The following is a 72089-nucleotide window of genomic DNA, read 5'->3' as shown; positions in this document are numbered from 1 at the left end:
GGGCTGACAAATGGATCAGGGCAATAAGGAATGGCTTAAGGGCGTACAGAATCGCTAAGATCGTATGCAAAAGCACCGAAGAGCAACACATATATATATTAAATACACGATCTCGAAAGTACTGCTGGGCAGCTGTTGGCTTAATGACAGGTCACAATCTACTGGCATCACATGCGAGACAGATGGGTCTAAGTAACAAAAATATATACTATAGAAAGTGCAGAGTAGTAAACACAAGAGAGAGACCGGGAACAGCTTCTATGCTTCTCTTGAGTCTTATCTAGGACTCGTCTTAAGTATCCAGGAGCTTTGCAGTTCAAGGGACTAGATGAAGCATCAAACTTAGATATCAAGTTGCTCTTAAAGTTCTCAAAAAGCGTCGATGCCGTATACGACAAATATTTCAGCTTAAATGAACTTCAATCTGCCACTACGAAGAACCAGTAGGTGTATGACGTGACAACCGGCCTTTCTATCTCTATTGCCTCCACTCTCGGGACTCGAGTTCCAGAATAACATTAACAAAGTGATTTCTTTAAAGTCACAAATGGCAGAAAGTACATTATAGATATGAAAAGAACAGCTCATCAAATCTGTGGGTCATTCCCAGACGCCTTATGAATTCCAGAACCCACATTCCTCAGCTGAAATCAAACAGTTTATTACGCCTAGTTCAAAAGATGGATTACCGACTACACTTGCTTCCAAAAAAGCTCATATTATGAACTGTTGGTATTTGCTATTTTCTAACTAACTGTGCCTCTAAAATACATTCAAATCCCTCTCTGTTCAGCACAATACGAAATTTCCTGTTGGCCACTTTTATCTCCGCCATGCACACATTTTCCTCTAGGATTTTCTTGTGGTTTATATCGAATGTAAAGTGCAAACGTTGCGGTCGGATTGTGCGTTAAATTGCAGCTAACAAGTTTCTGTTTTCCTCAGATGTTCGTCCGCCGCCTCCCCACCGTTCGGTTGATTGCGCCTTGCGTGCATTTGTCCTTTGCAAGCGCTTATCTATCGTCTGGTCGCCTTTTAACACTGCCACTTGCGTCAAATTGGTAACAATTGCAATTGCTTACGCTAAAATGGAGCACTAACAAGTTTTATGAAAATTTCACAAATCGTTTAAAGTTCTTGGAAAACAATCAAATCAACCAATTACCGACAAAGTTGCGGCCATGCGAGTGCCGGTGGAAGTACTATGTATACGAGTACGACTATATACATACATTTACAGACGTATGTACATGCATGAAGACATATGTATGTACATAAGACTGGAATTGAAGAATAAAAATAAAACAAAAATTAATATTAAGAAAAATGTATGTGTGTCTATGAAAAATATTTGGAAATACAATTATTTTTGAGATTTAACACAAAGACTGGAATTAAATGGCAAACGTTTCCATGCGATTATTTTTTACAACATTCGACATGGATTATCGTAGCAACAATGCATTGGTGAACTTAATTAAACTTTTGGCGATGAACCTTCATCAAGGGCCAGTGTTTGTTGATGCTATGGACGATCCTATCAAGGTCGCAAATCGTTCCAGGACGAGTTTCGTGGAGTTCGTGCAAAATCATATAGCCAAACTGATATTGCGAGATCGTCATGTGACCTATCGTGGGATGAAACTCGTGAGAACTCTCCTCAGAACTTCTTGCTTTTACCAAGTTTCAACTTAACGTCATCGTAGGCATTGATAGTGGGTTACAAATCTTGCGGGACGCAAGTTTCCAAAGAAGTTAAATCCTCTAGACATTTTACTTTCAACTGTCCAGCTTTGAGATTCACATAGAACCAGCCTTCACAGCAGTCCAAGTGGGATGCTACGTTAACTTTTACGCTAGGAAGCCAACCTAACCTGGCCTAAGTTGCAATTTGCCAGAGGGATTCATTAAAACTTTGCTCGCCCATACTTGTACTATGTACTAGCCGCATGCCTATAAGCCATTTTTACACTGGATGATATATACCGGCTTATACGAAATAAATAAAACCAAGACCGGCAATAATCAATATCTATGAAGGAAAAGTCATATCGTTAAACATATTAGTGATTTGGGGGTTAGATTGATGTCTGGACCCATAAGAAAAAAGCGTGTTCTTTTAAATATGACACACAATAGAAGAGGCATTGTGTCCCAATCACAACAACGCCAGACCAAACACATCGATAGCTGCAAGCCGTAAGCTGGGTTCTTGTTTCAAATTTTTTATGCATCCACGTTATCATCCGGACCTGGCACAAGTAATGTTTCGCAAAAGAGAAGCTTGAAATCAACTGTTCCAGATTTTTGCTAATAGGACAGAAGTTTCTAGGGGAGATGCATTATAAAATTACCTTCAAAAGAGTAATAAGTTACGCATATTTGACCTAAATTGGATCATTGGCATACCCTAAAGGCACTATATGTTTAGACTTCTATTACGTTTTCATCGTTATGGTTGATATATGGAACATTTTCTTAGTATGCTGGAAGGAAAGTGATACCCCTGAATTTGATTTATATAGCTTTAAGTGAACGCCACTTCCACTTTTTAACATTTTCTAAACCATAGATTTTCTTCTCCAGTGTGACTCTCTGTTTTACAACTTCCCTTATGGCTTGTACTATAAATAAATTTTTTTTTAATTTTTCTTTCAGCGTCATTCCACTCATCTGAAATACCAAACTCACCAAAGCGCGCAGTAATTCGTGTATGACGTTTCATCAAGATGTCTGGATTTCTAATCAAGTTATTGCTTCCAGGCAGAGGCAGCTAGACATCCGAAATTCAAATCGTGTAGTCGTCTAAATAATTTGGATATAATTATATAACCCTTTATCTAACTCGATTAGTTTTAGGTGATACAAACAAAAGAAAAGTAAAACAAGTAAGGAAGGGCTAAGTTCGGGTGTCACCGAACATTTTATACTCTCGCATGATAAAGTGATAATCGAGATTTCATTATCCGTCATTTACATATTTTTCAAATACCGTATTTGTGTAAAGTTTTATTCCGCTATCATCATTGGTTTCTAATGTATATATTATACAGAGAAGGCATCAGATGGAATTCAAAATAGCGTTATATTGGAAGAAGGCGTGGTTGTGAACCAATTTCACCCATATTTCGTACATGTTATCAGAGTGTTAAGAAAATATTATATACCGAATTTGATTGAAATCGGTTGAGTAATTATTGAGATATGGTTTTGGTCTATAAGTGGGCGACGCCATGCCCATTTTCAATTTCTAAAAAAAAGCCTGGGTGCAGCTTCCTACTGCCATTTCTTCCGTAAAATTTAGTGTTTCTGACGTTTTTTGTTAGTCCGTTAACGCACTTTTAGTGATTTTCAACATAACCTTTGTATGGGAGGTGGGCGTGGTTACTATCCGATTTCTTCCATTTTTGAACTGTATATGGAAATGCCTGAAGAAAACGACTCTGTAGAGTTTGGTTGGCATAGCTACAGCAGTTTCCGAGATATGTACAAAAAACATAGTAGTAATGCGATCCTTTGTGCCAAATTTCACTTTAATATCTTTATTTATGGCTTAGTTGTGACACTTTATAGGTTTTCGGTTTCCGCCATTTTGTGGGCGTGGCAGTGGGCCGATTTTGTCCATCTTCGAACTTAACCTTCTTATTGAGCCAAGGAATACGTGTACCAAGTTTCATCATGATGTCTCAATTTTTACTCAAGTTACAGCTTGCACGGACAGACGGACGGACGGACAGACAGACATCCGGATTTCAACTCTACTCGTCACCCTGATCACTTTGGTATATATAACCCTATATCTCACTCTTTTAGTTTTAGGACTTACAAACAACCGTTATGTGAACAAAACTATAATACTCTCTTTAGCAACTTTGTTGCGAGAGTATAAAAAATACTTTTTTGATAATTCCGTAAATTTTCTATTGCGAAAATTGTCGTAAGTTTTACTCTTGACACGTGTATCAGGTGATATGTGTTTAAGTCTTATAAAAATTACTTAAAGTTTTGACCTTTAACCCTTCACGACAGCTATTCACATACAAATACATATTCCTTCCTCTACATAAATGCTTACATGTGAGTAGCAAGCTCGTGTCATTGTCCTCGCCACGCGTTGAGAAGACATTAGCTCAGCTTGATTGCCGCGCTAGCACGCGTTGGACCCGTTTGTAAATTAGTTGCCATGGCAAGCTTCCAGCAATTGCATGCGATCATGTATATCATAGGAATACTTCTGTTAATTTCAATATAATGGCGCTGTGCATATTGCACTTGTTGTTGTTTGTGTCGTGCAACGCGTGCAACTTTTCTGAAGCATTTTCACCACACTTTTGTGGTAACCAAGCAATCAATTGAACAAAAACCAAAGCGAAAACGAAATATGTGCTAACGTTGTCTGCGCGCTAAGAACACTTTGTGCTGCTGAATATGTGAACGTATATTAGGGCGGATCAAAAGTTCAATTTTTCCTTAGATACTACGAAAATATATTGCAAAATGACTAATGAAAAAACTTTGCACGAATAACGTCTTTAGTATGTGCAACTCATGATCAAAAATTGTTTAAATCCAATAAAAACTGCTCAAGCTCCAAGGTACCGAATAAATAGACCACGTTACCTACAGGGATTCCCCGGAAAGTAATAGGACTGATTTTCTTCTGCCGCAACTGCACTTCGGTGCGTGCGCGCAACGACTAGATTCGGTAGAGAGCGTTCCTAGGTAACTAACGAGCGGCTGGTCAGTTGTCACCGAGCACCTGGAGAGTCAGGACAAACGTTTTCAAAGCAAGCCGAAAAAGCAGCGTTCGATAGAGCAGAGGTACGCGAATAAATTCTGTATGAACCTTGGTAAATCTGCGACAGAGACGTTTGATATGATCAAGAAGGCTTACCCAGATGTTGCTTTTGCAAAAAGTGCTGTGTTTCAATGGCACCAGGCCTTTTTAGAGGGCCGGGAAGAAGTCGCTCAGAAGAATGAGCAAATCCAAATTGTAAACAATGATCATTGTCTTTTTTGACAAACAAAGGCTTCGTCCACCATGAATTTGTTCCTCCTGGACAAACTGTCAACGCCAAGTTTTACATTGAAGTCTTTAAGACACACAAACGAAGGGTCAATCGGGTCCGACAAGACATTGCAGCCGATTGGAAGCTGCACCACGACAACGCCTTTCTTGTGAACAGCTATCTCACCAAGGCCGGCATTCCAACGCCCCGAACTTTTTTTGTTTCCTTGCCTGAAAAGGCCGATGAAAGGCAAGCATTTTGAAACAACAGAAAGGATCCAATCAGCAACAGCTCGGCTCTCAAGGCTATTCCGGAGAATGCCTTCCGTGACGCCTTCAATGATTGCAAATTGCGCTGGCAGCTCTGCATCGACGCAGAAGGAGCCGATTTTGAAAGTTTTTAAAGAATTGTAACGATTGGTTCAATAATTTTTTATTAATCGACTCAGTCCTATTACTTTCCAGACAATTCTTGTAGGTTAAGTGCAGCGTCTTTAAACTCCTCTTTCTTGAAACCATGTTTCGGAAGTCGGTTGGCAAGATTTCTCGACTACTCAACTGGTCTTCATGAAATTTTACACAAGTCTTTGAGATGTAATTCTTAAAGACTTGGACGAAGGATTTTTTTAAAAAGCCCATTTTCAGTATTTTTTCTTTCTTACAAGTTCTAAGTTAAAGTTATAACTAAAACACGTATTTTTTCACTTTATATGATCCTGTAAGAAGTTATCCTGCCAACGCGGGCGCGGTTTTTTTCCGAGGGGTCACCGGAAATGGCCGAGTTTAAGGTGTCTTTTTTTTTCAAAAAATTTCAGAATTTCTTCGTTAATAGTGTATGTTTGTAACAACAAAAAATTATAACAAAATATTATGTATTTTTATATGAGAAAAAAAATGTTGAAATAAGATTATTTTTTACCCGATAAAACCCATGCAACCCTTTAATATCCTTCAAATGTTTGGGTTTTCGAAAAATCGTGAGAGACCAGTATATAGAGTATTAAATTTTCTACGAAATTTATGCAACGAGTTATCTTTTCAAGAAGTTAGAGTGAAATTTGAATTTTTCCATCTGATAATATCAGAAAAATAGAAAACTGTAAGGCGGAGGGCCATCCGGTTACAATTAAGAGCCCATACTTGGAAAGACTTCCTAGAGGTGCCCAAGAACTTACTTTTCAGAGTACCAAGCGTAAACAGAGTATTCATTTTTATTGCCCACCCTAATTTATATATATATATATATGTATATATGTATATGTGAATGTGTGCGTATATACATGTTTAGTTTTGCTGTTATTGCTGTTTCTTTTTTTATGCTTTTTCTCCCCTCTTTCAGCAGCAAAAACAAAAATTGATTTTTAATTGAAAATTGTTTACATCCATGACCAACCACACACACAAACACACGCGCACAGCCAAACCAGCGCTGAACTATTCCAGCTACTAGGAGAACAAAACAACTAGGAAAACAAAAACAAAAGCAATGCAGCTGCTAGTCGTCGCTAATATGAAATTGATGAACAACACCTTCAAAGCTTTTCTCAATTTACGCATCAACAAAGTGTGTGCACTCAATTTCCATGCAAAATGCGAAAATTTCGAAAGCATTTTTTTTAACAAACAAATAGATAAAATGCGAGATTAAAGGAAATTAAAAAACACACTTGCGCTCGCCAGCAAGCAATAACAAAAACCAATGAATGCGCTGCGAGTAATAAAACTCGGCGTACACGGCGTATACGTAACCTCAATTACTTGTTGCCGCAGAGCAGCGCCTTCCACATGAAATTAATATTAGTATTGTTTGTGTGCTGTACGCTCACTTTCTAATGGCAGGCAATCTGCTGCTGCTTACGCTGCTTTAAGATGCAATTTCCAATATGCTCTTGACCAGTGCGGCCCGCACTGCACGCCGCTCAGCGCCCGCCCTTTGCTAGGTCATTATTGTCTTCGGCATTAATCGCTGCTAATACCATAATAAACCTATCAACACTGGGCAAATATTGAACAATGGCGCAGGCAAAACATTAGACGGCTAAGCAGCCAACAACAACCAACAAACCACCCAACGCCTGCCAGCACCACTTGCAACCGCTTTGCGTCCACGCCGTCTACCTATTAAGGCACACACACACATGACTACGCAGCGCAACACATCACAAGCCCGTGTATGTATGTGTGTGTGTGTGTGGCTATTGGCAAGTGGCGCACATGCAACATATGCAATTTTCGACACTGATTTGCATGCAACGCAACAACAAGCGTCAAACGATCTACCAAGCCGCCAATGAAACCCCAATCTATGAGGCAGTGAAGCGTACCGTTAGCAAGGCAAGCAGCCAACCAACGCGTCCCCCTCTGCATCCAACCATTCATTTGCATACATGCTCACAGGCTTTCGCTGAAATGCAGCTGCATACATACACGCACACGTACACAAGTACATATATGCGTATGCAAGTCAGCGCGTTCGTGTGTGTGTGTGTGAGTTTGTGCACACTCATGTTAGCCATTTCCACATAGAAGTGTGTTAACTAGGTCAGTCCCGTCTTTCTGCGTTGACAGCAAAATTTTCGTATTCGCCCGAATAGCCGAGCGCCCAACCAACCAACCCCCAGACCGACCTGCGCCGCCAACCAAGCCACAACGACTCGACAACGCGAATCCGCCGCGCTAGCAACAAACAGCTAATCAAAATCGCCGGCAAGCGTTTGCTTAGCCTCGAAGGAGAAATGTGCTGTGGTGAGTGAGTTGAATATCGAATTCGCCTTGCCGTTGGGGACCAAATGACTCCGAATTTTCAATACAAAGCTGAAAATGGTGAAATTATACGTCCAACTACATATTTATATGCTGCTGAGGTGAAAAGAAATGGCTTATCGCAACACATATTGCAATAATTGCTAAGAAACTTGTTTTTTCGCAAGGCACGTTTTTTAAATATATGTATAATATACTATACATATTGATAAGAGAATAGGAAATGATTTTTTCACGAGCAGTTTACATATAGATCAAATATTGATCCTTGCAGATGCAAATAATAGGCAATTTTTAACAAGCATAGAACTACAAGTATTTCGATTCCGAATTTCGACGGATGTTCTCACGCAAATGCCTAAAGATGGCCAAATAGAACGCCTTATTGGCCGTTTGACCATCCGGAACAATTTTAGGATGCACCAAACCACGAATATCGAAAAAAAACAATGAGCTTCACTTTGATTTTTGGGCGGCTTTGGCGTAGTTTTTTTGATCTTGGGTCGTTTTTTCCCTCCATTCCCATGATTGTTGACTTGTTTGCATGTCAAACTCTTTAACCCATATCACATCGGCAGTTATAGTGCTCTCCATCAATGTAACCATATACACCAAATTCATTCGAACGAACTCGCAAGATATTTCGAGCTCTTTTTCCATCTCTATAAAACCTGCGTGACGATTTTCAAGCACCATATCGCACACTTTTTTAATATTTTCATCAGTTGAAGAAGTCGAAGGTCATCCAGAACGCGGCATGTTTTCAGCGATTTTGCGATCGTATTTGAATGCTTTGCACCACTCGTAGACTTGTGTTTTTTATAAAACTGAGTCACCATAAGCCACTTCCAACATTCACAATAATTCCGAACACGAAATTCAAAAGGTAGAGTGTGTCGCCCTCGAATACGGTTACAATTTCACAAAACGTTTCGGCGTCATGCCCGGAGCACCACCAAATCAGGGTTTATTTTTTTAGGGTAGTGTGAATCTGGAACATAAAAGAAATCTACAATGCATTGGCAAAAAGGAACTCTGCACTACGATGTAGATCATCTCCCGTCATTTACTCCAAAAATTATCTTGTGGCTATCAGCCAGGACAAAGTGCGAAGAATGTGTTAAAACGTAAGGAAGGGCTAAGTTCGGGTGCAATCGAACATTTTATACTCTTGCTACTACTGGCAAGAATGAAAACCAGGGAAAATCCTGATATTAGTTATATAGGGGATAGGCCAATTTTCGCTCAAATTTATCCATGGTAAGCACAAAGATAGACTGTTATGAGTAAAACACGTTTCCTCATTTTCATTGTGTTAACTCACATTATGGACGATATATGCGGTACAAAGTCACCCGGAAATTCGAAAATCTTTATATTAAGTATATGGGGGCTAAGGTGAATGGTCCAGATCATCCCATTTTTGACATACAGACATACCATTATTAGAGAAGGATTATCCCTTAATTTCGGTTATATATATCAATCATAGACCGACATTTTCTATTAAAAGTCAGCTATAGGTACGGGGGTTTAGATATTCGGTACCTTGGCGCTTCAAAAGTTTTCATTGAATTTAAACAATTTTTGTTCATAAGGTGGCATACACTAAAGGTATTATTCGCGCAAAATTTCAATCCGTTGTATTAAATGCTTCCTCATTTGTGTACTCGAAAATGAAGGAATCAAATGGAATTTTAAATTGTGTTATATGGGAAGTAGGCGTGGTTGTAGTCCGGTTTCGTCCATTTTCACAATGTGCAATAAGATGTAAGAAGAAAACCATGTACCAAATTTTGTCGAAATCGGTTGGTCGGGTCGCGGTATATGAGAGTTCACCAAAACGTGGGCGGCGCCTTGCCCATCGTCAAATTTTCACACCGACTCCCATAGCGCTCTCTTATATCATCTCCGAGGTAAAATTTAATGTGTCTGGCTTATTTAGTTATTGATTTATTGCTCTTTTAGTAGTTTTAATAGTACCGTTATATGGGAAGTGAAGGTGGTTATCCTCCGATTTAATCCATTTTCACACTGTCGGTAGGAGCCTAGCAAATTTAGTTGTTGTAGCTTAAGCGGTTTAGCGGGGCCACGCCCACTTTTTCAAAACATTTTGCGCTCAGATGCCCCTTGCTACTGCGATGCTCTACACCAAATTATAGCTTCATATCTTAATTGAGTGCTTAGTTATGGCACTTTATATGTTTTCGATTAATGGCGATTTGTAGGCGTGACAGCGATCCGATTACGCCCATCTACGAACTGGAACCCGCATACCAAGTTTCATCGAGCAATCTCAATTTTTACTCAAGTTACAGCTTGCACGGACGGACGGACAGACAGACAGTCAACCGGATTTAAACTTTTCTCATCATCCTGGTCATTTATATATATAACCGTAGTTTTAGGTGATACGTACAACCGTTAGGTGAACAAAACTATAATACTCTGGATGCAAGAGTATAAAAAACTTTAGCTTCAGCGTAGGAAGAATACGCGAATTAGTCTCTAAGTTTTTGAGTTATCGATCTGAAAAACGTGCTTTTTTCTACAAGAACCTGTTCATTTGTCGGAACCGCCAATATCGGACCATTATAGCATAAAGATGCCATACAAACTGATAGATATGAATCAAGTGCTGGTATGGAATCTCTTTTTCATTTAAGGCGATACATACCTTCAAGAAATTTGTCATGGGTTATTGTCTGAGACAACGATTCAATCTCCGAAGAAATTGTTCAGATCGAACCACTTTAATATGTACATATGTAGCTGCCAACCAAACAAAGAAATCACTTTTTTAGTTAATTTAGCTATAAAATATTAAAAATTTAAATCATGTTGCAGGTATTTTAAGAACAAATGATTAAAGACGTTGAGTGAAAATCCTTGCAAAGTAAAAAATAAACTTGTACTTGGGTATTTTATACACTTCAATACAAAAACATTTCGACATACAATCCATATTTCCAAATACTACACCATCTATATAAAGGCACTTGACTGCATTTTAAAATATCGATGAAAATGCCAAATATACATACACACATCTCGTACTACACAAAGCCTTATATCGATAAAATTCCTCAAGTTGATCGAAGCGCTTTTAAGCGCTCTTTTTTCGCTTTCACATAAACTTTTGATGCATAAACTTTCATTACTTTGTTATGAACGAAATGAGTAAACACTTTATAAGTAAGCTAAGATATGCCGTTATTTATTTACAAGCATAAGTATATATGTATGTATGTTTGTATATATGTAGTTGGTAAGTTAGTCATCGTTGGTTGGTGTGAAAAACAACAAATATGCATAAGCTCGCTGTCGTAAATGGCGAACAACTTAATAATCCTTTTAAAGTTTCGTGTACTGTGCGTAAAAAGTTTATTGAGTTTTAATACACTCGCACTTAGTAGTTATGTAAGGATAGAGTTTCATATTAGGAAGTATGGAGTTATGTGTTGGATCTATTATGCGGCGAATAAGTGTCTCAAATAGTGAATACGCACTCATATTAAGGAAACTGGACTTATTTCTCTTACTATTAGACATAGTTTTCATCGAATTTGTGGTGCACAAAATCTGGTATAAGAATAGGTCATGACGCATTGCTGGTAATTGCTGGAGCAATACCAAAAGTTGCGTCAGGAGCGGGAAGAACCTCTACGAGCCGTTCGATACCAAAGGAGGTTTCATACAAGGCGACTCCCTATCTTTTCTGCCATTTCTGTCTTAATGGCTTCGTCAACAAAAAAAATTGTCCCTATGGGAGTGAGTAAAATCTTGGTGTGGTTCGTGAAACATTGATATTGACCGAAGTTTTCTTGCCAAATTTAATGAAATCTCTATTTCCAGCAAGACGGTGCGCCGGTTCATATTCCACATCTAAACAAAGTGGCACGAGCAAAGCTTGGCGAATCATTAATTTCGAGAAATGACCCAGTTAAATGGCTGCCAAGATCATGCAATTTAAAGCCTCTAGAATATTTTCTCTGGGCGTATGTTAAATCAAAGGGTAACGCCAAAAAACCCCTAACGCTCGAAGAGCTCAAAGACATCATTCAGCGCACTATAGCCGAAATGCTCCACCGGGTCATTGAAAGGAGCTACAATTTTATTCAAATCGTAAATGGCATAAATTTATCTGTACAAGAACAGCACACATTTCGATCAAATATGAGTGCTTTATTTCATTTTAACATCACTGTCTACTTGTTGGGAGACCCTTTACATTGAATATTTCTTAAAACCTTACTCTGCTAGAAGAGCCTGCATATTTCTTAATTCTTATGTGTTTCATTGACATATTGCCATAAAATTAAATTAGAAGTGCGCATTTGTTTTTTGCTCCAACGGTTTATATTTATGTACATAAATGGAATACATTTACAGTCACGTGCTTATAATTGGAAACGTAAACAAATGTCTTAATTGTAAATTTCTTATGGTAATTGTTGCGAAACTCAAATCGTGCATGAATATTAAAATTGAAATACATAGAAATATTACAAAAGAGCCAAGTGGCATGCAACGGTATTTTAGGCACCCATGTGCCCATATCCACATACGTTGGCATACTTCACAACGAAAAGTACATTTATTTACCCACATGACTCAGGAGTATGTGTGTGTGAGTGTGTGGCAAAAGTAAATATTTGCTGCATATGTGGCACAATAATTATAAACGCGCTAAAGTTAAAACGAACACTAAAAAAATAATAATAACAATAACAAGTAAAAGTCACAAGCGTGAAAAGCTCAGAAAGAGAAATAAATTCAAGAAAATAACAAATGGAATAATTAAGAGGCTGCCACTTTGAAGTTTGAGAGCTCCTTATACATTTATAACTTGATATAAGTTTGTACATATAGAGGTGCCTTTATAAAGAGGGTTTGAAAATCATTTCTGCATAACTAAAATCAAAGAAAAAAAATTAAAAATAAATTGAAATTGCTTTAACTGTCTCCAGCAGGCTCTTTTTAATGAAATATGCATTCAGTTTTGAAACAAAAATTATTTCATTGAGGGACATTACAGTATTCATATCTTCGTTGTTCAATAACAGGCTCTCTTCGGAAAGTACGGTATTCATCCATTATTGGTAGCACATGTCAGAAGGTCGAGCAATTGAAATGGGTCGCCAAAGGATTAGAGGCGATGTGAACTGCGTCCAACCATATACAGTTCGACTTCAAAAAATTGCCCAACTTTTGTGGAATCAGCATAAAAAATCGGAGTTTGCCATTAACACAGTGCTTAAGCCTTCTAATTTGGGCCTTAAACAAGGTAATTCTATAACAAATCGAGAAAAGACTATTTTGTATCCTTTTCTATTCTATTTTTACTATAACTATAATTGAAAGTCAAAGTATACGACAGCACATCGGCACATTGTCTGAATACGGTAACTATAAATCTCACACAGCTTTGTAAAACAATACGAATAACGTGTCGAGTTCCCTCTGATTTGGAAAATGACCCCAACACTTTTTATAAGAGCCTACAAGTGCTAACGATTGTCGATGCCATCTGCTTATAATTTAACTATATACTCAAATTAAACAAAACCTACATTAGCTCAGTTATCTTCAGATGGGCTAGGTTCAAGAGCAGCCATATTGAATTTGATGGCATTAGAAGAAGGAAGAAAAAAGTTAACTTCGTCTATACTAAAGCTGAAGAACTTGAGTTTAATCGATACGTTTGGCTGCAAGATAACACAGTATTCCGATATAAATAACTATACCATTGCCTTGGATAATAATCAATACCATTTTACGTGAAGATACCTTAACATAACACAGTTTTCAATACGCGAACTTGAGTTTGATCGTACAGTTGGAATGGCAGCTATATGCTTGGTGGTCCAATATCGCCGGTTCCGACAAATGAACTTTTTCGGCAGAAAAGAAGGTGTCGACAGACGGACGGACAGATAGAAGGATAAACCGACTGGCTTCGTCATGCTGATCGTTTATAAACATATACATTGTAAAAAAAGCACTGTCAACCAGCTGCTTCCAGCATCAGCTTAGATCGGTACACCTCAGCAGTGCGTTGCAATTTTTACAATGGATAAGAATATCGAACAAGAGATTTGTCTCAAATTTTATATTTCTAACGAATTTTCGTGTGCTGAATCGTTGCGAATATTGAAAAAGGCTTGAGGTGATTCAGTTTTATCAAATACACAAGCCTACGAGTGGTACAAAGCCTTCAACGACGATCGAAAAATCGTTGAAGGCATGCCGCGTTCTGGACGACTTTCGACCTCTTCAACTGATGAAAATGTTAAACAAGTGAAGGATATGGTGCTCGTAAATCGTCAGACAAATGTTAAAGATATGGCAAGAGAGCTCGACATCTCTCGCGAGTTCGTTCTAATGATTTTGGTGGATATTTTTGGTATGAAACGCGTTCTTGCTCTACTCTAAAGCAGAATTCTTTTCAAAAAAGAGTATCATAAACAGGTCTCTTTGGATATGCTTGATCGTGCAAATTCAGATCCCACATTTATGGAGAGGATTATAACTGCCGATGAGACATGGGCTTATGAGTTTGACGTGCAAACAAGTCAACAATCATTGGAATGGAGGGAAAAAACGAACAGAAACCAAAAGAACCACGCCAAAGCCGCTCAAAAATCAAGGTGATGATCATTGTTTTTCTTTTTTGATTTTTTTTGATATTCGTGGTTTGGTGCATCATGAATTTGTTCCGAATAGTCAGAAGGCCAATAAGGAGCTCTATTTGCCAGTATTGAGGCATTTGCGTGAGAACATTCGTCGAAAATGGCGGGAATTGTGGAAGAACAATTCAACAACAATGAGCAAAATATGGAATATTAATAATTAAGATATGGACTGAGAAATATGTCCAAAATATATGTCCCTAGTAGCTATGTATTCCACTAGCCGCAGAATCCGTTCATTAACAAGTCATAATCATAGTTTGCTCTCCAGCTCAGCAAGCGCTAGTCAACTACCACCAGCTGTTCAGTAGTAAGGTTCTTCTGGTCTGGAGAAGAAGGACTAGGAAACTTTTCGATTTTAGCAAGGTTCACCATTTAATGGTTAGAGAAGTTATAACTGCACAATATTCCATCGAGATTCATGCAATAAAATTGAACATCTTACTGGATGCCGGATACATCAGCTGTTTGAAAGAAGATGATATAGAAACATCTCAACACTTTCTCCGCGAATGTCCCGCTTTTGCCAGAACGAGGCAAGAACACCTCGGGCCTCATGCACTTAGACATACAGATGATATTTCGAAAATATACATAAAATACCTTAGCAGATCTGGATAGATTCAAGGCGCTTCGCCGAAAGCTAATATCCAGCCACAGAAGTTTCTCATTTGGCTTCACAAAGGATTGAATGAAAAAGCTAAGTGTGATTCCTCCAACATGCTAAGGTATCAGCCAGTTAACCTATTCCAACCTAACGTTTCCATATCATAAAACATTGAAAGAAATTTTAAACTCTCTAAACTTCAACTTATACATATATACGTCTAGAAAAGAAAACCTAATAAGAACTGAAAGCTTCTAGCGCAAAAGCCGCCGGTAAAATAGAAGATAAGCCTCTACTTCGTAAGAGATGCTTGACATTGGCAATAGAAATTATCCCACAATCATAAATAAATCAATCATTGAAAAATTTACTCAATTCCCGACGCGACTTCCCGTAACAGAGGTAGGCTGTGATATAAGCGGTTGCGGTTCACAGAAATCCACACAAGCTAATCGACACCTCTCAAAACAAGTGACCCAATGTCCGGCGGGAATTTCGATCTGATTTATTTTATTTATAAACTAACGAATTGTAGTTAATTTCGGCTGCGCTGCGGCAGCGTCAATTTAAACACAAACACATGCACACAGATTACAGTTATGGTGTTTAAATTTGATATGCTTTTAGATATACATTTTTTTCGGCAACTTTCGTTAACCCCTCTCCCCTACACAATTTTAAAGCGATTTCCATAGCGCTACCATTACGCTGACACGCTACACTGCAAGCGGAAATAGTGTCAACGAATTTTGTCGATATTTTCGGCTAAAATCTGTGAATTTCGTCTGTCATATGTCGAAAGCATTGATGTGCGCGATGCAAAAACCAAAAAAAAAACTCAAAAAAATGCACCAAAAATAACGATTGGGACACTGCGCGTACTTGTGACACCCGAGCGCGTGGTGGGAACGCCCACACGCCCACACGCACCGACCAATTCCCAATTCAATTTCAATTTGTATTCGTGAATTTGAATTTCAATACGAAAGCAATAGCTGTAACCTCAAAGTTGACAATGGCAATGGCGATGGCGATGCGGGAGCATGGCCGTGTGAGCGAAATTGTTTTTGCTACCCTGAACTAGTTGCATACTCCTGTATGAGTTAGAAAAATAAACAAACGAACAGCTGTTTTAGGTTCGAAATAAGAAATCCTCGAACGGGTTATTTCGATCATTTTAAAAATAACGAGTTTTACCTAACGGCTTTGCTGTCTTGTTAATAATTAACAATGCCTTTTCTTGCTCCTGGGACTCCGAATATTTACTACTTCGCTCCATATAACCCCGGAGCTATCTACGTCATTACGTGAGGAAGAACGTGCAATGGATTTTTTCAGGAAAGCTTCCACAATTCCAGCCGTTTTCGACGGATGTTCTCATACAAACGCCTCAACACGGCCAAATAGAGCTCTTTATTGGCAACCGGAGGAACAGCCTGAAGAAATTCATGATGCACTAAAACATGAATATCTAATAAAACAAAGATCATCACCTTGATTTTTGAGTTGCTATGGTCTCAGCTAGTTTTTCCCCCCATTTCGATGATTGTTGACTTGTTTGCTTGTCAAACTCAAAGTAAAGTCTCCAAGAATATGAGATCAGAATTGGCATGATCAAGCATATCCACAGAGACCTGTTTATGGTACTCTTTTTTGAAAAAAATTCACCTTTATCGCGACGAGTAGAGCAAGAACGAGTTTCATAGCCAAAATATGCACCAAAATCATTAGAACGGACTCGCGAGAGATGTCGAGTTCTCTAGCCAAATATCTAACACTTGCCTAACGATTTTCAAGCACAATATCTCTCACTTTTTATACACTGAACAGAAGGAAGCGTCGTATGTATGTATATACATATATATAAATTATCAGTGTGTTGAGCTGAGGCGATTTAGCCATGGCCATCTGTCTGTATATATACGAACTAGTCCCTCAGTTTTTAAGATATCGTTTTGAAATTTTGCAAACGTCATTTTCTCGTCAAGAAGCTGCTCATTTGTCGGAACTGCCCATATCGGACCACTATAACATATAGCTGCCATACAAACTGAACGATCGGTTTCAAGTTCTTGTGTGGAAAACTTTCACATTTGACTTGGTATCTTCACGAAATTTGTCCTGGATTATAGCTTCCATACAAACTGAACACATAGTTACTAAAAGAAATGCTCCTGTGAAGGGTATATTAGCTTCGCAGCCGTAGTTAACGTTTTTTCTTGTTGAATATTTTCATAAGTTGCAGAGGTCGAAGGTCGTCCAGAACGAGGCATGTCTTCAATGATCTCTCTCCACCGTCTTTATACCACTCGTAGGTTTGTGTTTTTGATCAAACTGAATCACCTTTAGCCTTTTCCAATATTCGCAGCGATTCAGCACACGAAATTTGGTTATAAATATAAAATTTGAGACAAATTCTTTGTTCTATATTTTTATCCATTGAAAAAATCGCAATGCACTACTGAGGTCTACCGACTTAAGCAGCTGCTGTAAACAAACTGGTTAACAGATCGGGCATGCAGTTTTTTTCACATGTTCACTTTGAGTTTGTGCATCGGTGATACTAGAAAAATTGTCAAAAAATATTGAAAATTGTACCATAAAATATAATTAGTAACAAAAAAGAGCCATTTTACTTATTATACATTTCGAGAAAACAATATCTAAATATATCTAAGTAAAGAATAACAAAGAATCAGCAGGCTTTCGGACCAACAAGGTAAAAACCCCCCTTAACTGTTGAACCTCTATTCAAAGCCTCAAGGCTAAGATAACACCATAAAACTTAAGTAAGCTCATAATGATTTGGAAAACACCACCGATTGAAGTGTCTTACGTACATATATTGTTCTGAAGGAGTGTTAATTTGTAATTTGCAAGTTTTGATCACAATTGGAAAATTATTTAACGATTTCTATATCTGAATTTTAAATGAATTATATAAATATATAGATATGTATATACCTATGCCATATATGGCTTTCAATAATAGTTATAATAACATGAGCTTTTTATAGCAAACCTCATTTAGCCGAGACACACACCATAAAAGTTTTTATGCACGCATATCGCAGGCCGCTACTGTGCTGTACAATTCGTTGCGGCGTTAGTCAACGATTCCAACTGCATTATAATGTATTATACCATATACAGATATACTATAGTAGATATACAGAACAGCAAATATTTAGACGTCCCAAGCTGGCTCATTAACGCTTATTATTCTCTATGTGAACTCATTTCGTCCAGAGTGAATAATAAAGTTGCTTGATTAGAACCACTTTTGGTATAATGGTATAAAGCTTTAAGCGTTCTATGTGATTTTTTTGTATTTTTTTTAAGAAATTTTATTTAATAAATAAAGAAGAATAATTTAGATTTACTAAACTTAGCGTACTTTAATAATAATGAATTATTTTTGAAAAATTTCCATTAAGCCCGTGTCCTAACCCTTGAAAGCTCTTCAAAACAACACGTCTGGGGATGAGGAAGACTTTTGTGCTTAAAATAAAATTCTCTTATATCCAAAAACTATTAAAATATTATGATTGCAATGCATAGATAAATTCGGGAAATGTTCAAAGAAGTTTTTAATCAAAATTGTGATTTAAAAATAATATAGTGGTTTCCTGAGAAGAATCGTTTTCTTTCTTTGTTTATTTTTTAATCACTCTTCATAGTGGCTTAAGAGGCGAAATTATTATGGCAAATATACTTATGTATCTAAGAAGGTCGTGTGCTAATTTCAAGTCGATCGGTCAGGTCGTTTCGGTAAAATTTTCCTGATCGATTCTGAAAACAAGCTTTGAATAATTCTTACAAATGCGCCCATATCTCCGAAACTATTAGCCGGATCCACATCAAATTTTCGGAGAATATTTTCAAATATGCAAAAACAAAATACGATTCTTTTAATCTTACTATTAGATCGTTCTTCTAAAATTTGTCTAAGACATTTGAGATATTAACCAATTCATATTTACTGCAAACCATAAGACACCCAGATGGCCGGAAATCCCATGGAAAAATTTCATTCAATTTAAGGACCCAATATGTCCATCATACATGCGGATAACTTCGGATAATTCATATTCTTTACATAAATAGGTCTATCCGTCTCTCTGTCGAATAATAATATCGATCTCGTTCGATATTTTTCACACGTCCTTTTTTCTCCAAGAAACTGCTCATTTGTCGGAACCGGATATGAAACCACTATGAGCTGCATATGTTCTTGTATGGAAAACTTTTTTATTTGACAAGATGTGTTTACGAAAATTGATACAAATTATTATCCATCGTAACGCAACAATCTCGTAGCAAATCGTTCAGTTCTGACCGCTATAGCATATAGCTGCCATCTAAACTGACCGATACTAATCAAGGTTTTGTACGGAAAACTTTTCTATTCGATAAAATTTCTTTGCATAGGTTATTTTTCCCCGTAACATCACATTCATTGAATATATTGTTCAGATCGGACCACTACAAAGTATAGCTGTCATCCAAATTGATCAGTTAAATCAATATAAACATATTTTTATTTAAGAACTGCACTTGTGAATGGTATTAAAACTTAAGTGCAATCGAATTTAACGTTTTTTCTTGTTTTGTTTTCACTTTTTACTCTGAAAAACTTCCTTAAGCATGAGCTCTGAAGGGGTACATTTAGTGTAAAATTTCGAAAAAAGCCATTTTTGTTTTTCTTCTTATTTCGAAAGTTTATACCAGCAGAAATAGCATGCTAAAATTTGAAATCGATATCGCAAATAGTGTTTGAGTTACAGCCTTCTAAAGCTTAGGCGCTCGGTTCAATCAGCTCTAACTGTTTATCTTTAAACGCGTTTTCCTCAAAACCGCATTTTTATATTTACAGCAGTGATAACGCAAAGGCAAATGATCCGATCATTTTGAAAACTATTTCTGAATGAGCTGTATATAATGATCTATAGATTTTTTGATCTCATCAATAATCGAATTTTGGCAGGCCAAACTTACCAATATTTCAACTATTTTCTTAAACGCCGCCATTTGGTTAATTTTGATTTTTTTTTGGATCGGAGATCATTGTACGAAAATATTTTTTTCATTTAACGACAATTTTTAACTTTTAGGTTTCATCCACGAGAAAGCTGGAAGCACTGCAATAGTCGAAGAGCTTTTTTTGCACCCATGGCAGATCTCTTATAAATCAAAAAAATCTTTTTTTTTTTACTTTTACTGTGTTTTGTTGAAACATGTATGTATGTATATATCCTCGCATACCCTGAAAATTCCAAAACAATCTATGCAGCAGGTATTTTTTTAATTCCTGAAAATTCAGGTTTTTTTAGGCGGTCACAAAGTGCCCGTTAATATTATTAGTAAGGTTCTTCACTTTTCAATTTTCTCAATCTTTCCTTTTTAAATCAATCTTTTCCTTTTAAAGGGCGCAGAAACTTCAACATTCTTGGCATTTATTTTTATCTCTGAAGATTATCTCAGAAGATCCATCCGTTGAGTTCATTTTTTTAATAACTCGTTCGAGAATTTCGAATCGTTACTGGCTAATGACATTAGTGATATTTTGTTCCCATGCTAGAATCGAAGCGGTATTGTCCGTATAGACATTGGACTTTACATATCCTCACAGGAAAAAGTGTAACGATGTGATATCACATGATCTTGGTGGCCAGCTCCAAATGTGAAATTATCTGCCCACCGAAGTGTTCTCTCAATAAATTCATTGATTAATGCAATGTGGCGCCGTCTTGTTGAAACCAAATGCTGCCGAGATCACGAGCTTCAAATTCAGGCATCAAATAGTCGCTTATTACACCGCTATAACTGTCGCTATTATTGTTTCGTTTTCACCGGCATCATTTTTGAGGAAATATGAACCGATAATTCCAACGGCCCACAAACCACACCAAAGCGTTATTTTTTCTGGATGAAATGAAAGCTCTTGAAACTCTTTATCCCAAATTTTGTAATTTTGCTTGTTTACAGAACCGTTGAGCCAGAAATTGACCTCATCGCTGAACAAAATTTGGCTCAAAAACGTCTGATCTTCTTGGAACTTGTCAAGAGACCATAGAGCAAGGCGTTGTCGCTTGGGAAAGTCGAGCGGCTTCAGTTCTTGCACAAACTGTATTTTGTACACTTTCAATTTGAGATCTCCACGTAAAATGCGCCAAATCGTTCCATACGTCACTCCGAGTTGCTGCGAATGGCACCGAATGGACTATCCACGGTCTTTGTGTACACTCTCAGCTACGGCTGCTAAATTTTTTTCACTGAGTACTGAACGTGATGTATTTGGTCGTATATTATTCAATAATTAATGTTGGGTCCCAAGATGGGGAGTAGTACGCTTAGTAAACCGACTATGTTCACCATAAGTTCATCGAAGCGAGCGAAACACATTCTTTATAGTGAATTTTCGTAAAGAAATTGAATGATATTGCTTGGCATTTCATTATAGAATTCACAAAAAAACTGAAATAATTATACATTAAGACTTAAAGTATGCTAAAGTTTTGCCCTCCAGTGTATTTGGAAACTGTAAAACAAGTAAATTTTTGCACTGTTAAAATGTAAATGAAGTCTATGTGAAGCAATCTAAATATACGAATATATGCTTAAACGGTTATTTAACGGTATATATTACATACACATGTACATCTATGTAATCATTCATTATTTATCATTTAAACCGCAACAAATCAACAAACACAAAACGCAAAACGCTAAAATTCACAACACAGAATGACTTGAAGATCACAAGAAGTACAAAAGCAGCTGAAACAAAATAAATAATTCAAAGAAAATTAAAAAAAACAGCAAGAAAAAACATAACGCAAAAATGTCACGAAAATATTTATGTCTTTTATATGAAAATGGCATTTAAACTACTTTACAAAGTGTGGCATTTACCGTAAATTAGGTTAAATATCGAATCTAGCATTGCGTTGCTCTGAACTACTAAGTAGCCGTGGCGCATGCGTGACAACAAAAGCAAATTGAACGCCGGACATAGCTGTCCGCTTTGCCAACGCCGCGCTTCAATAGCGTCGATTGTGTGTCACATGGTTTGTTTTTATTAACGGTACCTATGTACAAGCGTGTGAGTTTATGTGCACGTGTGTATGTGTGTTCGGCTGTTAGGTCAGTATAACCAATTTTTTATTGTTATCGTTGCCGGCAACGTGTTCGGTAATAATATTAGCGTAAAAACGTAACACAAATAGCAACAGCAACAACAAAAACAACTTGTACAGCAGCGTGCTGTGAATGAACTGGTGTTTTGTTATTAAAAATGAAGAAATGAGGAAAACATCACAAAGTGTCAAACCGCTGAAGCGCCGAAGTGTCGAAGTGAAGGTATTCAATTGCATTTTGCTGTTGCATAAAAGACCGAAAAGTTCATTTTTATTACAACTTATAATTACACACAACAACAATGGTCTTATAGCCACAAATGAGTCGACCAAATAATGCCAAAAAGGTGAAGGCCACGCTTATGCCTCAAGATAATACTCACCATTAACGTAGAGTACACATTTATTGTTTGGAAACGAACCAACTACGTTCTGGTTCATAGACGACAAACCGCACACTAACACACTAGATAGCGGAAGTAAACGATAGGTCACCACTTGACTCGAACATGAAATAAATCAAAAGGCAAAAAAATATAAATAATACTTTTTACTACTACTACTTTTTTTCGCAAAGTCTGTCCGCTCCTCCACCGTTTTACCAGTACAATCCATGATTTGCATCATATCTTCTCCTCAAGATTTGGTGGGTAATATTAGTCTATAACGAAACCTATTTATGATAGAACACCTTATTAAATATATGTATAGATATAGGCCAATTTAATTAGATTAGCTTTTCTGAAAAATTTCTGGAGATAATATCCACTAGTCTCTGTAAACCAAATAAAATATCACCTGATACTCTGATTGATCTTTTGAAGGGTCAATATATCACATAGCAAGAGTTGTCAGCAAAAATAAATAAATTTGGTGCAATGATACTGAAAATAAATATCCCAACTCTTTCGGTAAATATAAAGCGTGATCTATTTCGAGGTTAATTTTTTTAAATTTTTAAATAAAAACACAGAAACTTTAACTTTAGCTGGGTCTCAAGACGGGTGATGGAGTTGCGAATAGTACGTTCGAGAGGTCGATTTGTTAATCATAAGCTGAGCGAAGCGCGCAAAACACATTCTTTATAGAACGTGAATTTTCGTAACAAAGTAACGATTCGTAAATGTTGTTAAGACTTACTTTCCATGATGAAATCTCAAACAATACTGAACGAAAATAACATGACAACTTGACACGACTCAAACGTGATCTGTCAAAAGGCTATTGAAAATAATACCTCTAACTGGATGAATCCGCTAGACCTTGCCAGGCGACATCGCTTCGCTCTATGGGCTCCTGAAAAGTTCCAAGAAGATCCGGCGTTTTTGAGTCAAATTTGGTCAGCGATGAAGCCAATTTCTGCCTCAATGGGTATGTAAACAAGTAAAATTGCCACATTCGGAACAAATAGCAACCTGAGCAGATTCAAGAGCTGTCATTTCATCCAGTAAAACCACACTTTGATGTGTTTTGTGGCTCGATGGAATCATCGGTCCATATATCTTCAATGCATATATTGAAAGAAAACTTCGGTGAGCAGATAATTTCACATTTTGGGCCGGTCGAATGGCCACCAAGATCGTGTGATATCACACCGTTTGACTTTTTCCTGTGGGGATATGTAAAGTCTAAGGTGTACTCGTATGCGGGCAATCCCGCTTCGATTCAGGCCTTGGAGCAAAACATCACGCGTGTCATTCGTCAGGTATTAGTCGAAATGCTCGAACGAGTCATCAAAAATTGAACTCAAAGGATGGACCATCTGGGACGTAGACGCAGCCAACATTTGAAAAAGATAATCTGCAAAAAATAAATGCCAAAGAATGTTCTTTCATTCCATTTGTTTGTTTCTTTTTATTTTGGTTTAATTCCAAATTCGTTTTAGATATTTTTATGTAACAATTAACTTCATGTCAGACAATATAAAAGTTAATTAGTTTGCAGATTTGTGAAAAAATGTTTTGAAAGAAAATACTACTTTCAATGAAAATATTTTTTTAGTTAATTACTTACGTAATAAATATTGCCGAAACCTTTTCGCGACTCGCAAACACAAAGAGAATGTGTGAATCTCTTTGTTCAATTAAAATTTGTATTGTGCAACGAAATGCGCGCCATGAAAGCCAAGTGAATGTCACAAATCGATCAAAAGCGCAAAAATAACAAAAGCCACGTGATTGTGGATACATGTCTGTATACTTTCATAGATTTATATTTAAATCATAAAACTCATTTGTGAACATTAAAGTTAGATAATATTACGTGTCGGTGTAATTTAGCAAATGGCTAACGCTGTAATATAGACACAATAGAATTACTACTAATGATCTTAACAATAATTAAGGAAGTAGAAACTCAAGCGAACTAAGGCTATTTGTAATCAATGTAACTTAAATAATACTATGACCAAAAAATAGTAAGATTTTGCAAATCTATGTCGTCCCCCTCAAACTAAACACCCTTGTTCCGAATACACTAGTGCCAACGCTTTTTCAAATCCTCGAAATCCTTAATCAAATTCCGGAACAGGCTACAATGCGCGCAATGATTCACGTTTAATGTCTTCAATTAACTCGAAACGGTTTCCCGAGGCGGTCGTTTGAGTTTGCCGAATAGCCAGAAGTCACAAGGAGCAAAATGAAGCAATTCAAATTGTATTCCTTGTTGACAGTTTGGCCGGTCGGAAGGAATTCGGAGTGCACCACACTCAATAGTTGAAGAAACTGTCAAAATAATCTTGTTTTTCATCTGACGTGTTTTCTTCGGCTTCAGCTGAGCTTTGTGACAATATTCGGCCGATTGATTGTCTGTTTACGCATAGATCCAAGACTCATAGCGAATGTCACGACATCTTGGTGATCGTGAAGCATTGTTTCACAGACGTTAATGCGACGCTGTTTATCGAAAAATTATGTGATTTTGTAACCAATCGTGCTTTCGCTTTTGTTGGGCCCTCATGATCTTTCAAAATGATTTTCACTGATCCTTCCGATATTCCAACGATGCCAGTAAGATCTCTGATCAGTAGTTTAGGAGTCCATCGCGGTCAAACAACGCTACACGTGATTTTTATATATTTAAAGAAGATTATGTGATTATTAGTGTCTACACAGATTATAAAGGTTAAAGTCTACGGTCTACGGAGAAGGTTGGAAAGAGCTCTCATGTTAATGCTAAGTATTTCAGGTCTAATAACACCTTCTCGTTTTTGTAGAAGATGCTGGAAAGGTTCTGGACCTGCACATCAGGCGCAGTATAGTGAGAGACATGATATTACGGACTCAGCATGTCTACAGCAGAGGCAGGACGGTAGACGAATCTTATTGGTAAATGACATATTGAAAGAACTCGAGAGATGAAGAAGAAAATTTTCTACATACTATGAGTTTCCGCAATGTGGTAGCTAGCAGGGTAAACGAAACCTCGACTAAGCGACAGAATAGAGTTGCTGGAGGAAAAACGCAGTGAGCTTAGTTACGGATGGAGCGAAGCTCAACAAGAATTCTGCTTCAGACTGCCAGACCACTGTAGCATCTTTCCAGCAAAAGTGCACAAAATTAAGGAAGCAGCAGATGTACTTCTGCGAAGTGCGCCTTCTTTTAGGGATGTATACATTCATGCAGATAGCAGACCTGCTATACAGGCCCTTCTTTAGAACGCCGACAGTGGGCTCAAAACTATCTAAGAGTATTTTTCTTTTGCAGTTTTACCATGCACAGTTTTCGGGGCATGGACCCTGCTAAGTTTTGCACAGTAGTTAGCTCAATACTGTCCCATTCTTATACAATGGCACTTTTTAACTGCTTAATAGTATCATGGAGGATGGAGTCATGTGTAGAAGTTCACGCAAGTGAGGAAAGTTCTCTGATCGCCATTCACTTGGGAGTGGCCAGAAACGATTCTTTTACACATGACTCAAGCAGCTCACTACTTCCGGTCTTTGACCAAGTATCCTCTGTGTAGCCTAAGAACATCGTTCGAAGGCGAGCTAAGGTGAGAAGGCGAAACATCCTTTAGCAGTAAGTATACCCCAGAGGTCCTCTTTGGGGTTCAGATCAGGACTCCAAGCTGGCCAATCCAAAATGCTTTTGTACTGCGAGACACATGAATGGGAGCGTTGACTTGCTGAAATATCCAATTTTCGTCGTTGAAAATTCTCAGCAAAAGGAATGAGTTCACTATCCAGTAGATCAATGTATATTTCGGAATTCACTTTAGCCGTTAGAAAACACATATGACATTTGCCTTTAGAGCTAAAGGCCGCCCATACCATTAAAGCTCCATCACCGTGGCTTCGCTTATATGTAGCAAGTCTCTCTTGGATCGTCGTGTATCTCGCCAATAATTGTAATGACCATCTGGACCATCCAAATTAAACTTTTTTTCGTCACTAAAAATTACGTTTTCCAACTTCTCCTCCCAAAACCGATATTTGGCGCAAAATAAAATGCGAGCATCATTATGTCGCTTTTTCATTCGCAAAATTTACATTCATTTGATTCAAACTTAAGGCCCATTTCATGCTGCATAATTTGCTGAACACGCTGTCTACTGATTGGTAGGCCATTCTACTATGAATTTTCGTAATAAAGTTGAACGATTTGTAAACGTCGTTCAAGCGTAAGTCTTTCCATGATGAAATGCCTAGCAATACTGAACGAAAATAACACGACAGCTTGACACGACACACACGAGATCAGTCACAAAAAGGCTACTGAAAAAATATCTCTACTTGGATCACCCGTTATATAAATACACACGAAATAAATAAAAAAAAATTAAAACCAGTTTTAAACAAATTTATGTACAAAATATCTTCAATACTTATCTCGCTCAAATTGAATACGTTTTTACGACGACAACATATTTTTATGAATGTTGGAAAATTAAAATCAAATCCTTAAGCACTGAGCTTGTCCCAGATTCAACACATTTTAAACGCGAATATATTAGTTTTTGATAAACTGCTTTAAGCGATCATACGAGAACCTAATTTATGTAAAACCAAAAAGTGCAAAAAAATAGAACTGGCACACAAAGCTAAGCGATAAGCGAGCAAATGCATATTTTATGAGTAGTTCGAGGTCAGCCTATCAGTACATTAACAAATTGCAAATAATTTTGTCAAAATACATGCTTTTCCAAACGACGAGCCAACAAAAAAATTCACAAAAATTAACTCTTTGCAAAAAAACTTAAATTGTGTGAAAAGAAGTAAAGATAAAATCTAATAAAAATGCTTTAGGCTCATTAACTTCAATGTATTATATGTATGTATGTATGTATGTACATATTTATAACACTACATATACAATTTTTTACAAAAAATTCTAATTTTTAATGCTCTTATTCAAATTTTATTTTATTTTTTGCCTTTTAAATTTTTGTAGTATAACCAATTTAATGAGATAGGCTTACTAAAGCCAAATATTCTGACATTGACACACATTTCAGCTGACTACCTTTGTTACAAAAGTACAAATATATCTATGTATTCAGCAAATATTTAATTCTAAAAATATTTACGACAAATTTTCCACACAATTTGCCACGCACTTGCTTGTTCAATAAAAAGTCAGAACTCATAATTTCGAATAGCCTGCAAAGTGCATGCAATTATGTAATTTGTTTGAACATATGCCACAATTGCTGCAGCAGCGTGCCATGTACTCTTAATTAGTTGATATAGTATAAAGCGGCAGCACTTCTGAAGCTAAAACAGCAATAAAGTAAATACACGGACAATATTGACAGAACACATTTGCGACACATGAAGGTCGTGCTCCGATTCTAGCGCGACATAATTTAAGCTTCTTTATTTGCCATCTCCGCGGAGCAATCGTTACAAGTGATAAAACCCATTCGGTTTCTTTATATTGATTGATGTCAAGGTGTCCGACGGTTATTGCTGGAATTATGAGAAATGTGAACAGATCGGTATATGAAATATTGCAAGCAAACAGCTTAGTCCTTGAACCAAAATCTTCTAAATAAAATACTAAATACTAAAAAACTTAATTTTTAAAAGTACTTTTTTAACTTTTTCTTTCAATATAATGCAGATGTGACAAACAGCTTCATGCAAACGATGGATAATACTCAAATAGTATTCCTTGTTGACAGTTTGGTTGGAAGGAGTTCGGTGTGGACCACACCTCAATAATCGAAGAAACTGTCAAAATAACATTGTTTTTAACCTCTTTTGATGTGGTTTTTTCGGCTTCGGCTTACCTTTGCCACTATGCAGCCGATTGATAGTCTGTTTCCGGGTCGTAAGCATAGATCCAAGACTCACCACCAGTAATAATACGCTTCATGACATGCTGGTGGCCGAGATGCATTGTTTTACAGACGTTAACGCGGCGCTGTTTATCGAAAAATTTAGTCATTTCACTTTTCTTAGACCCAAATGATCTTTCAAAATGGTTTTCACTGATCCTTTCGATATTCCAACGATTCCAGTAAGATCTCTGACTGTTAATCGTCGATTCTCAAGCACCAATTCCTTTATTAAATTTAGATGTTGATCATCAGTTAATGTTAATAGCCGTCCTGGACGTGGTTCGTCGTCATCGCGATCTCGGGCCATTTTGTATAATTTGTACCAATCAAAACGCTTCCTCTACGAACAATTATCCCCGAAGGTCTTTTCCAACATTCTGAACGTTTCGGCACCAGATATTTGATTACGCACACAAAATTTAATAAAAATTCTTTGTTAAATAATTTCACTCATCGTAAAAATCGCCGAATGTACTTTATGTACACTAAACAATAACGGTTATTTTGATGTGACATTTGGCACAGATGTCACTGACCAACCCAGAAAAAAAAGAATAGAGTTTCGCGCGAAATTTAAATTAAAAAGTCTCACTATTTTTTGCCCACAGTAAAATGCATTCAGGAATGAGGATCTGCGACTTGAGTCAAACAAATGTTTTTAAAACTTTTTTCTGAAATTTGTTTTGTGAAAATCTTTATACCCTGAGCAGGTTTGCCGAGAAGCTTGTGCTAACGGTGGTCCCACAAACTTCAAACTTTCTCTATTTTTATTTAAGATGCTACTAGATATATAACATGATATTAAAGTATGAAAAAAGGAAGGGAAAAACTTCCAATCCGTTGGAAAGACCATATGAAGAAGGGCCTGGCTACACTTGGAATCTCCGATTGGCGGCAAACATCGAAAAGGAAGAACGACTGGTGCGCTGTTGTTAACGCGGCTATAACCGCGGTGTCTACTCCAATAAAGAAAAAGAATATATTATCTTTCAAAGTTATTATTTATTCTAAATAGGTTCCATTAGATTCAATGCAACGTTTGGAACGATCGACCAGCGTATGCCAAGATTTTTTATTTCATTTATACAAATGTTTTCTTTGCACTTCCGTTACGGCTGCTTAGATCACACCTTCCTAGTTATCATAAATGATCTTTTTTTGTTGGCTTTCAGTCAAATTGTGATAGATCAGGTAATCCTCCATATTGGTTGTTGAAGTATCGTTCATCAAAAACTCGTTTAATTTTTGGTCTTTTGACTGATCAATTCAAAATTCCAAATTTCGTGGGCGAAATCGTTTGTGGAAAAGGGTAAGGTGATTCAATTTTATCAAAAACATAAGCCTACGAGTGGTATAAAGCCATCAAAGACAGTCGAAAGAACGTTGAAGACATGCCTAATTCTGGACGAGCTTCGACCTCTTCAACTGATGAAAATATTAAAAAAGCGAAGGATATCGCTTGAACATCGTCATGTAAGCATTAGAGAGTTGTCAAGAGTGCTCGACATTTCTCGCGAGTTCGTTCGAATGATTTTGCTGGATATTTTGGGCATGAAACGCGTTCTTGATCGGTTCGTCGCGATGAAGCTGAATTTTTTTCAAAAAGAGTATCGCAAACATGTCTCTTTGGACACGCTTAATCGTGCCAATTCTTATCTCACATTCATGGAGAGCAATATAAGTGCCAATGAGAAATGGGTTTATGAGTTCGACATGCAAAGAAGTCAACAATCATCGAAATGGAGGGAAGAATCGAACTGAAACTAAAGCCGCTCAAAAGTAAAGGTGAGGCACACTATTTTTTTCGATATTCGTCGTTTGGTGCATCATGAGTTTTTTCCCGATGGACAGACGGTCAATAAGGAGTTCAATTTGACCGTATTAAGGTAATGAGAACAATTGTCAAAAATGGCCGAAATTTTGGATGAAAAATTCAACGCATCGCGCCACAATTGTGACCAAATTTAAAGTCAAAAACACAATGAATACCATCAATCAACCAACGTGTTCACCAGATTTGGCTCCGTGTGATTTTTTCTTTTTGCCCAAACTGAAATTTGCGCTCCGTAGAACTCGTTTTCAATCGATCGAAGTGATAAAACAAAATTCGATGAAGCATCCACCATGAGTTTGGTTATGTTTGGGACACACCGTGCAAATAGAATGGGTAAGTTAGTAATCAAAACATAAAAAGTTCTCATTATGTTAGGACGGCTTAAGCCAATTCGATCAAATGATGCTGATATAGTTTCAAAATGAGGCCGATCTGCATTTAAAATACGGAAACAACATTTTCGGTAGCAGGAAAACCATAACGCCAAACATCCCAAATATAGACCTACATGCATACACACATATGGACCAGTAATGGGCAATGCCCAGCAGTTATTTCAATTACAGCTCGGCCTCTTGGCGGCCACACACACTTGGCTCAGCTCACAGCTGCTTTATGAGCACGAATATCGCTGTAATCTTGCTTCTTTTACTCAGCTTAATTCGCTAACCTATTGTTAGTTTTGTTTTTGTTGTTTTGTTTGAATTCATTGCGCTAAAGGTAGCGCGTTCGTCGCTGTGAAGTGGTTAATGTCGCAATTGCGCAATAATGAGTGACTTTAGCGGAGATGTCAAGCCAAGCTATTGTTGTTGGTGTTGTTGTTTGGAGCTTTTTCTTACAACGACTCAAAAATATGGGTTTTTGCATTTTGCACACACGGGCACACACATCGAGCTCAGACAAATGTTAGCTAGACATATAGATTTAAGTTTATATATGTATGTATATATGTGTGTATATATAATATATACAATATATTTATGCTTTATATAATATAAATATATATATTAGGGTGATTCAAAAAAATTTTTTTTTCGTTTGGTTTGGTTTGGTTTGAAAAAATATCTTGTTCCTTAGATTTTGTAGGAAATTGAATGCTCTACAAAAAAGGTCTTCACGATTTTTTCGTAAACCCAACCGTTTAAAAGATATTAACGGCTGAAGTTTGATTATATTTCGGAAAATTTTTTATTTCTTATGAATTTTATAACTCAATGAAAAAAATCATTATGAATGATGAAACTCATAGGTTTTTGGAGAGGTGTCTAGGAACCTATTTTTCCGAGTACCAAACGAAAAAAAAAAATAATTTTTTTTGAATCACCCTAATATACTATACATATACATACATATATACTATAAGTCACAATTTAGTCGCGAAGTTGTGTATTTTGTACTCGCATTTCGCTGGCTTTTTGAGATATTTGCGGACGGACGCTGCACGCTGACGACCAAAAGCGTGTGGCGGCAGCATCGCGTGGCGCTCTACGTAAGATTTATACACCTTCAAGCCACCGTTACGTCTGCTACGTTCGGTTGCCTTCCTCAGCGCTTCGGTTTTGGCTCAACAATGCAGTTGCTTATGTATATTTTCGCTTGACTTACCGTTGCCGCCGTTGGAGCGCCGTTGCTGACGGTGACGCCGCCGCCGTCGCTGCCTGTGTTGCCACCGCTTTACTATCAGTCAGCCGCTTAGTCACTCAGTCAATGGTCTCAGCCAACTTTTTACTCATGCACTTCGTTGGTGTAGGCACATTGTTGTTGCTGTTGCTGTTGCTTTTCCTTAACGTGCACTGCTTAGCGCCATCGACGGCTGCTTTACTTGGCCAGCAAACGTTTTCAATTTCGTTCAGTTGCTTTTCGGTTCGTGTAGTGATCTGCCGCATACCAAAAAACGTGTCCGTTGCACATTTTCAAAAAGCCGACTTGGAAAACCACAAGCGTTTCAGGTTTCCTGTTTTCCAACTCCGTTCAAATAAGTTATTGGCGAATTCAATCAAAATCCCAAGCAGCAAAAGTGAGTCTTCATTGGAGTTGACGGTGGTCTTATACATATTTATATATATATGTATTTATGGACATATTTTGAATTGAGCCATTTTATTTAGTGCGAATTGTGTTGAAAATAGCAAAAGAAAAGACTTTGGAAGAAAAATGAAAGTGATTAAAACAAATACAATCGAACATGGACTTTAAAAGGATACTAAAATAGGAGGACAGACAGTGAAATTTATTGAATTCTATTAAGGATTTTGTAGTAACATAAATTATCACTAATGTCTTCGAGTAATTATACTCCTGGTTGCTTAATCTCGTGAAACAATTCTGAAATAGTTTCCAGTTTTTAAAACATTCGTTGAAATGATGACATTTTAAATAAGTCTTATGGGAGGAGAGAGTATTGACTACTGAAATACCGGATTGGGAACACCGATCTAGTAATATCCTAAAATAAAAATCAAAACCATATTTGAAAAAAAGTTTACTACTGTGGTCGCTATTAAATTAATCTATGTATTATTTCACACCTCGAAGTGACATAGAAGAGCTTCTTAGAAAAACCAACGGCTTGTTTAGAGCCTACATAAAGCAGGTTATATACTATATAGATTCACCCAACAATTGGTATGAGAGGTGCGTTAGAATCGAAAAAAACTCAAAACCTGGAGATGTCCTGGTCGGTCGACCGGTCAAGAACTGTCAACCCGTAAGCATTCTCTAAACCAGGTTCGAGAATAATTTATCTCGTGACAAACCAACGCAGTTTAAATTTAGACAAAATACAAAAGGCATTAAAGGCACTAAATGACTCAACCCATTATCAAAGAAGACTGCAAGGTGTTCAGGAGAGCAGGGGTGGCATTTTACACGTTCTTCAAATTGTAATTTTATTTTGTTAAAATAATTTTTCTTTTTTTACTTTTATGCACATTTTCTGATTTAACTGTCAAATACGCTGAATTTTTCTGCTGCTTAAAAGGCACAAAACAGCAAAATCGATGATCTATGGTACAAAGTAAGAAATTAGATTTTCAAATTGTTCCATCCTCCAGACGGATTTCCAAATGTTCAAATGGATCGCTTGCGAAACAGAGAAAAAATTGCTTATTTTTTAGGTGTGAGAGTATACAATATACATAAATAAATGATTAATGATATGCGGCTCTCCTCATTCCTTTCCTAAGATAAGGATAAGATAATGATTATTTTCTTAGATAATGATAAGACCTCCAAATGTTTCCGTTTATAGACATAGGAACATGTGCACAAATAATATCGATCTCCCTCATGCTCAAATCATTACTACTATATAATAGGTCGAATGTGCCTTGTAAGATTAAAATATTCAACCTGATATTCCGTGAAGGCCATACAAATTGTTCGTTATTTGTAGGGATATCCCCAAAAATAATTTTATTAGAAAACATTTTCGGAATTATGCCGGGCAAAATAAGAACTGCACTGGCATCATCTCTCTGCTAATTTTTAATAACGAAAAAGTTTAAGCTGTTTAATTGGAAATCGAATTTTCTTTCAAGAAAGCTTAGATACTAGTATCTATCATATTCATGGTTCCATCATCTATAAAATTTTTTTCTTTCTAACAAAAAGTTCACATATGAACGAATACTAAAGAAGCCAAGCTTTTCATGATGCAGGATATGAACAAACCTTTAAATAAAAGTTTAATGAACTTTATTACCGAATGAAGAGCTATGAGTGCCGATTCGAAGCACAGCGAAAAAGAGAGCTGAAACCTTTATCCATCATTCTCCGTTGTGGCCAATTTTATTACACATGAAAATGTGACTCAGTTATAAATGACTTGGCTCGAATGAACTATCATAGTCTAAACCAATATCATCTATACTGATAATAATTGAATTTTTAAAAAGAAAATCTTTGTATAAATGATGATATTATTTATTAAATGCGTTTGAAAACCAATGTCACTCGTACGGTAAAATAACAAACCTCTTAGAAGTAATAAAGTAAAGGTGTTGCTCTCTCGAAGCATAAGATGAAAAAATGTTTGCTACGGTTTGCACGGAAGTTATGTATAATACGCTTCACAAAAGATTCCTTAAAAGTGCTGTAGTCGGTCAGTTTGTATGGCAGCTATATGATGTAGTGACTCGATCCGTACAATTTTTTCAGAGATTTCGCCGTTATCTTGAACAATAACTCATGCCAAATTTGATGAAGACATCTCGTGAAATGAAAAAATTCTCCATACAAGCTTTAAAACCCGAGGGACTAGTGAAATTCACTTAGCTAAATCACATTGCTTGTCACGCTATTTATTTATATAATATATACACTTGAAAGGGTCTCGGACATTTCCTTTTGCGTGTTGGAGACTTTGTGACAAATTTTATATGCCCTGTTCAGGGTAGAATAACTGTGATGCTACAACCGCAGCTGCTTATCTTCCAGAGAGTTTTCAATTATGTAAATGTGGTATGAAAATTTTATTTCTCGATGAAGATAAAACAAATTTGTAGATGAGTTTTTTATATTAGATGAATTTATGAAACCGTTTTATATCACTTCAAAATGATAGCTTGACTTTGCTAAAGTAATGCCTATCAATATTAGGGTTTGATATAGTCATTTTATTTCTGCTTTCTTTCGAGTCTTAAATGTTTCAAAAGTTTGGAATTTACCCAAAATATTTCTAAAGATTAAGGTATACAAAGCTATACAAAGATAAGTGGAAAGTAATCTAAATGTGCTTGGCAATTACTTAGAACTTATCTTAATATTGTTTGGAAAAAAATTATAATCTCAAAAAAAGTATTAGGAGCTTAGAGCTAAAGCTGAATACACGTAATACCGGTGGGGCTCTAAATCCATTACTTCGGCCGAAGTACCACACTGACGACAAGTACATGTTTTTAAGCATCTTTCTGGAAAAAAAGATATAAATACTAATTCGAAATTGCTTGCAAAAAATGCTATTTAATTAAGTAATAATGGCAACAATGCGATAAATTAGTTTGTATGACAACAAATTTCTTGCAAATTTAAATTAAAAATTAATAATTAATGCAACTGCGAAAAAAAAACTGTCTAATCAGTTGGGAAAGTTTTGCTTCATTTTTTTTTTCGTGTGCCGCTGTGCCACGGCGAACACTAATTGCAACAAACAGTTAACAGCTAAGTGAATGCCAATGAAGCTGCACGATAGCAACAACAAACACACACATACATATACTGAAAGGGTGCGAAAGTAACGCAATGCCACCAACACATGCCATAAATCTGACACTTTGCTGATGAACCTTTGGTGGGGATAAAAAAAATAACAACAACAATAATAATAATAACTACAACAATACCAATAACCAACAACTTAAAGCTGGCGCTCACAAGTAGCTGTGGCAACCAAGTACAAAAGCGGAGCCAAAACCAGCAACAACAACAACAATAGCAACAATACTATGCAAACTATGTACTTGTAGTTGAAGGTGACACCGCAGCTTGGCTAAGCTCAGTACAGCGCAGAAAAAAAAACAGCAAACAACAACAATACAATGAGCAATGCAAGTAATGCGGCAGCGGGAAAAAAGTATTGCTGAGATTTTCACTTTCATTCGGTTCAAGTGGCAGCAGCCTAACGCAGATGCTCCTGTTGTTGTTGGCACTACTTACTACGTTTGTTATTGTTTTTAAAGCTGTTGTTTATTTACACAATTATTTTGTGTTTTTTATTTATTTAATTATTTTTTTTTAATTTTTATATATATTTTTTTTTTGAAAACTCAACATTAATTAAGTAAAACAAAAGGCCGCGGGAGATAAAGAAATCATTTCACTTAATTGAAAGTTTATTATAACTGTGAATAGCAGAATTATTAGCACAATTAAAGTGAGTACTAACAACAGACATCTGCCGGGCTGCGCGGATTTATGCGCAGAAACCGAAAAAACAAAAAACAACAAAAGTGAGAGCGTTTGCAAAAACAAAGAATGAACTTTAAACTAGTGCGAGTCATTAAAGTCACCTTGACTGAGGTGGCGTAGAAATTTTCGCGCACAACTCAATGACAGCCGTCAAAAGCGATGAGAAGATACTTATGTTTCTGCTCATGGAGATTATTTTTAAACGACCAACCAATGGGAATTTTATTATTAAAACAATGGTGGACTTCGGAAAAAACCTTGACCAAAACCCATAAAATCCGCGCGAGTAATAAGTTAAAAGAACTAAGCTTCCGAAATATAAAACTAATCAGCCAGTCAAAGGTATACTAAGTACCCATAATTTCGTCCAGAGAATCATATTCAAGGTTCCCTACTTTTTTTTTAAGAAAAAACCCAGAAACTTCAAATTTAATGGGGAATGTTTATTATCCTTCGAAAGAACATTCTTTGGCATTCATTTTTGGCAGATTATCTCTTTCAAATTTTGGCCGCAGCTACGTTTCATATGGTTCATCGATTCAATTTTCGAGCATTTCGACTGGTGAGTCCTGAAGCACGATTATCCGCATAGGCTTTAGACTTTATATATCCCCACAGAAAAAAGTCTAACGAACTTGGTGGCCAATCAACCGATCCACAGCGAGAAACAATTTGCTCACCGAAGTGTTCTCTCAATAAATCCATTGATTGATGCGATGTGGGGGAAGTGGCCCCGTCTTGTTGCAACCAAATGTCGCCGAGATCACGATTCAGCTATCAAATTGTCGGTTATCATGTCGCTATAATGGTTACGACGGATACGTTCTCACCGGCATCATTTTTGAAGAAATATGTACCGATGATTCCGCCCTCCGGGCAAGGACGTAGCCAGGATCTGAAATAGGGGGAAAATTTTTATGCAAGTAGTAGACGTCTAGGATTTTCTGAAAATTTATTGATGATTTTTTCTTCAATGAGCTGTTGATGTTCTTTCACAAATGTGCGATGGACGCTCATCAGACATAATCCAGATAGTCTCTCTTTTCCCATCGTGCTCCGAAGCCAAGTTTTAACTCTGTAGTGCATGGTAATAAAATTTTAATTAATTTTAAAATCGGTGTGCAAAATTTGGCTCGAAAATGTCGGATCTTCTTGGAACTTTTCAAGAACCCATAGCACGAGGCGATGTCGCCTGAGAAGTCGAGCGGCTTCAATTCTTGCACAAGACGTATTTTGTACGCATAAAATGTGTCAAGTCGTTCCATACGTCAGTCCTTGTTGCTGCGAACGGCGCTGAATCGACTCTCCACGATCATCGTGTGTAATCTCAGCTATGGCTTTTATATTTTGTTCACTTCTACTAATTAATCGAAGTAGACCCACACATTCTACATTCAAGAAGACCGGCTCAAACAGGTGTTTGAGAATACCCTCAAGTCTGTTCCGTCCACTGCTTTATTTGAATGCACGACCATTCGCAGCCTTAATTTCATAGAGACTTTGAATTACAGAACAGATCAGAAGTTAAAACTAATAATGAAACACAAAGCTAGTTATTTTTCAAAGTTAGTTATTGCATGGTAAGGATTTTGGATCATTGTCCGCTGTAGTCTAATATTAATTAAACGATTATTCTGCTTCTTCTTTAGAACTACAACCGTGATGGATCTGAGCCGAGAATACAAAACTTCTCCAGTTGCCTTGATCCCTTGCGACGTCACGTCAGTTTCTTTTAATACATGAGCATCCTTGCATCCGTTCCCAATCCATATACATATGTCCAGAATCGAAGGAGTTTTTCGTTGAAGCTTCGCATTTTATGCGTATAAAATGGTCTTACCAGCGCATTCGTTTCAATTTTATGCGACTGAATATATAAATGTCGCTTTAGAGTTCATACAGTTCGTGATTGCATCTTCTTCGGTACTCTTCGCTCACGCGGACGGCTCCGAAGATCTTGCGAAGAAAAGTTCCCTAATGCTCCAAGAACTTTCTCATCATGTTTTTCGTCGTAGCCCATGTTTCTGCAACGTATAATAGAACGGAATGATAAGAGACTTTTGGGGCGAAATTTTTATTCGTCGAGATAAAGATCTGCTTCTCAAATGCCCACCGATCCCAAAGTAGCACTTTTTGACAAAAGTTATTATATAGGCTTAGATTATTGATGGATGGATATTATGCTGATTTCGAGTTCCACATAGTCCTACACTTTTTCAAATTTCAAGCGTTAACTAATGGAGTGTAGTTTAGGCCGTATACTACTAATGAGCTGAAAGAAAACTTCGCAAAGTTCAAACCTTTCAAAACGCGTTGAATCGTGTTAAGCAGGCAATTGTATTAGTCAGAATTTGGTATTTTCAGAACTTGTATTGTTGGTTTGCCGAACCGAGGCGGTGTGACGCAGCATAACTCGCATAAAGGTGTATCTAGTCCAATTTATTTGTAGTATATATAAGAAAAAGTGAAAATTACTGCGCCTACAAGCTTTAGCAACCCGAAGTGTTTGTTGAAACAGCTGATTGTGTGCTGAGAGCTAAGACATTGGCTAAGACAGCGCAACGAAGTTAGACTTACAGGCATAACTAATAATTGGTGACATGCAATCGGCTTGATTGTCTGCTAACAACCGCAGCACGCCATCGGCAACAACATTCATACTTACATATGTATGTACATACTTGTATGTATGTATACAAGTATGTATAAGCAAACATACTTACATAGATCAGACAGCATGATTAAACATCAGCGCTAATGCGAATGACACCGATGACAATTGAGAGAGGCCATTGATGAGGCAATGCACTCAACAACAAAATTAACAACAACAACAATGGAAACAACAAAAACAACTTGCAACAACAATAAGCAAAAATACAGTAACAGCGACAATAAAACATATTACAACAACAAAAAATGTAACAACAAGAAAAATAATAACAACAACAAAAAACTTAACAACAACAAAAAACTTAACAACAACAAAAATAGCAACAAAAAGCAAAAATATAGCAACGGCAACAGTAAAAACTTACTGCAACAACAAAAAAAATAACAACAACAACACAAAACTTAACAACAACAAAAAACAATAACAACAACAACAAAATTTCAACAAAAAGTTTTTCGTCGAAAAATATTACATTAGAAAACAACAACAACAACACCGTTAATAGTCATTGCAACAGCTGTATCACGCTCGCTTGCTTGGCTATTGCGCGGGCAGCCTACCACCGGCTGACAATTGGACAAGCAATTTGTACGTCACTCTTTCTAGGCAACAAAAAACACGGTGTGTTATGTCAGCGTGAGCGTGGTTTAAGTAAATCAAAGTAAATATATTTATGGATTTTGAAAAACCCAAGAGGCTATAAAAAATACCAAATAAGTTGAAGAGCCAACAACTCACCTTAAACACCACAAGGCTTATGAGTCAGCGGCGGACCATGGTGATGGTTTTTCGTTGCGCTGACGCCTGTCAAGTGTTATTTCCTCGAAAGCGACTCGAGTGCGACCCCGCGCATTAAACGCTCCAAGTAACGGCTGTGTGTGGCAAAGCTTGTAACAAAAAGTGTGTGAAAAAGGGCTAAGTGAAGAGGCGTAACAATACAACGGGCATTCAATTTGATAGAAAATTTGTGCACTTAAAAGCAATAAAGATTTCCAAATTAATTTGGCATGCCCACTTACTTTTCCCTTTCTCGTGTTGCATTTACATAGCGCCGTTGTTGTTACAAGCAAAAAACTGTTACATAAAACAGTAATCATAATAAATGCTACAACAACAATAACACAAAACACATTGAAGTAATCAAAAAACGCGCCAACCCACTTTTTATTTGGAGCACTTCGCTTTGCCTCAAGCGATTTTCCCCTCATTTCCTATGCAACGCTGCACGCAGCCGCCGCGGCACATTACGAAATCCGCGCAACCGCAGGCAAATGTGCAGTTTAGCATTTTATATGTTTACACTTTTAATTTCATATAAAATAACTGTTTTTTTTTCTTAAGTCACTACCAAATGCAAGCCAGCGTTCGCGCAGTCAAAGTGAATACGAAATTTAAATCGCTGCAATTAAGCGCCGCTTCCGCTGCCTGCAATCAGCGCTGCGGTGCCGCGAACTCACCATGAACCGTGTGTGTTATGTAATAGCGCGAATGCATAAAAATTAAAAAAAAAAATACTAAATTCGAAGCTACACACACAAGGCAATTTGCGAGTCAAAGGCAGCGGCGCAAGCGCGGCTTCTTTCCACACACAGAAGCACGCACACAACGCTGCGCTTAATGACGGAAGCGGCTGAGTTGCGCGATTGTCGCTGCAAACCAACAAACCAGCTGGCCAACCGTGACATTGAGACTGTCTGCCGCTATATGCGCGCGTGTGTTGGCATGTTGCTTGCATGCATGAAAACGGGCTTAGCGCAGAGCGCTGAAAGCCGCAACTCGGAAATTGGCCAACTTCATTGTGGGCTGTCAAAAAATGTTGCTTATAAATTGCAAAAATATTGGCGAAGACGACAAGGTGTGGGCATACAGATGTACAAAGTATAGTAGACGGCAGCCAAGCGCTATTGCTGCTGTCAGCAGCTAAGGGTGCTGTCGGTTGTGGCAATGAAAGTGCTTTACGTTTGCATTTCGGTGTCGAAAACGAACTAAACTGATTGCTTTCAAGCGGGAATTTCCGAATTGCAGTTGCAGAAAACTTGGTTTTCTTAATTTCAGTGTATGTCGGTGGTGTTGTGGTTAGCGATGTGGCTTGCAACTCTCCAAAGGCAAGATTCGATCTTTGCCCCCAATTGTCCTCAAAACGGTTATATGGTTCTTTCAGCAGCCCCTCAAAGAAATTGACTTACCTCTAAGCTCACTTCTACTAAAGAAACGCTTCTCGTAAGATCCCTGAGACAAAGCAATTTTGATATTGCAGAGCCTTCCATTTGCCTTTGGCATCAGTATAAAAATTTGAAAGATCCCCAAGCCTTTCGGACGCAATTTTTTTGTTGTAGAACCTTCCATTTGTCTTTGAAATTAGTTTAAAATTAAGGCATCCAAATGGAACGAAAAACTCAGCTAAGCATCTTCCAAAAAAACCGGCACCGGCTAAAAACCTTATAAACATGAGAAGAGCAGCTGGACTGAAATCATTTATACAGACAATTATTTATAACATAAATCTTAATTTCAAAGTATAAGTTCGAATTCGTTAAAGATCTTCAACTATTAGCAATTATTTTTCACGATGAATCCAAGTTTTCTATGAATATCAGTAGTGGGGCTCGGCTATCACTCGAAAACGTGATAGGCGATCAGGTCAGGAGCATGGCAAGGAAGATACAAACACGATGGAACGATCTACCTTCAAACGATCAAAGCTTCAAAAGTGATGTGAAAAACTGTAGATCAGAAATATACAAAGATCTTAATGGAATACGATAGAAGAGTTGGTAAAAACATGATTGGTGTACTCAGAATCGGGTGGCGAAACAAACTTGCAGAATGGGGCGGACAGATGGAGAAGACTGCAGAAAATTTCAAAAGCAAAGGACAAGGAAAACAATGCGGGATCCTAAAGGATCTGATAATTAAAAGGACCAAAAATGTCTAAGAACTTTAAGGTCTAACCTAGCCTGACTTAACCTATGTAGATCTCCAAAACGTTCAGACCACAGGTAACACAGTAATTCGGTTAGTGAGAAAAGCTATGAAAATCAAAAGTTTTGAAATATTTCGAAGCCAAAAGCATGCAGTAACGGGTTTTAAACAAAACTCTCTCTTCACTTTTCTGCAACCAAGTTATATGTATAGCAAATTATCGGAAAATGTTGATTTGTATGATTTTTCGTTATTTTGGGAACCTTGATATACTGAGGTCTAAAAATACCGATATAATCGGCGGTATTTACAGATCATCAAATCTGAATAATTCTTGAATAGTTCGCACTTTCAATATGAAATACCTACTAGTAAATCTAGGACTCAGGAATTGGTCCTAATATTTTCTCCACAAATTTTAACCTATTTCTCAAGAATTTGTCAAGATTTTTAAACCTCTTCGAAAAACTTATAAATATTGTAATAAAATTCAAGAAGTAATTTCTGCAAGCTTTCTGAAAGCACTTTCATTGTAAAGTCTTACCGCAACCTAAGATGAAGTGGCGCTGAAAGCAGAAAGCATTAAATGAGTAGTAAATGTTATTACCCAATACTTGAAGGTGCGGAGATATTAAAAGCAAATAAATGAGAAAACTCAAAAAATATATATTTTATGAGCTTTTATTTAATGGCTGTGGGCGGTCAACCGTTTGAAATTTTTAAAATAAAGCCGATACTTTTTAAGCACATTGCAAATGAGCTGCCATTGCCGCGGCGCTGTCGTCACGCACTCACTTATTTACGCTCGCATGACGGATGGACTCAAAGCAGTGCGCAATTATTTGCAAATCCCTATTGTGCGCGCCCCACTTGAAGATTTCGTAATCGCAAACAAAAACCAGCGAATATGCAATAACAACAAATTAGGGTAATGACAACCAAGTGAGAGAAATATGGTGATAAAAACGTTGAAGATATTGAAAAACTTAGGAGTGTGTGTTGATATTGATCATGCCGAGCAAAACAAAAATCCAAAATCGACTCAGTGTCAAATAACACCAAAAGAATAGTTTAACTTTTTTTCTTTGCGCCTAGAGTCACTCACACGTATTTGTATGCGCTCTCAAGGTGAGAGAGAGCGTCGCAAAAGTAGCTGTGCGCATATAGTACATTGGTGCTGCGCCAAAGCTAATAATGTTTCCGCACCACGCGCCTCTCTGCTAAGTTGGCACCATCATCAACACACACGCACACTCATACTCGCTGTAAGCGAGTCTTTTAAGCGAAAGTGAAAGTTTTCTGGGCCCCACCATGGAAAAACTCAAAGAAACTGCAAGTGGCGTAGAGAAAATCAATGTGAAGCAAAAATGGTAACAGCTTGGGGAGCCAGCTTACATACTTACATTGGCACTCTTAAAAATATACTCACTCTGGTACATATTATATCTGCTTGTATAGTTTTTGTTTTTATTTGCGGTTTCGTGCGCTCGCGGCTGACGCAGCACGTGGCTGCAATCGTACAGCGAACTATAAGCAACTTCTGTGCACCGCTGGCGAAACAAGTACCCAGTAGGAAAAAAAAATAAAAATATATTTGGAATTAATAATAAATAATCTATGTACTTTCTAATTCAATTAGACAAACATTATGACAAAAAAATACCCTTAAATTGTAAATAAAATGCAAAATATTTAGTCATCCATCAAAATTTATTTTATCGCCTTCAACGATTCTAACAGTCCTCAAAACACCTTTTATAAGCACATTTTTAGATGCCCTTCAGATCTTCCAGCGAGTTTTTTTTTATCTCTTCAATCGACTGAGAATGAGAACACCTAGTAGCAATTTCAGCTTAGGGAGCAAGACAAAAATCACATGGAGCCAAACCGATGGTGCATTATCATCGTGTAAAATCCTTGAATCGTTCTTCCACAATTCCTATGTCTCTCCGGAACAAATTTATGATGCACCAAACCACGAATATCGAAGAAAAATAAATTCAGCTGTTTTGTTTCTGCTCCATTCCAATGATTGTTGACTTTTTTGCATGACAAACTCATAAACCCAGGTCTCATCGACAGTTATAATGCTCCCCATGAATGTGAGATCGGAATATGCACGATCAAGCATGGCCAAAGAGACCAGTTACGGTACTCTTTTTGAAAAAAAATTCTGCATTATCGGGACGAGTCGAGCAAGAACGCGTTTCACCCAAAATATCCAACAAAATCATTCGAACGGACTTGGGAGAGACATTTGCCTGATGATTTTCAAGCACCATATACTTCACTTTTTAATATTTTCATCAGTTAATGAGGTCGAAGGTCATCAAGAACGAGGTATGTCTTTAACGACCGTCTTTGAAGGCTTTGTTCGACTCGTTTTCAGAATCGGGGAATCGATCGACATAAAATTTTCATACGACTTTCTTGGATATATTTATTAGGGAATGGTAGATTCTCCATTTTTTATGGGCTCGATAAAATTTTTCATAATTTCAAATCATAAGCCACTCTAAAGTATAACATTTTTCAAAATGAATCAGATTTTTAAATTAGATTATTGTAAATAAAATAAAACGCCGCTTCCGCAAATTAGGAAAGAAAAACGGAAAAAGTAAAAAATATATTTCGCCAATTTTACCAAAAAAAAAAAATACAAATATTGTTAAAAATCTTTCGACGTTTCTGTTTTTTTTTTTAAGATCGGTTGAGTACTAGTTCGCGAACAATCTAGACAATCGGCTTTGAAAACACAGTTTCGTAAAAAGCGCGTTTAATATTTGAAGTGATGAACTATATATACATACTTAGCTCTACCGCAAAAGTTTTCAAGGTAGTATTTTCAAAACTATTACACGGTTCAAGTTGTGAATTTAAGACAGTATTCTATAGATGTTTAAAATTAAATTAATTAATAAAAAAATATTCCTCTTGCCCTGGTAGACATATTTACCTACGCTCGCGAACAATTAACAGTTCTGTAATTCAATTGGACGCTTCGAGAACCATCAGATGAACAACAGGCGAAGTTCGTTACTGGATAATTTAGTAACAAGTGCTATAAAAGCCTATGAATGTTACGCTTAAGGGGTTACATGGATTTCCTAAACAGCCTTTTTTTAACAATTTTTTTCTCATATAAAACATGATATATGTGACCTGGTCTACGGAAAGGGGGGCTTAGGTGTCAAAAAAAAGGAGAACAATTAATGAGATAACGAGAAACTGACGATTATTTTTAACAGCTTTTCCCAGAAAACTAGTTTTCGCACGTTAGCTCCCTTTTCGTAGACCAGGTCACATATTTTATTAGGATTTTTTATTGTCACTAAAATATTCTATTAACAAAGAAATTCTTTTATGAAAACTATATTTTAAACTCGGCCATTGCGACGCCATTTCTGGTGACCCCTCGGAAAAAGATGCGACCGGATAACTCCTTACAGTAACAACTAAAATGAAAAAATGCGTATTTTACTTAAAACCTTAACTTAGAACTTGGACGAAGGAAAATAACTGAAAATTGGATTTTTGCAAACATTTTTAAAAAAATTAAAATTTCAGTGAAAACTTAGAGTAGTTCTCGAGAGATCTTGCCAACCGCCCTCAAAAACACAGTTTCGAGAAAAACGCGTTTAAAGACGGCGCACTTAGCCTAGCTAGCCTCGAGCGCACAAGTTCTCAAGGGTGTATCTCCGAAACTATTATTCGGATCGACTTGCAAATTTTCTTAATAAATTTTAGTCCAACCTTTTTGAAATTTTTCTTAGCTTTCATAACTTTTCCTGCTGGTCACTTTTGCACTCTTTCTCTACTCATTCTCATTTAAACGAATGTACACAATGTAAGTAGATTGCGGATCACACGAGCTAATATGAGCTTGTGCGCATTGCGCATGCGTAAGTTCGAGGTCAAAACACCGCGGCCCGAGGCTATTTGAACTGTGAACAATTAAAACAAAAAATAATAATTTCTTAAATCTTTCACTCGGTAAATTAACTGCAGTTTCTTGCGTTTGCGCCTAGCAGATTTATGTTAAACGCAAAAATTTTAATTTTCTTAAATTTTAAATTTTTTTTTTTTTTGTAAAAATTAATTAGTGAAAATTTAGCCACAGTTGAGAGCAAGCGTTTATTGAAGTAATGCGTTACATAAAAAATACACAAAAACAATAGTTGAATGAAAATATGCTGCGCATGCGCTTACCAAATTGCAAGCGTTTTATGTCAGGAAACGCCAAACGATCCACAGAAACTCTGCACTGAGAAATTTGAACTGAAATGAAATAAAGCAACTTTAATTAACGAAAATTCGTGAAAAAATTCGCCCACCTCAGGTGTTTTGGCGAATGTAACGGTACTCAAACAGCGCTAAATTCGCTAATAGCAATTAAACACCACGAGCCAAACTTTTAACGGCGCCCAGCGCTTTGCCAACAAACGGTTTAATAATAGCCGCATGCCACGCGCAGCTGCAACATCTGCACCTAATTGTTTTTCTTCCTCTGCATGCATGTTCGTTCGCCTTTTATTTTTACTGCTATTTGCGATTTGCCATTGCCATTGCCATTTTCTATTTTCATTTTCCATTGAATTTTATTTCTTAATTTCTTGCGCTTCACCGGTTGAGCTTCGGCTGCCGATGCGCTTTCTTGATCAACACAGCTAAACGAATTAACGCGCAGCAAAATAATAGCGATAATAAATGCTCGCAAAAGCGCCAACAACAACAACAGCAAACGGCTAAAAATAACATTGTGAGTGTAAAAAACGTAAAGACGCCGTAAAAACATAACTTTGCTTGCTCTACAACCACTTTTCTTATTTACTTCTTCACACTTGAATGACTTTGATTTGTTGGTTTTGTTGTTGTTGCTCAGTTAGGCTGAAAAGTCGTCAGAAATCGGTCAAAGAAAACTGAAAGTGGCGCCCAAGTATCCGCCTTCCAAATTGGCCGTCGCGCACACTCGGTCAGCTTCGTGAGTGTTAGCCGCTATTAACTTTAAACGACCGCTTCATTCTTTAGCTTCTCTCCAGTTTTTGCGTGCCCGCAAACTCTTTATATCGCATTTCGTGTTGTAATCTCGTGATTTATGGTATCCACCGGTATTAAACGTTATAAATTGCTCCCTCATCGATTTTTGCAACTTATTTTCGTCACTTTTTGTTTGTATTTTCATTGGTTGATGTTGGTATAACAGCATAACGAAGCAGTTTCGTTTGTTGGAAAGTGAATTTAAAGATCGATTATAACTCGTAAATAGTTTTTTGCTATCAAAAATGTAATCTAATATACTTACGAAGTTATGCCTAAGAGGGGAATAACACTTAACAAGGTGGTTGACACCGTAACCGCTTTCAAAAAATATCAAATACTTAACTCTTTCAAGATACGAGTGATTTACTTAAGTGTTTCAAAGAATTACAAGTTCGGAGGTTTTTTCATTAATTTCACAACATCATTCCCTGAACAGGGTACATGTTATTAAGCTTACCACCAAGTTTCTAACACCTAGAAAAACCTATAAACATATTTTCGAGAGATCACAAATTTTGCACACGTTCTTTTTTCCCAAAGAGACAGCTCATTTGTCGGAACCGCCGATATCAGATCACTGTAGAATAAAGCTGTCATACAAACCGATCGATCAAAGAAAAAGCTTTGTATGAAACACTTGTTTATTTAAAAAGATGTCTTCACGAAACATCTCATAGATTACTGTCCCAGATATTTTAGTATTCTCCAAACATACTGTTTAAATCGGAATCATTTTGTGAAACTATATATTTTCAAATTTCTTTTGATACAATACCTGTTGCCATTTTTCGGGTAAGAGATTGATTCCACGTTCATAAAATTGTTGACCCTTCCAGGCAAAAAAACTGGTTGAAGTGGTTTGAAGTAAAGGTTATTCTTTTCAAAAACAAAGTGCAGATTTCGGAAAAAGTAATAGTCTGAAGGTGCAAAATGTGGTAGCAAATTCCAGTCAAGCTTCAAAAACTTTTGACGAGTTATAAAACTTGTCTGGAGTTTCACATTATCCTGGTGGAACACTACACCATTTTTATTGATCAATTCTGGCCTCTACCGTTTTGAGAGCATCACTCAATTTGTCCATCTGATAACAATGTACTTAAAAATTATGGTGATATTGTCTGGCAAAATCTTAAAATAAACGATCCCTTTGAAATCTCACCAACCAGAAAACAAAACCCTTGTTTTTGCTGACTGTCGCTCTTTGAAGTGGTTTGAGCTGGGTCATCCCTTTTAGTCGTCTCTTTTAGGCCGCAATGTTTTGCGCTTTACATTATTTTAAACAACCCACCTTTCGTCGCCATTAACATTGCGCTTCAAAAAATGGATCACTTCTTTGACGCTTGATAAGCAAATCACAGTTGTTAATGCAACGTAGCAAATTTCGTTCTGTAAAAACATAAAAAACCCATATGTCAGGCTTCGAAATCAATCCAAGACTTTTCATGTGCTTCTGAATGGTCGTCTTAGACAAATTTAACCTTTCAGGAATTTTTTGAGTTGTTATTCAACGGTTTGCGTCGATCAACGACTTTATTTTATGCACATCGGTTTCAATCATCAAAATAGACAATTTTGTCATTGGTAATTGGTCAACACATTTTCGATTTACACATCACGACAGTTCGACGTCTGGAGAAGAAACTTTTATTTTATAAGAATCATTTATGTTATTTTGGTTTTTGCTTTATGATAAAATCATGCACTAAGTTCAATATTTATAAAATTATAAACTTCAAATTTAATAGGGCATGTCTATTATCATTCGAAAAAACATTCTTTGGCATTTATTTTTTTAAGATTATCTCTTTCAAATGTTAGCTGCGGCCATGTCTCAGATGGTCCATCCGTTGAGTCCAATTTTTGATGACTCGTTCGAGCATTTCGATTTATAACTGGCGAATGACATCTTGATGTTTTGCTCCACGGCCATGAAGCGAGATTGTCCGCATAGACTTTAGACTTTACATACCCTCATAACAAAATAGTCTAACGATGTAATATCCAACGATCTTGGTAGCCAATCGACCGGGCTAAAACGTGGAATTATCTACACACCGAAGTGTTCTCTCATTAAATACATTGACTGATGTGATGATGACCCTTCAGGTTGTTCTTTGTCTCAAATGAAATTGTTTACATATCCATTGAGCCAGAAATGGGCCACATCGCTGAATAAAAATTTGCAAGAAAATAGCAGATCCTCTTGGAACTTTTCAAGAGCCCACAGCGCGAAACAATGTCGCTTGGGGAGGTTGATCGGCTTCAGTTCTTACACAAGTTGTATTTTTTACGCGTTCACTGTAGATGTTACGAACGGCGCCTAATTGACTCTAAACGTTCTTCGTGTACACTTTCAGCTACGGCTGCTATATTTCACTGCGTGCTGGACATGGTTGTTTCGGTCGAATATTATCAAATAAAGAATGTTGGGCCTCAAGAGAGATGATGCTGTTGCGAGTAGTATGCTCATTTGGCTGATTATGTTGACCATAAGTTGAGCACGCGAAACACATTCATTACAGAACGTGAATTTTCGTAATAAAGTTGAACGATTTGTAAACGTTGTTCAGGCGTAAGTCTTTCCATGGTGAAATGCCTAACAATCTGTCGTATCAGGCTATTGAAAAAGTACCTCTACTTGGGTCACCCGTTGGTATGTGGAATTTTTAGCAAAGCTCTCAAAGGAATGTTGGGCAATTACAAATTCATGTCAGCATGATAAAGAGTTGTTCGTTTTGATGCTTTCCCTAGAAATAATTTTTTAAAAAGTAACTTTTGCACTAAAAATATTATATATGTATGTATTTAAATAATCATTTACTATTGAACTGAAAAAAACAAAGCCATGAAGTTATTTTAAAAATTTTCACAACTTCCTAATATTATAACTATATAGTGTCGCAATCATTTCCACCAAACGATAGTGAAAATTCAGAAATTACTCTTACATAATGTTTTAAAATTTGCCATATCCAACACTTTTGAAATTACCAGCACACCCAAATACATTAGCAATTCACTACCGCAATTAGTTATTGTTGCATTATAATTTGTTGCAATTACCGACCACGAGCGGAACTGCCGACGATTAACTCAACTCAACTCATGGCAGCGAATTGCTGTCTAATTCTCTTAAATCAAAAGAAAACACAGGAAAAAATAAACAAATAAAATTAAATACAAATAGTCTATTAACATTACATTTCCTCTCACGCAATTTTCCAGCGCATGCGCAGCTATCAACACATCGCAATGTTGTCGCCACAACCAGCACGCGCAATGAAAGCAACAACAACAGCAAAGACAACCACTTCATTAGCCACATTTGTACTTCTTCTACTACTCTCATTAACCACCGCCAACGGACAGACGCAAGCGCCATCGCAAAAACAAAATGTGGAGATAACCGGCAAACCCAGCATCTACAAGCCCGCTGTCATACGCACGGAACTACGCTTCGGACGTAATCTGGATCCGGAAAAGGTGCGCGTCGTCAATGTGAAATCTAACACAGGCGATAATGTGGAAATTTTAGTAGGCAAAGATTCGAGACGTGGCCGCCTTGATGATGCCGCAGGTAGCTTCTTTGTGCGCAGCGCCGATGTGCGCAAGCCAACACCACGCCCGCAGAATGCCAAACCGTCCGTTTTCAGTTTCCAACATACGCCAGCGTTGTTGAAACAAGTCGAACTGGCGCGTCAGAGCCGCGATTATCAAGAGCGCAAAGCCGAAGCTGAAGCGCGCCAAGTGCTAAAGATACAAAATGCCTTGCGCCAGGCGGACAGTATGTCAGCCGCCAGCGGCAGGACGCAATATGCACGTGGTCTACAATTTCGTGACTCTAATGAGCCGCAATGGCAGCGACAGCAGCGAGGTGTGCAACAGCGCGCAGCCGACGAGTTCAGATTTGTGTCGCCTGACGCACAAAAGTTTGGCGGCCCCTTCAACTATATACCCATAGCGCAGAGTACAAATACAAATAACAAGAACTTCTCATTTCCCTCTGCAACCGCCGTCTCACGCAGTCAACCCATCGATCGCTCGTGGCAACCGCTAGAGTCCGTCAGCGCGCCACATACACGCAATATGCGTCAAGCACCCGACCTGTACAACAACAATGCTGGCACATATCAGCTCGGTAATGGCTACAGCTTCCGTCCCATCTTCAATGCGGCTCTACGCTCAGTTGCCGAGTACTATACAAATGCCGCCAGTAATCAGGGTAGTGCAAGACGCGCCACACGCCCCAAAAATATCATCACCAAAGATGACTACGTTGCGGCGAGCAAGAAGAAGACCACCTACATACCCGCAGCGGTAGTGTTGACCTCATCCACAGCCGTCATGCCAGCCAATAGTAATGCTAATACTAAGCCTAACTCGAATTTCGACAACAACAGCTACAGTAATCAATACAATAGCAATAAATTAAGTAATCAATACACGAACACATACAAAAAAACACCCTCCACAAAGCATCCTAAAGTGCCCAAATTGAGAGACACACCAACGCAACAGTATGCGGCGGCCTCGGCGCCTACCTCGACGATCGTAGACGGTCCAGCGGTAACGGTGATTGAAGGTGTACGCGTGCCCGACGCGCCCGAAGACAAAGTCAGGACCTGGCGTAATGCACGTGTGTTGAACAACAAGCTTGTACCTTACCCGGATGGTTATACGCCGCCCAAAGTGCAGATCCAGCATTTCGATAGATGAGTGAATGAACCCACGTGACCGTTGCATAACTATAGTAATTTAACTGCCAAAAATGAAAAGGATTTCTAATTATTTCCATAACTTCATTACTTCACGATCGCACTTTACCTTTGGCATAGCTGAGCGGAAAAAGAGAGAGAGAGAAAGATAGAGAGAGTATCAAGCGTTTCAACCAGCAGCTTAATTGAGTCAATTATCGTATGGTCTACATTAATGCTTGCAGAAAGAAACAGCTAATTGACTCAATCAAGCGCCTGCTTGTAATGCCTGGAAGAGTTCATTAAAACCTCACGAGCGAAGCTATGACCTCTGAAAACATTCTTGCTGCACATTTTTTGTAATTTATTTATGTTTATTTTTAATATTTAATTTAAGCAAGCTACGGGCAAATAAAAACTGAAAACTTTACAATTTTTAGTCATAAGTTATCCTTTCGTTTCATGTAAAATAAGTGAGATCATTTTTACTCTCGAACTATTTATAAAATCCACATATTTCTAAGCAACTCCCGAAGTTAATTATCAACAGCCTTAAAAAATATTATTTTATTAAATAATATGTGTATGTATTAGTAATTAAGTTATGAATAAAAAATGATTTGTTTCCCTTGTTTTCTGTTTCTTGTTGTTTGTTTTCTTCTATTATCCTTACTTCAAAATAAATCTGATTTAAGCATTTAAATTATCATTTGAGTCAAGTTGTTATTATACATTGCTGAGCTAAATAAATCAAATTTAAATCAAATTCAGTTTATTTTTGAGTTTGACAAGTATTTAAAAAGGATTTGAATTAACCAATTCACCATCCGATGTTTAGACTTAGTTCCTATTGAAGAGAATTTCTCAGAATAATAAAATCATACTTAAGTTGCCTTCACTAGAGAGCTTGCCTACGCGGAAGCTTGATCAGCGCTCGGCCACCATCGGTACATGCGCTGTCGCAAAATCCTTTTAGCCCAAGAACGATAGTTACAGATTCAATGAGCTACTTTTCCTCCGTAAGTCTTGTATTTCGCTAGTTGTGTGGGTTCTAATAGATCAGTGCACCATCGGCTTCCATGCCTTAAAGTTGAGCAGAAGTGGAAGCATCTCAAGACATCCTTCTTGATTGTCTCGCGTTTGCGAGATCAAGGCTGAAAGACTACGGAGCTCACTTTTTCAAATTATATTCAACATGAGGCGCTTTGCCGATTTATAAGGTCAGATATAGAAATTCTATTTGTATGGCTTCACAAAGAACTACACTTAGTAGTCCACGTGCGTTACCTAGATCAGCCATAAAATCTAACCTAATCTCACAAAACTTCCAAAATATAGATGTAAGTATAATGAATTTGAAAGCAAATTTTAAAAGATAAACTTGAGTTTATTGGACCTTAGCAGAGCTGAAAAAATGCGTAATTTATCTCAGATCCTTCAATATGTAAGTAGAAACTATATTTTTCTATCTTAGCTTTTGATACATAATTCAACTAGAGATGAACTACTGATGTCCAGCAATCCAACCTCACCCAACGCAGAATAACTCTTGTCAACAGGTGCTACTTCGAACTGAGTAGGCAATTGAACAAAGACCAAACTCTGTCCTTCCTCCGTCCTTCTTTATTGTGCAGAGGCATAGACGATGGCAACATTTGATGAGTCGACGTTTCGAGTTTTCGGAGAAAGGTTCTGCGGAAGATTTCTGGTACTTTGTGCATTGACAACAGCGAATACCGCAGTCGATGAAACGATGAGCTCTACGAGTTATACAACAACATTGACATTATTCAGCGAATTAAGAGACAACAGCTACGCTGGCGAAGTCATATCATCCGAACGGATGAAAAGGTCCAGCTCAGAGAGTATTCAACGCAGTACCCGCCGGGGGAAACAGAGAAAGAGAAACACTTCCACTCCGTTGAAAAGATCAGGTGGAGAAGGACCTAACTACATTCAGAATTTTCATTTTACCGTGGTATTTTACAAGACGAGCAGGTCTCGTACTAGCAAGGCAACGCTTAAAACATTAGAGATCCTCACGTTATGAGCCACTTGAAGAGGTATCGTTGGTGTGGCAGCAGAAACTATTGAAATTAGTGTCAAGCAATGGCATCCTGAATGATGACCACTTCTAATGAACTACGTAGCGGCACTACATCTGGCATCACTGAGAACTAAAACTGGTCTAAGCGTGGCTCAATGGACACCAAAATGCCATGGATTCAGAAATTCACAAAGTTCAGTTATTCTAACTTCAATATATATGTATATTCTTTGGCATTAAACAAATATTTAAGTAATAAAAATTGCAAAATCATAAAATATCGGTGCACACACAGGCGCACATCATAGCATGTATTGGTTCACGGTTGTAACCTTAATATCGTGCTCTTTAACATCCATGCATTCATCACTATAGAACTCCAAATGCACCATCATCGTCGGCTCTAACATCATAAAGCCGTTATTTGATAATTTATATCTCTTAATATCGGTATTAAGTAGTTCGAGGTAAAGAAATATGGCAGGCTTTGCAACGGTAATATTTAGACTGATAACATTGGCGAATTCATTGTTCACACGGTAGCAGTAGGTGAAGAAAACTTTCAACTGAAAATAAGAGATTTAGTAAACGAACTACGAACTTTGTTAAAATAAGAAAACTTTGTGACCTACTGTCACTTTAGGGTCAGCTACGCCTTTAGCGTCCTTAATCGCGCTGGGAAAATAATAATTGCGCGCTAGTACGGTTGACTCGGCGCTCAAAACGAATACAACGAAAGAGTTGGTCTGGGTGAAACCCTCTTGGAAAATGGTATCAATCGGAATTATCTTGTCGTACTGCACGCCATTGGGTTTCTGTATAATTAATTGTTAACTAAGCAAGTGTCTTAATTTTTGATAAAGTAAAGAGGGTTACCAAAGCGACCGGCCAAACAGTTTGCTTTTTCGGATACAAATCCGACCATTTGTAGATATCCATAGTTACTTGGAGTTCTTTGTAGTCCACTTCCAGCTTATCACATATTAAGGACACATTTACCACTTCCTGATCGGAGTCGTAGAGTGACACAATGTGAATTGGTGACAAGAAGCGTTTTGCCCAATAGTGGAGTATCTACAGGAAACCAAAAACAAAAAACGAAATATTGAGTTCAATTGCTAAAATTAGACGAGAAATGAACTGAAACCTTAAAATTTCCATAGAAATCAATGCTGGACCAAGAAGGCGCCACCCAAACGTCATTCAACTGCCAGTAGAGTGCGCCCATTGTATGATGTTCAGTGTCTCTCAAACTGCGATAGACTTCTGTTTCTATTTTCGTCACCATCGCCTGCGCGATTTGACTGAGATAGATCAGAGCCTCAATGTAAGTATCATCCTCGGGCAGCGGCAGCGGCAAGTGACGTCTTATCAAAGTTGTAATCAAAGTCATATTGGCGGGATGATGTTGACGATGATGTATTAAATTGAGCAGATTATCATTGGGGTTCTTGGTCAACTGCCAGGAGGTAAGTTTTGGCAAACTCTGAAAGCCATACTCGGAAGCGAAGCGCGGACGTCGAAAAACATTTGGATTCCAAGCGTCCTCATAGTTCGTGTAAAAGTGTACTACAGAATAAGTATAATTAGTTTATATACTATATAAGTTGGCACTTCAACGTTCTACGACTTACTATCGCCATAATTCGGGTCACTGGGATTGCTTGAAATATAATTATCCTGTTCACTTGCCTTGGCATTCGATGGCGAGGAAATCAATGGCTTCGGACGTGAGTTATCCTGTATGATCTTCAACTCGTGAAAGACGGTGCCAATGTACAACTCACGATATTCGGACTCGAAACGCTCACGATTGCTGGCCGTGCCATACCAGTTATCCACGAGCGCCGCTTCGTTCTCATTATTCGTCGCTATAATTGCAATACTCGGATGATAAGCGATGCGTTTTGCATTTTGTATGACTTCCGTGCGCACTGACGAAAGAAATTCATCTGTAACGGGATACATAGAACACGCAAACATCATATCCTGCCACACCAATATGCCGAAATTGTCGGCTTTATCGTAGAACTCGTCGCTCTCATAGACGCCACCACCCCAAATGCGTATCATATTCATATTCGCGTCTCTGACAGCCGTCAGCAGATATCGTACTGTAAAATGTGGATATATAGAAAATATGGAATCAAAAAATTTTATTACTTGATGACTCACTTTGGGCTTCGTCGTAGCTCAGCTCGGGCAATATATGCATGGGTATGTAATTGGTGCCCTTCATGAAGATCTCCACGTCGTTCACTTTGAATAAGAAATAGTTGCCGACGCCTGTTTTTCATTCAAATTATTTATAATTACTTGGTACGAATTTCATTAGTTAACCCTTTACCTTCCTTGGCCGCATCTTCAACTAACTCAATCGTTCGAAAACCTACTTTTATGTTCTTCGTCGATGTTGTACGAGCACGTGTATCGGGACCTTCTGCACTAAGCCAGGCTTTCATCGAAAAATGTAGTGGATATAATTTTTGCTCCCCATAACCATTGGGCCACCACAGAGTCACGTTTTCCTGAACATACAAATTAAAGATATATATTTTATAATATGTATGTTATGGAGTATACTTAACTTAGTTTAATGTATTTAGAGTTTGGTAAAGAGATTTTAAACTCTTTAAAGATACTTATTTTTAAGCTTAAAATTTTGGGATCGTTCTAACCTCCTTCACTGTATTATACTAGAATTGTTCTTAATAAAATAGATCATACACGTGAACGATTCTAATTTTCAATTTGATCAATTTTAAGATAATCGATCTCCGGAGACTATTATATAGAGGCGGGCAATTAGTTGTAATATTTGTTAGAAATAAATAAGAAAACTCAGTACTTAGATTTTGATAGATTAAGTAAATAGGCTGATTTCTTTTTAGCCAACGAATAACTCCACTTGGACAGCTAGAAACGCCTGTCCGTTGTGACGCCCAGAACTCCTAGATATGAATCAAAAAAATCGTCGCATATCGACAAAGCGCCAATAGCCTGCCATAAATTTATTGCAGCGGTGAAATGCTTCAACCTAAGTCTAGCGAAAACGGGACAGTGGAGACGAAAATGTCTAGATGTTACCACCTATCTTCGTCATTGCCACTCAAAAATTGTGTGCTCAAAAAACTTTTGCCTCGCCGCATGATTACCATTGAGGCAGTGTTCAGTTAAGACACCTACCATTGCAGCGTTGTGAACCTTCCTAAGAGCTAGCAATTCAATGCATCTTTTGCGTTCCACTCTGTGCCAGAAAGCTTTCGCAACTCCACAAGTGCTGGTTGCTGACCAAGGCTTGCTGAGTTCGGATGAGGTACATAAATCCACCTCCCGAATACACGTATACAAGAAACCTCAGATCGTTTCTATCTTTATCGAATTTGGTGCTCTCTCTAGAGAACTCATCGTCTTTAGAGTTGCCAAAGATTCCACTATCAGCCAGCTCAAGATCTATATAACAGTTATACTATCGAAGTGGCTGCATTCTTGCCTAAAATAACCACACATTGGAGGCATCTAATGCTACCTGGATGGCTGCCTCTTCTGCTTTAAATACACTACAGTGGCCAGCAGTTTAAAACAAGAGTTGATTGAGGGCTCCCCACAGAAGAATCCCCCTTCAACTTTCCTCATGAGCTTCGCTGCGGTATATGACCGGGAAGATGCCACTAGGAGCAGGTTCCAAGGGGTAATGGTACAAGGTATAAGGGATCCGGTCGAAGTGAGAGAGGACTTCAGGATGTCCCTCGCTAAAACCCTTAATATCTCCATTTTCTTGAAGCCTTATAGCAACCGTCGCAGCAATGCATCTAGCTATGTCTACAGATGCTATTATGTAGAATGGCATTAAAGGCTATAGTTGGTGTTGTACGTATAGCCAATGAGAGCCGCTTGAACACGGTCTAGCTGTTAAAAGTTCTAGCAGTTTAACTAGTGAGGCTTTTCCTGACGACCTCCACTAGACAAATGCAGAGTTGAACAGAATTGACTTAACTACGGTTTCGTAAAACCAAACCACAACTTTTGGTGAGACCCCACCGCTTCCCAAAAGCTCCTTTGCGTCAGTATACGACATTTAATGCCTTCCTCAACCTCTCGTAAGCAGTGAACTTCCATAATAACTTTCTAACAAGGGTGAGGCCCAAGTACTTCATTTTAACGACAGGGTGCGGTCGAAAGCCCGAAATGAGGGAAAGTGTGTATCCGTTTTTTGTTTTTGCAAATAAAACCAGCTCAGTTTAATTTGGCTTGGCAGCAAAGCCGCTTCTTTCCGTCGAGCTAGTCAACACATTGAGATACCCTTGTGTTAAAAGGGTTTTTCTTTGTCAGGTCAAAGATGGTATTACGTGGTCATAAAATAGTGCTAAGGACTGAACAGACTTAATGACAGAAGATATTCAAGAGCCAATTGAAGAATAAAGTTGAAATTTTTTCAAAAAATATTCATTGTTAAAAAGCGTCTGGCTGAAAATTAAGGATTTCAACAAATTAGAAATCTCCGGACTTTTCAATTATTCTCACTTACAATAGGTAGGGCTTGATCGAAAGTGATAACGGGATTCCTCCATGATAACATTTTCTGAGAATAAGTACTGATTGTAATGGGTTCCTCCATAAGCTCACTAAAGAACGAAATTAATGAGAAGACCGTAAACAGCAACAACAAAAAGACTACAAACATACATGGCATAGAATTTGAGCTCAGCATAAAAATCCCGCATGCCGCCGCTGTCGATAAAGACGCGTATACGCATATTCCAGTGCGTTTCATTGCGACTAATTGCCACATCCACATCGCGTATCAGAGCCACCTCATAGAACTCCAACGTTACTGTTTTCCTTCAAAGACACACAAATAGAATTACGAATTTTAATTGAAAGCAAATGAATAAGACATAATTGACACCATTTACCAGATACCCATTGAGGGCGCTGCCAGCCCCCAATCCCACGCGAAGCTGGACTGCATTTTACGCAGCATATTCATATGGCATTCGCCCTTGTAGGTGACGGGTGGGCAAGCGGGCGGCACAGACATGTTGCGCGCTGCCAACTCTTCGGCTCTGACACGCGCCGCATGCACCGGCGAGATCAGACGCACAACCAATTCATTCACATCCCGCAATATGTGGCCCACTTCGTATGTGTAGCGTACGAACATGTTGTCGGTGTAGCCCAATAAATGACCATTGAGATAAATTTCCGAAATCGTGTCAATGCCGTGGAAGGTGAGATTAATGAGACGAGAGTCTTTGATTTCCTCTAAATGTGAAAGAAAGATTAGACGTTTTTAAGTATGATTATTCACTAAAGGGATAATAAATAGTTTTTTCTTAAAGGGACGTACCAGCAAAATTCAGGGAATAGGTCCAGTTGCCATAAGAGATGTAGCGCATGTCAACGTCATTGTAAGACTTGAGCACATCTTCACCCGCGACAGCGCTGTAGACACCAGACGGTAAATTAACCTTCGTATTAGCTGTAGATGAAATTTAGAAACCCGAAAATAACAGTAGAAGTTGGTTAGTTTAATATTAATATTTATAAAGATTCATTCAATTATAAGAGCTTTACCCCATGATCCATGGAAGAGTTACTTAAAATATTTCAACATTCGATATATTCCTCCCAACTTCTTATACATAATAATGTTTAAGCTTTTTTCTCCATATTATCTTTAAGAAAATATCTTCCTAGCGTTTAACCGCTCTTAGAAAACACAAAATGTTCCGGAAAGGGGTCGAGAACTAAATTTATTATGAAACTAAATTGTCACTAAATTGTATAGGGCCTCTATACCATAAATTTTTTTACGACAAACAAAGATTGGGTTCTAAAAATAATAGGACATTAGACTCACATCACCGCAATGGTGGAGACTATCCACATTTCTCTACTTATGACTTTCCTTTGTTATAAACATATGCTCGACAACTTCTGCTGTAAATCAGCTTATTGTGACGCCAATCGTCGCCTCAATTACTCTAAACGAAAATAGTAATGATATAACAAGTCAATTGAAAGCCCTAAGCCTGACACATAGATTTATACGAGTTTTAGCTAGCGCTAACCTTCAAAAGCCCCAATCGTTGACGATGGAACAGACGTTCATTGCCCGATCATGAGGAAATTCGAATAGCAATTACCCGTCTGAAGAACAACAAAGCGGCGGGGGCCGATGGACTGCCGGCCCAGCTATTCAAACACGACGGCGAAAAACTGATAAAGAACATGCATCAGCTTCTTTGTAAAGTATGGTTGTGCTCTGTCCAATCCACAAAAAGGGGAGCCCCACAATCTGCGCCAACTTAACCTCGCATATAATGCACCATCGAGCATAGAACTGGAAAATCAACAACCCACCAGATATTCAAGATATTCACCAAATCTTGGAAAAACCCGTGAAAATAAAATCGACACACACCACCTTTTCGTCGATTTCAAAGCTGCTTTTGACAGCACGAAAAGGAGCCGCCTTTCTGACGCGATGTCTGAATTTGGTATCCCGGCAAAACTAATACGGTTGTGTAAACTGGCATTAAGCAATACCAAACGCACCGTTATGATCGGGTCGGACCTCTCCGAGCCATTCGTTACCAAATGAGGTTTCAAACAAGGCGACTCACTATCGTGCGACTTCTTAATCTGCTGCTGAGGAAAATTATTTGTGCTGCAGAAGTTAATCGAGCTGGTACAATTTTCTATAAGAGTGTACAGCTGCTGGCGTACGCTGATGATATTAATTTCATTGTTGCTTTCTCCAGACTGGATAAGGAAGCAAAGCAAATGGGTCTTGTGGTGAACGATAGCAAGACGAAATTTGTCCTGTCATCAAACAAACAATTGTCGCACCCGTGACTTGGCTCTCACGTCACTCTTGACAGTCATAACTGTGAAGTCGTAGATAATTTCGTCTATCTTCGAACCAGTATCGACACTACCAACCATGTCAGCCTGGAAATCCAACACAGTAGGCAATTGAGAAGTAAAGTCCTGTCTCGATGATGAGTTGGCGTTACGAGTTTTCGAGAGAAAGGTTCTGCATTCGATGGAACGATGAGCTGCATGAGATATACGACGACATTGACATAGTTCAGCGAATTAAAGGTCATGTCGCCCGAATGGACGAAAACACCCCAGCTCTGAAAGTATTGAACGCAATACTCGCCGGGAGAAACAGAGGAAGAGGAAGACCCCCACTCCACTGGAAATACCAGGAGGAGAAGGGCCTGGCTTCGCTTGGAATCTCCAATTGGCGCCACGTAACAAAAAGAAGAAACGACGCGCTGTTGTTAAATCGGCTATAATAGCGTAAGCGGTGTCTACAACAGATCATTAGTTTGCGAATTATATGATTTTGAGTGAAGCCACTTTGGTTATTTCGAAAAAATGGATAAAAAGGAACTTGCCGTGTTGATAAAATATTGCTTTTTGAAGAGAAAAAATACGCTTGAAGCAAAAACTTGACTTGATGACGGGTTTCCGGTCACTGCCCCAGGAAAATCAACCATCAAGGATTTGTATACTAAGTTTAGACATGATGAAATAGGCACCGAAGGTGGTAAACGCAGTGGACTCCCAAAAGAGGTTGTTGTTACTGATGAAAACATAAAAAAGTGTACCAAATAATCTTGAATGATCAATGATGTCAACTAAAGGAGTTCATCATAACTTTGACGAATATTTGGGTATGAGAAATCTCTGTGCAAGTACGTGCCGTTCGAGCATACTTTCGACCAAAGGAATGACGAGTTGATGATTCGGAGCCATGTTTGGAGATCTTCCAGTGTACTAAACCCGAAATGACTCCATCATTTCACTTCGAAACCCAATCGGCAGTCATCCGGGTGGACTACACACAATGAACCCGCTCCAAAGCGTTAAAAACGCAACAGTCCGCTGATAAGGTTATGGCGTCTATATTTTAGCATGCGTATGGGATTAAAACTTATTCACATTTGAAGAAAAAGAAAGTGCTGTTTCAGAAAGGCAATGCCCCGTATCACAAGTTAGTGAAAACGTTGTCAAAAATCCATGAATTAAACTTTGCGTTGCTTCCGCATGAAACTGAAGTCTGTTTCGAAGCGAAGGACAAGTCATACTACATGTACTACAAAAATTGTGACGCTAAGTGCATCACTCTTGATAGGAACAATATTGAATAAAAAACAAACAGAGTTTGTCCGGAATGTAATAAGACTGAGTCGATTTAAAAACACTTATTGAACCAATAGTTACAATTCTTTAAAAACTTTCAAAAGAGGATCCTTTTTCGTTGATGCAACGCTGCCAACGCGATTTCCAAGCATTGAAGGCGTTACGTAAGGCATTCTCCGTAATAGCCGTGAGAGCCCTGAGAGCCGAGGTGCATGCCGTCTGCCGTCTCAAAATGCTTACTTTTCATCGGTCTTTCCAGGCAAGGAAACACAAAAAAATCCGGGGGCCACAACTAGACTGTGGGGCGGCTGCGGAAGCGTTGGGATGCCGGCCTTGGTTAGGTAGCTGTTCACAAGAAAGACGGTGTGAGCCGGGCGTTGTTGTGGTGCAACTTCCAATTCGCGCACACCTTGCGCATGTTCAAGTGCTGTGTCACAATGTCATGAACCACAGATTTTGATAAAGTCTCTAAGCTATTAAACGACTACTTAGTCGACGGACTGAGTTCAAAACTTTGCGCACACGAGTCACATTGTCGGTGTTTGTCGAAGTCATAGGTCTTCCAGCACGGTCTTCATCAGCGACCTCTTCCCGGCCCTTCAAAAAGACCTAGTGCCATCGAAACTCACCACTTTTTTGCTAAAGAGACATCTGGGTAAGCCTGCTTCATCATATTAAACGTCTCTGTCGCAGATTTAACAAGTTCCACACAGAATTTAATCGCGTATCTCTGCTCGAAGGAACGCTGCATTTTCGGCTTGCACCACTCACAGAAACACGTCGCGCGAAAATGTTTGTCCTGACTCTCTAGGACTAATAAACCACTCGTTCGTTAGCTAGGAACGCTCTCAATCGAATCCAGTCGGTGCGCGTACGCTCCAAAGTACAGTCAGTCCTATTACTTTCCTAAAAAAATATGTTTTACTCTGGAAGGACGGCTTTTCATGTTTCCACTATTATAACACTTAGGTTTCTTAATGTCTGGTTAGCAGTAATCTGTCAGTTAAGTTGTGGTTAAAAAAATGGTTTTTCACCGAAGGAAGAAGTCTTAGTAAAATTAACCAGAACTTAACTTACAGATGGCGGCTAACCAGATATTGAGAAAACAGCGCTAAGTCGTGCTGGAATAGGAGGATGTTTATGTAAATGAGCTTTGGTATCGACAAGATGGCGCTACATGCTTCCATGTTCCCGCTATTTAATACCGCTGAACTATTTTTTACGGTTTAGATGAAGTCGCTTGTCTACTCAGATAAGCCTGTGGCGATTGACGCTTTTGAAGAGAATATTCGAGCCAATCGCGGAGCTCACTTGCCCAAAATATTTTTAAAACATAATGTCAAACCCTTATCCATATAATAAAGCTAAATTCTTAGCCATCGCACTAAATTACGAGTATTATTTTTTTCTTCAAAACCACATGTCTAAAAAAATACCATATATTTTCACTACAGGTGGAATTTCCGTTTATTTTTCTGATTTTTGCATTCTTTTAATATTGTTTTGCTTTCTGTATTTAATTTGAATGACTCATTGTTGATATTTCATTATTAAACCGTTATGTTTGCCCATATTTTCATAATTGTGAATATTAAATGAATTGGACCTGAATCGCTAACAAAGTAACTTTTTGCTTGTAATTGGAACAATTAAAGGGAGAATTAGTTCATAAAATGGAAATGAGTTGGACTTGAAAAAATTATAAGCGAGATGAAATTTGATGTTCGTTTATTTAACGGGACTACCACACACAAACTGTACTCAAAACGTATGATAACTTTTCAAAAATATGCATTAAAATTTAATTATTTCGTCATTACCGTATGTCAAAAATTTCAACTACGTAGCATCACTTGGTTGTAAAACAAAAATGTTCAGGTTTTTTAACGGCTTGTTATTTTTCCTAGTTTTGATTAAACGCCTCGAACCAGTTTCGTATTAAAGATAGAAGTGAAAGCCCTAAAATAATTTTCCCAGTGGTTAAGGTGGAGTCTACTTTAAGATTTGTTTACGTTGTGAGTATTGGCAGTGATACAAGTTCCACCAAGACGGCCGCGACGAAAGCAATGTCGAACATTGTCTTCATTAACTTATATCGAGTACTTTATGTCTTACGAATAGCGCTGGGCAAAGAATATGTGGTTGTGATGTCAAAACCAAAGTTCAATCGTCCCAATGAAGGAACTCAAAAACGCTAAGACAGAAAAAACTTTGTCGCTGGAAAAACTCAAGAGTGACTGTCCATCTGATAGTCTTAGCGTTCTCAGCATTTTTGGGTTCCTTCATTGGGACGATTGAACTTTGGTTTTGACATCACAACCACATATTCCTTCCACAAAATCATTGGGAAGTGTTTATTACGTTTTTGACTTTCTTCAAATAATACTTTACCCGTGCGAACGGCTTAAAATATGTAGACCTCATATTCAGAATATAGAAGAATATATTAACAAGTATTTAATTAACACTTGATTTAAATTTTTTATTTTCAAAACCTTAAAATCTTAATTAGAAGTAATCTTTAAATGTCTAATATCAAAACCAATAAATAATCTTTATAAATTTTTAACGACATACCGGATTGAAAAATAATACAAATTTTAATCCCAAAAATCGGATTAAGAGCTAATTTTGGAATGAAAATTAATAAAAAAAAATTTAAAAAGAAATTGTTTTAGAATTAAAAAAAAAGTATTTTTCTAAAAAAATTTATCAAATAAAGTCATTTTTCATTTAAAAAATAATTGTTTGAAAATAATTTGTTTAGAATAAAAAAATATTATTTCTCATAAAAATTTATGAAAAAAAAATATTTTCAAATTATTTTTTAAAGTTTAGAAAAGTTATTTTGTTTTTGAAAATATTTTTAAAGTTTCGAAAAATAATTTTGTTTTTGAAAATATTTTTTTTTATTTTTGAAAAATATTTTTTTTTCTTCTAAAACAATTTTTATTTTGATTTAGCATTTTATTATTTTTCAAAATTAATTAATTTTTCATTTAAAAAATAATTTTTTGAAAATAATTTGTTTAGAATAAAAAAAATTATTTCTCATAAAAATGTATGTATGTAAAAAAAAAATATTTTCAAAATTACATTTCAAATTATTTTTTAAAGGTTTTGAAAAATTATTTTGGTTTTGAAAATATTTTTTTTTTAATTTTTGAAAAATATATTTTTTTTTATTCTTAAACAATTTTGTTTTTGACTTAGCATTTTATTATTTTTCAAAAATTTTAAATTTTTTATTAAATTTTTTTTAATACATTTTTTAAAAAATATTTTTTTATTTGTTCTTCAAATTTTTAAGTCTGATTTCGAATTGGAAATGAAATTTTAAATCACAAACATCTTGGAGAAATCACAGCTTACAATTTTATTTTTAATTCCAAACGTGGAAACTGATAATCTAATTATCATTCCACAAATTTTCAATGAAAAGCTTCGGCATCTGCTAAGCCTTAAGGCCTGGCAAATTAGGCCCTCTGACCCTTGTATGAAACCTGCAGCTAATTTGCCATGCCTTCAGGCGCTGCAGAAGCCACTAATATTTCAGAATTTTCACGTTAGACATGCCTAACGGTAATCACCATAAAATTTTTACAAATGTATCATATCTATATAAAGACACTATAAGTATAAAGTATCTATGGAAGACACAATGTAGTAAACGCCACACCGAAATGAGACAATAAACGGGTTATTACTTGGCAATTATGTGATAAGCCACGCCGCGCCTTCTCATTTTAGTTCAATAATGCCGAAACACAGACTTACTGTAAGTGCCATTGGTTAGCGTCCACGACAGACCCTTCAAATCCTGCACATACACCGACTCCGCCACGGCACTCCCGCATAAATTGCATAGCCAGACGCTGGCGCACAGCGCTATTAGACCAGCACGAGAGCTGACCGCACTTTTCCGCTTCATAATTCGCATTTTATAATTGAAAATTGCTTAGCACTCATTTACATAGCTCACAAACATACAAACATATATGGTGACGACAACGAGTCTCTTTGCGTTCACCGACTTGTTTATTATTATAATTTGAATTTTTTTTATTTTTAGTTTATTGTTTTTTTATTTGTGTTACTTTAACGTGCACTTGAACTTTCTTTTGCCGCTTCGGCTTCAAGTTTCTTATGTTTGACGGCTTATCACTGTATTATTATGTTATACGCCGGGCAAAACCTTGCCGGCAACTAACATGTGCGATCAGCGCGCTGGCGATTTTATTTGTTGAGCTTCAATATTCACTTTCTCTTCCATGCTCTCTGTGATTCGGGTAGAAAGAGAACAGAATTTAATTACTAAGAGATAAGCCAATAAACGTTAAGAAAATAAGTAGGGAAGCGCTAAGTACGGGTGCAACCATGAATTTTATACTCTTGCAACTTCCAAAGATCAAAGCCGGAGAAATACCTTAAGGTGTCAGCAGAACTTTATTTTAAAATTCTTGCGAAAGAATTCAACATACATTTTGAATATCGTGAAAATCCTACATATATTAGGTACATATATATAGGGTTAGTATTGACCCGATTTCATCTATTTTTTGGCAATACTACATACCGCTAACAGAAATAGATGCTCTCTGAGTCTTATTAGGGTGTTTCAAACTCCGGTATGGCGACTAGGACAAGTTTTCACCCAATTTTATCCTTTTTATGCACAATGATACATTTTTATTCAAAAATACGCTTTTTAATTCCACGAAGAGAACTCATTTATTGACCAATATTTGCGATATAAAGTCACCCGGAAGTTCGAAAATCTTTCTATTAGGTGTATGAGGAAAAGAAAATTATTGATCCGATTTAATCCAATTTTAGCTCACGAGCATATTATTATTAGAAAATAATTCTCTTTGAAAAAAATTCCGCAATAGGTACGGGGTTCATATAATCGGTACCTGGGTACGTCAACAGTTTTGGTCAGTTTGGGATAGTTTTTAGTCATAAGCTGTCACACTTCAAAAGCAGTATTTGTCCAAAGTTTCATTCCGACACATCATTGATTGCTTAATTTGTATAGAGGAAAGTGAAGGAATCAAATTAGAAATAGTGTTTTATGAGGTATCTGGTTTGTTTCATGTATCTTAAGTGGTTTTGGTTGTGGAATATACAATATCGCCTTTAAATATTCCTGAATACATTCCAAAATGTACCGTTAAATGTTTCTGTCAATTGCGTTTAGAGCACTGTTTCTGTGAGTTACGACGCGGTGTTGTTTACAGTTACTTAAAATATTCATATTGACCAAAAAACAAATTAAATCGATTACATCCTCCGTTCAGTCCTGACATGGCTTCTAATGACTTTTTTTATGCCTGTACCATAAGTAAAAGATAAACTAAGGGGCCAACTTTTTTCGACTCTGAAGATGCGGTTAAAGCTCAAAAGGCATGCTTTAGAGATACCTCAATCAAGTCGGCAAAAGTGCTTCGAAAATTGGTCCGACCGCATGCAGAAGTATATAGATCTTAATGGAGAATATTTTCACAAACAATAACACGATTTTCGAATATTAAAATTTGTTTTTACTCTCGAGTCACGAAATATATGTAAAAGTCAACATAGGTATGGCCAGGCATAGATGACTTGCTGTTTTTAAATGAAATCGTTGAACCATTAAGATTTAATCGACTACTTGAAGACTTGAAGAAAGTTATTCGTTGAATACAATACCTCTAAGGGGAACAGGGTAGAATAAAGAGGGTTTCGATTCAAGCGCAAAGTCTTATCTAACGACGAATTCTTCTATCTCATCTTGATAAGTTCGTTAAGGAATTCGTTACCGTTATTTGTGATTATAAATATTTATTTTGTATGTCAGCATATTAGTAGCACCCCCTGCTGTTATAAGTGATCTCTTTTACTTTTTAACTTTTACATATGAAAATGGAATTGGATCTTTGACAATATTGTACCATTTTTTATCTTTGTTGCTAATAAGTTTTATAGTTTTTTCGACAACGGTTATTTGTAAGTACTAGAATAAATCTTCAGATATTGGTTATATATACGAAATGATTTACCAATGAAAAATACTATCTAAGAGGTGATCCAACTTGAGAGAGATATCATGATGAAAATAGACGTATTTTTTGGACAGATCAAGATGGGCAAAATCGCCACTGCCCACAATTGTCAAATGATTTTTGTCATCTAAGCCATTGAAGATTTGTGAAATTTCATCGCATTGGAAAGCATATTTGAACAATTTTTGAAAAGTGGGCGTGGTTCTAATAAGTTTTTTGTACAAATCTCGGAAACACTTAGCTATGTAAAAACTTTATAGAAAGATTTATTTCGCGCGCTTCAAAAATGGAAGAAATCGGATAATAACCATAACCGGCCATACTGAAGGTTATGTTGAAAATCACTAAAAGTCGTTATCCATCAAAAGACCCAACATTTTTACAGAAGAAATGCATAAGCTTCGACCGAATATAAAACGTGGGCGTGCCGGTGCCGATCTTAGCAATTCGGATATCATATGGAACTACTTGACCGATTTCAATGAAATTCGGTACATAATATTTTCTTAACACCCTGACGACATGTACGAAATATGGGTGAAATCGGTTCACAACAACACCTTCTTCCAATATAACGCTATTTTGAATTCCATCTGATGCCTTCTCTGTATAATATCTGCATATACAGTAGGAACCAATGATGATAGCGGAATAAAACTTTACAAAAATACGGTATTTGAAAAATATGTAAATGACGGATAATGAAATTTTGATTATCACTTTATCATGCGAGAGTATAAAATGTTCGTTGACACCCGAACTTTTGTTTGTTTACTTTTGCAATAAGTCCGCTATTTCGATTGAGGTATGTACTACAATAAATCTTCCCCTACGTGGATTTTTTTTAGCGATGGACAAATACTATATAAGAGGGATCCAACGAGACTCACTCAATAGCTTATTTTTGTTCAGTATTGTTTGGCATTTCATCATGGAAAGACTTATGCCTGAACAACGTTTACAAATCGTTTAACTTTACTACGAAAATTCACATTACTGTAAAGAATTCACTTTAAAGAATGTGTTTCGCGCGCTTCGCCGAACTTATAGTCACCATGACCGGCCTACTAAACGTACCATTCACAACACCGTCATCCGTCTTGAGACCCAACATTCCTTATTGGAAAACATTCGACCGAATATACCACGTCCAGTCCGGCGGTGCCGATCTTAGCAATTCGGACAGACGTATTGAACTACTTGGCGCATTTTTCGTCGAGATTAAATTGAAAGCGTACAAGTCCAAAGTCTATGCGGAAAATCCCGCTTCCATTCAGGCCTTGTAGCAAAACATCACGCGTATTATTTGGCAGTTACCAGTCGAAATACGCGAACGAATCATCGAAAATCGGACTCAACGGATGGACCATCTGAGACGTCGAACGATTGAAAATATATTCTTCAAAATAAATGTTCTTTCGAGATTAATTCATTCTCAATTAAATTGAAGTTATTAAAATATTTCTTTTAAGTAAAAAAAATGACCACCCTTTATATGTATAATATTACACAAAGTACCTCTTTATGAGTTTCAATTTATCGTAGATAAAAAAAGCTGAGCCATTCCATAGATAGTAGTCTTTATTCATAAACATGAAATAGAATCCCCAATATGTTGTTCAGTATTTGAATCCTAGACTTTTTCAGACAAATAATTGCTGTTCTATTTCCATTTAATAATCTATCTATACTTTTCCAAATATATTCATTTACCAGAAAACAAAAATTCCAAATCAAATAGCCAGTAAATTTTTTTGAAAGCAAAAAAAAACTAAGGATATTTTTCTCCAAATTACTTTTCAACTATGATTAAGCTTATTAATATGATTTACTAACATTCTGTCTACATAGCTATGTGTAATAAATCACTAACGATAAATATGTATTCCCTCAGTTTCTAAATTTTGACCATAAAGTCACATACAAACATTGTTGATAAACAATATTGTCATTCATTAAATTATTCTCTCTTTAACTTGACAATTACTCTCCCCGTCACTAGCTGACACTCTTTACAACTCATTCAATTGAACTCTATGAAAAGGTCAATTATGAATATTCTCTTATATTCCCAAATGGCAAAAGAGCGGTAATAAATTTACCCAACCTGATTTAGAAATGTGGTTAGCTTTTGATAACTTTACTCACTATATTGTAGTGACCACGTTATTTTTTTTCATCGCAATCCGATATTTGCTGTTCAGTTGTGGTAAATACTTTCATCTGAGTGCAACCAATATCAGAGATTCATTAGATCACACCATAGCAAAATCTGAAGAAGAAAATTCACAAATAATGCAAAAGCTTTGCCATGACTCAGTGTATTGTTTTTCATATCCTGAACGTATATTGCATCTGCGATAATTATATTGAGGAACAGAGAGAGAACTGTCTCTGAAAGTGATGAATATATGATCAAGGTTACTGAGATCGTCATAAGATGGCAGATTAAGTCCCTTGACAGATACTCCTGTTAAGGTAAAGAGGTAATCAAGCTTCTCTTATAACTTAAGCACACAGCGAGTTAATACTATACCCACTATATATTTTTGTGCATTGGGTATGAAATCGAATCAAAACTCCTTAAATTATATAAAATTTCATACATGTAAATTCAAGTACATATGTTTATGATATATACATATGTACATACATACAAATTACATACAATCTTTGACAACTTTTTGTCGCATTAATGAAATTGTGTTTGTTTTTATTTCTTCTTTTCCTATTGGTTTTATATGGACGCTTAGGGTGTTGCGCTTCCGGCGCTCTGAATATTGATATATGGAAGCCGTACATACTCATATGTACATACATCAATTATAGCCAATGTAGAAATTCATACATACAAATATACTTTAAGAATTTTTAAATCCAAATTGAAAGTGTTGTCGGTGCACCAAATTCGCTTAAGTTATTCAAACTTGTTTTCTTTCTATGAACAAACATATGTACATACATACATATGGTAATGTATAAAAAATGTATTTGTTGTATAAGTTTACACTAAAATAATAAAAAAACGAAATTTTGAACAGAGGTCGCTTATCAATGTTAACGGCGAATATTTATTTACGGAATTAGGAAATGTTAACAGAGAATGTTAATGAATAGAGAAGGCGCAAATGTTAACAAGTAAGGAAGGGCTAACCGAACATTGCATACTCTTGCAACTTGCAGGAAACAATGCCAGGGAAACCGCCTATAGTTTAAAACGTCAACCAGAAGATCGGAAACCAAGAATTTTATAAAGTATATGTATACTAGGGTGTGCCATTTTGAGGCAACCTTTTTTTTTCAACTGAAAAACAGGCTCAAAACTTTGAAAATGTGTAAAAAAAAAGTCACTCAAAAGATGAGCTCTTAATATTAATATTAAGAGGTGCCTGTTTCAAATTTTCTGTTTTCCATATAAATTACATGGAAAAAAAAATCGTTTTTTTTGTGGTGGTTATTCTGCGGAGGTTATTATATGGAGGTTATTATATGTGCAGAAGGGATGGTAAACTCGATTCTGATTCTACTCGAAAATCGAGTTTTCTCGTAAAATAATCGATTTTGAGTGACTTATTTTTTACACATTTCAAAAGTTTTGAACCTGTTTTCAGTTGAAAAAAAAGGTTGCCTCAAAATGGCACACCCTAATGTATACTACATATATATAAATCATACACTGACCGACATATTTGGCATTAAACTTGCTGGAATAATGAAAATCATTATATATAGTATATGGGAGTTGGAGGTAGTACCCACTCGATTTTATCTATTTTTGCCAATACCACATACTATTAATATGCCACACACTAAAAAAATATTGCCTTGGTGTTATGTAGCGTCTTTTGTGCTCGACCACAATACCGTGAGGCAGGGTCCTGGCGCCTGTTGCACGATAATGCGCCGTGTCATCGGTCGACGCTTGTCATTGATTTTTTGACCAAAAACTCCATATTAACATTAATCACTCACCCTACTCACCTGATCTGGCACCCTGTGAATTTTACCTATTTGGAAAACTTCATTTGCCCAAGAAAGGACACTGGTTTCAGGACATTTCAGCTATCCAAAGGCGACGACCTTTCAATTAGAGAAACAGCAATCACATCATTAATCGATTGAAAAGAATGCATTATTAAGATAGCAAAATATAAATTAATTAAAATTTGTTTCTTCATCTTCGTGATTATCTTCTCCCCTATAAGTGAACTGTCTTTTCTGTTTTCTCAAACGAATTAGTACCGCTTCTGATTCGATCGTACACATGTTAGATATA

General features: G+C 37.2%; 2 protein-coding genes across 2 annotated transcripts; one reads left to right on the top strand and one right to left on the bottom strand.

Moving 5' to 3' along the window:
- The first annotated feature begins 32202 nt into the window (after positions 1-32202).
- On the top strand, positions 32203-52107 carry LOC126753933 (uncharacterized). The gene is made up of 2 exons (XM_050465714.1): positions 32203-32342; positions 50094-52107. The coding sequence occupies exon 2, from the start codon at positions 50097-50099 to the stop codon at positions 51582-51584; it is 1488 nt and encodes a 495-aa protein (XP_050321671.1). The 5' UTR covers positions 32203-32342; positions 50094-50096; the 3' UTR covers positions 51585-52107.
- A 1696-nt stretch (positions 52108-53803) lies between these two features.
- Positions 53804-65965, bottom strand: LOC126760911 (beta-mannosidase-like). Its single transcript, XM_050476757.1, has 12 exons — positions 65547-65965; positions 58960-59091; positions 58526-58874; positions 58296-58451; positions 58138-58234; positions 55957-56137; positions 55785-55895; positions 55244-55723; positions 54757-55178; positions 54486-54683; positions 54242-54424; positions 53804-54175 (listed from the first exon to the last, which is right to left on the bottom strand). The coding sequence occupies exons 1-12, from the start codon at positions 65707-65709 to the stop codon at positions 53912-53914; spliced, it is 2736 nt and encodes a 911-aa protein (XP_050332714.1). The 5' UTR covers positions 65710-65965; the 3' UTR covers positions 53804-53911.
- Between the last annotated feature and the right edge of the window lie 6124 nt (positions 65966-72089).

This window comes from Bactrocera neohumeralis, chromosome 2 (assembly GCF_024586455.1).
Source record: "Bactrocera neohumeralis isolate Rockhampton chromosome 2, APGP_CSIRO_Bneo_wtdbg2-racon-allhic-juicebox.fasta_v2, whole genome shotgun sequence".
Taxonomy (NCBI): domain Eukaryota; kingdom Metazoa; phylum Arthropoda; class Insecta; order Diptera; family Tephritidae; genus Bactrocera; species Bactrocera neohumeralis.
This window is presented reverse-complemented; position numbering and strand designations above follow the sequence as displayed.

Bases quoted from the DNA above. Each gene is read 5' to 3' on its own strand.
- LOC126753933 (XM_050465714.1), top strand. From the start codon at position 50,097: ATGCGCAGCTATCAACACATCGCAATGTTGTCGCCACAACCAGCACGC.
- LOC126760911 (XM_050476757.1), bottom strand. From the start codon at position 65,709: ATGCGAATTATGAAGCGGAAAAGTGCGGTCAGCTCTCGTGCTGGTCTA. The intron at 58,875-58,959 runs GTACGTCCCTTT...TTTCACATTTAG, and splicing joins CTATTCCCTGAATTTTGCTG to AGGAAATCAAAGACTCTCGT. The intron at 56,138-58,137 runs GTAAGTGAGAAT...TTGTATGTTCAG, and splicing joins TCGATCAAGCCCTACCTATT to GAAAACGTGACTCTGTGGTG.